The 64,316-nt window shown below is 45.2% G+C and overlaps 1 protein-coding gene and 1 long non-coding RNA gene across 2 annotated transcripts; one reads left to right on the top strand and one right to left on the bottom strand.

Moving 5' to 3' along the window:
- The first annotated feature begins 6,718 nt into the window (after positions 1 to 6,718).
- Positions 6,719 to 35,405, top strand: NLRP9 (NLR family pyrin domain containing 9). Its single transcript, XM_074385887.1, has 9 exons — positions 6,719 to 7,031; positions 10,522 to 12,073; positions 14,787 to 14,948; positions 17,730 to 17,897; positions 24,593 to 24,763; positions 26,687 to 26,857; positions 28,483 to 28,653; positions 29,431 to 29,601; positions 35,254 to 35,405. The coding sequence occupies exons 1-9, from the start codon at positions 6,755 to 6,757 to the stop codon at positions 35,384 to 35,386; spliced, it is 2,976 nt and encodes a 991-aa protein (XP_074241988.1). The 5' UTR covers positions 6,719 to 6,754; the 3' UTR covers positions 35,387 to 35,405.
- LOC141581225 (uncharacterized) lies at positions 22,685 to 59,600 on the bottom strand. The gene is made up of 3 exons (XR_012513746.1): positions 59,460 to 59,600; positions 29,236 to 30,045; positions 22,685 to 26,912 (listed from the first exon to the last, which is right to left on the bottom strand). It is a non-coding gene; the product is annotated as an uncharacterized LOC141581225 (long non-coding RNA).
- Positions 59,601 to 64,316: the final 4,716 nt, after the last annotated feature.

The raw sequence follows: 64,316 nt of genomic DNA, 5'->3' as shown, positions 1-64,316 counted from the left end.
GAGGCGGGGTTTCACCATGTTGACCAGGATGGTCTCGATCTCTTGAACTCGTGATCCACCTGCCTCGGCCTCCCAAAGTGCTGGGATTACTGGCGTGAGCCACCGCGCCCGGCTATTTTTATTATTTTTATTATTTTTAAAGATGGGGTTTCACCATGTTGGCCAGGCTGGTCTAGAACTCCTGACCTGGTGATCCACCCTCCTCAGCCTCCCAAAGTGCTGGTATTACAGGCGTGAGCCACCACTCCTGGCCCTGAAAAAATATTTTTATTGTGGGAAAATATGCATAATATAAAACTTACCATCTTAACCGTTTTTAAGTGCGGTTCAGTGGCACTAAATACATTTATATTGTGAAAGCATCGCCTCAGCCATCTCCGTAACTGTGTGTCTTGTGAAACTGAAACTCCGTCCTTATAAAACAGTAACTCGCATTTTCTTCTCTATTCCCTGCCAACCATGATTCTACTTTCTGTCTCTGATTTTGACCACTTTAAGTACCTCACATACACTTAATCAGACAGTATTTGTGATTTTGTGACTAGTTTATTCATTAAGCATAATGTCCTCAGTGTTCACTCTTGCCACAGCATGTCAGAATCTCCTTCCTTGTTCAGGCTCTATAACAAATGCTGTATTTACAGACCACGTTTCGTGTATCCCTTCGTCTGCTGATGAACACGGGTTACTTCCACGTTTCAGCTATTGTGAATAATGCTTCTATTAACATGAGTGTCCAGATACTTCTTGGAGAGAGCCTGCTTTCAATTCTTTTGGGTTGCTATATCTTTTGGTAATTGTTTTTTTTTTTTTTTTTGAGACGGAGTTTCACTCTTGTTACCCAGGCTGGAGTGCAATGGCGTGATCTCGGCTCACCGCAGCCTCCGCCTCCTGGGTTCAGGCAATTCTCCTGCCTCAGCCTCCGGAGTAGCTGGGATTACAGGCATGCGCCACCATGCCCAGCTAATTTTTTGCACCTTTAGTAGAGATGGGGTTTCACCATGTTGACCAGGATGGTCTCGATCTCTTGACCTCGTGATCCACCCGCCTCGGCCTCCTAAAGTGCTGGGATTACAGGCGTGAGCCACCGTGCCCGGCTTGTTTTTTTAATTTTTTTTTTCTTTTCTCCAAAATTTTAAAATTTTTATGAAGTCCAGCTTGTCTGTTTTTTCTTTTTCTTTTTTTCTTTTTTTCTTTTTTTTTTTTTTTTGAGACGGAGTTTCGCTCTTGTTACCCAGGCTGGAGTGCAATGGCGCGATCTCGGCTCACCGCAACCTCCGCCTCCTGGGTTCAGGCAATTCTCCTGCCTCAGCCTCCCGAGTAGCTGGGATTACAGGCACACGCCACCATGCCCAGCTAATTTTTTATATTTTTTAGTAGAGACGGGGTTTCACCATGTTGACCAGGATGGTCTCGATCTCTTGACCTCGTGATCCACTCACCTTGGCCTCCCAAAGTGCTGGGATTACAGGCTTGAGCCACTGCGCCCGGCTGTTTTTTCTTTTGTCTATGTCATACTCAAGAAATAGCCAAATCTATGTCTGGAAGCTTTTGCCTTACATTTCCTTCTAAGAGTTTTATACTTTCCAGGCTTCCATTTAGCTCTTCAATCCCTTTTGCATTGATTTTTCTTTATGATATTAAGGGTCCAAATTTATTCTTTGGCATGTGACCATAGGTGGTGTGTAATCTTTGCTAATAGTTTGTAGTTATCTGTTTTTTTTTTGTTTGTTTGTTTTTTTTTTTTTTTTGAGACGGAGTTTCACTCTCGTTACCCAGGTTGGAGTGCAATGGCGCGATCTCGGCTCACCGCAACCTCCGCCCTGGGTTCAGGCAATTCTCCTGCCTCAGCCTCCTGAGTAGCTGGGATTACAGGCACGCGCCACCATGCCCAGCTAATTTTTTGTATTTTTAGTAGAGATGGGGTTTCACCATGTTGACCAAGATGGTCTCGATCTCTTGACCTTGTGATTCACCCGCCTCGGCCTCCCAAAGTGCTGGGATTACAAGCTTGAGCCACCGCGCCTGGCCTAGTTTGTAGTTATCTGAAAGGTATATTAGCTCAGATACAGTGATACTGTATTTGTCATTATCTGCTTGTGTGTGAAGTGATATCGCGAGGTACACATATGTCCATGAGTTCTATAACTTGGGGAACTGAATCTTGGTGTTCAAACATTATTAAGTCCATTTAGTGCTTTCTAGCTTGAGTGTTTTTCAATGCTGGTATTTTATATTATTAATACTTTGTCGGGTAAGAATTTGCCAGGCTTTTTCTTTTATTTTACTTTTCTGTGTATTATCTAGGATTCTCTTAAAAACAACATATAGCAGGATTTTTATTTATTCACTGTGAGTCTATATAATAGTGAGCAATTTTATTTCATTCCTGTGTTAAGATTATATTTGGGCCTGTAATCCCAGCATGTTGGGAGGCCGAGGCAGGGGCAGATCACAAGGTCAAGAGATCGACCATCCTGGCCAACATGGTGAAACCCCATCTCTACTAAAAATACAAAAATTAACTGGGCGTGGTGGCGTGCGCCTGTAGTCCCAGCTACTTGGGAGGCTGAGGCAGGAGAATTGCTTGAACCCGGGAGGCGGAGGCTTCAGTGAGTCAAGATTGTGCCACTGTATTCCAGCCTAGCGCCTGGCGACAGAGTGAAACTCTGTCTCAAAAAAAAAGAGAAAAGAAAAATTTATATTTGGGCTGGGTGCAGTGGCTCATGCTTGTAATCCCAGTACTTTTCGAGGTGATGGATCACCTGAGGTCAGGAGTTCAAGCAGCCTGGCCAACATGGTGAAACCCTGTATCTACTTAAAAAAAAAAAAAAAAGAAAAAAAGGGCCGGGCGCGGTGGCTCTCGCCTGTAATCCCAGCACTTTGGGAGGCTGAGGCAAGTAGATCATGAGTTCAAGAGATCGAGGCCATCCTGGTCAACATGGTGAAACCCCGTCTCTACTAAAAATACAAAAAATTAGCTGGGCATGGTGGCGCGTGCCTGTAATCCCAGCTACTCAGGAGGCTGAGGCAGGAGAATTGCCTGATCCCAGGAGGCGGAGGTTGCGGTGAGCCGAGATCGCGCCGCTGCACTCCAGCCTGGGTAACAAGAGTGAAACTCCGTCTCAAAAAAAAAAAGAGCTGGTTGATGGTCTCGATCTCTTGACCTCGTGATCCACCCGCCTCAGCCTCCCAAAGTGCTGGGATTACAGGCGTGAGCCACCGCGCCCGGCCTGAGTATAGTTTTTTCTTAGTATACAGAGAAAATGTGTCTTAGATTTGTTGATTTATTTAATCATTTTGTTTTAATCTTCTAGAGAAAAGGCTTGGCATCATTTACCTAATATATTCCACAAAACACATATAATCTTCACTAAGGAATGGCCATACATATTTATGGGTACAAGTTTGAGAGAAATCATAGCCTTTACCTCTTTTTCCTGTCATTGTAGTGCATTATGGATCTTGGTTTGATCACACCCTTGGATGGATAAAGAAGAGAGACATGGGGTCCTTCCTACTAATTTTCTATGAGGAGCTGCAGAGGGTAATTCCCTTTTCTGACCCTCCCAGAGTTCGCCGTATTTCCTCTCCCCTCCTAGATTCCTCTTCTGTTCCTCTAGGCAGAGTCATTCATGAGAAGCAGTGGGTGTAGTGGTGGAGATCTTGATTTCTTTTTTGTTTGTTTGTTTTTTGGAGACGGAGTTTCGCTCTCGTTACCCAGGCTGGAGTGCAATGGCGCGATCTCGGCTCACCGCAACCTCCGCCTCCTGGGTTCAAGCAATTCTCCTGCCTCAGCCTCCTGAGTAGCTGGGATTACAGGCACGCGCCACCACGCCCAGCTAATTTTTGTATTTTTAGTAGAGACGGGGTTTCACCATGTTGACCAGGATGGTCTCGATCTCTTGACCTCGTGATCCACCCGCCTCGGCTTCCCAAAGTGCTGGGATTACAGGCTTGAGCCACCGCACCCGGCCATATCTTGATTTCTTTTTTTTTTTTCCATATCTTGATTTCATTGGTGAGGCTTTGTGCCTTTGACTGGGAAACTTCGGTGAGTTCTAAACCACTCTGTGCCTCACTGTCCGCATTCCTGAACCCAGATAACGATATTAACTAACTTACTAAACTGTGAGAATAAAACCAAAGTATTTAGAATAGTGTCTGGCATGGTGAGTATGTTAGCCGTGTCACTGTTATAGACGTAAGCTTCTTCCACATGTATGTCCAATTTTAGGATAAGATACTTTATTTTTCTTATTTTTTATTTTTTGTGTTTTTCTAAGATGGGATTTCACCCTGATGGCCAGGCTGGTCTTCAACTTCTGACCTCAGGTGATCCACCCACCTCGGCTTCCCAAAGTGCTAGGATTACAGGTGTGAGCCCCCGCGCCTGGCAGGATAAGATACTCCTATGGAGCGGGGCCAGAATGGCATCCTGGCACATCTCCTAGTCCCTTTGCTTACGCACACTTCCCAAGCAGCTTAATATGTACTTTTACAAGGAGATTATTTACAGAAAGGTGACTTCCACCTGAAAACTCCTACATCTCATCAATAAGTTCTATGAAAGCACCGATACTTACCTCCAACCTGAGACCCACAGACGGTGCAATTGACTGCAGGACTGCTGAGCCAGGCACAAGCCATTTCACATGCACTTTCAGACATTGTTCCTGGTGACAGCCCTCCAGTGAGAGCTCACAAAAGAGCAGGCCTTGGAGGGTAGCGATGGCAGAAATCCAACCCTTGTAGACTTGGTGCAGCCGTTCCGGTGCCAATAGCAACGGCCATTTGGAATAGTAACTTTCCAGGGCCGGGCGCAGTGGCTCAAGCCTGTAATCCCAGCACTTTGGGAGGCCAAGGCGGGTGGATCACGAGGTCAAGACATCGAGACCATCCTAGTCAACATGGTGAAACCCCATCTCTGCTAAAAATACAAAAAATCAGCTGGGCATGGTGGTGCGTGCCTGTAATCCCAGCTACTCAGGAGGCTGAGGCAGGAGAATTGCCTGAGCCCAGGAGACGGAGGTTGCGGTGAGCCGAGATCGCGCCATTGCACTCCAGCCTGGGTAACAAGAGCGAAAGTCCGTCTCAAAAAAAAAAAAAAGCAGAAAAAAAAGTTAGCCGGGCGTGGTGGCAGACACCTGTAATCCCAGCTACTTTGGAGGCTGAGGCAGGAGAATCACTGGAACCAGGGAGGTAGAGGTTGCACTGAGCTGAGGTCATACCTATTGCACTCCAGTCTGAGCAACAAGAGTGAAACTCTGACATACATGTGCAGATGCATGCACACACACACATAGACATACACAGAGTTATATCTGGTATTATTTTTGCCACCTGTCTTTGTGTAGCATATATTTCTTTTTCTTTTTTCTTTTTCTTTTTTTTTTTTTTTTTGAGACGGAGTTTTGCTCTTGTTACCCAGGCTGGAGTGCAATGGCGCGATCTTGGCTCACCGCAACCTCCGCCTCCTGGGTTCAGGCAATTCTCCTGCCTCAGCCTCCTGAGTAGCTGGGATTACAGGCACGTGCCACCATGCCCAGCTAATTTTTGTATTTTTAGTAGAGACGGGGTTTCACCATGTTGACCAGGACGGTCTCGATCTCTTGACCTCGTGATCCACCCGCCTCGGCCTCCCAAAGTGCTGGGATTACAGGCTTGAGCCACTGTGCCCGGCTATGTGTAGCATATATTTCTGCTTCATTTCCTGTCTTTTGTTGAACTGTAGTGATTATCTGGAGAGTTTCTAATAGTGGAAAAGTTTACGCTTCTGTTTCTGTCTGTCGTTAGTCTGCAGATACTAACCTATGGTAAATCTAGCTTTTTTTTTTTTTGAGATGGAGTTTCACTCTTGTTACCCAGGCTGGAGTGCAATGGCGTGATCTTGGCTCACCGCAACCTTCGCGTCCTGGGTTCAGGCAATTCTCCTGCCTCAGCCTCCTGAGTAGCTGGGATTACAGGCACGCACCACCATGCCCAGCTAATTTTTTGTATTTTTAGTAGAGACAGGGTTTCACCATGTTGACCAGGATAGTCTTGATCTCTTGACCTCATGATCCACCTGCCTCGGCCTCCTAAAGTGCTGGGATTACAGGTGTGAGCCACCGTGCCCGGCCAGCTTTTTCTTTATATACTATAATAAGACAAATACCCCAAAACAAAACTAAAAAATCTAAATTTGCTTTCATACCTTCTTCCTTTCTTTATTTTCATCTTGCTGAATGTGATCATCTGCAATTTTAATAAGTTTATTTTTTCTTTATCAAAATTGGATTTGACAAAGTATAGGAAGGTGTATAGAGCAAACCACACTCAGGATGCTGGCAGGATTGTAAGTTATTACATGCACAAAGGAAAATCGTTGAGCGGTTTGTAGTAAACATGGTGACCTCTGTGTGCTATTTGACCTATAATTTATAAATCTAGAGAAATGTGTGCTTGTAGGTACCAAACTACACATAAATGCTTGTTCATGGAAGCATCATTTATGTTAGACAAAAACAAGAAAAACACGTAGGTGCCAGTCAGCTCTACCATTCACACGTATTTGTGTGGAGAAAGATGAAGCTTCTTCCCTAGATGATGCTTGATGCAAGATACGTGTGAGGATATCCATAGTTTTGAGCTGCTTTAGGCCGCTGAAACTTAACTCTCCCATCATATTCTTCTCCAGGTATCATTCATTCTTTATTTTTGAGGATCTTTCTTTTCCTTCTGGAGACACCTGAGCCCACAGTCCTGGCACAATATGGCAGAATCTTTTTTTTCGGATTTTGGCTTGTTGTGGTATCTGAAGGAGCTCAGAAAGGAAGAGTTTTGGAAATTTAAGGAGCTCCTCAAACAAGAACCTTTGAAATTTGAACTCAAGCCGATCCCCTGGACTGAGTTGAAAAAGGCTTCAAAAGAAGATGTTGCAAAGCTCCTGGACACACATTACCCAGGAAAACGGGCATGGGAGCTGACGCTGAACCTGTTCCTACAGATCAGTCGGAAGGACCTCTGGACGAAGGCTCAGGAAGAGATGAGTAAGTGCTGGATGGAGGGGCGGGACCCAAGGGGCAGGGTCAGTTCACTGGGACCAGGTGACGTCATTGTTGAATGAGTGGCCACGGCCTCCACCCGGTGAGAACGTGTGTGGGTCAGCATGAGAGTTGCAGGTAGCACGATTTGCAAGGCTGGGCTGTTGATGTTCTAGCCAGTGATGAACTGGGGGCGGATGGCGTCCTGAATCCAAACCGTTCACCTAAGGAGATCTTCCCGCTTTTCCACCCCAGGTGGAGTCATTGCCATTATAGGAGATGACTGGGCAGTTAGCATGTGCATTACCATGTCTACTGAGATGGAATTCTAGTATGGTAGTTGCCTTTTTTTTTCTTTTTTTTGAGACGGAGTTTCGCTCTTGTTACCCAGGCTGGAGTGCAATGGCGCGATCTCGGCTCACCGCAACCTCCGCCTCCTGGGTTCAGGCAATTCTCCTGCCTCAGCCTCCTGAGTAGCTGGGATTACAGGCACGTGCCACCATGCCCAGCTAATTTTTTGTATTTTTAGTAGAGACGGGGTTTCACCGTGTTGACCAGGATGGTCTCAATCTCTTGACCTCGTGATCTACCCACTTTGGCCTCCCACAGTGCTGGGATTACAGGCTTGAGCCACCGTGCCCGGCGATCTTGGCTTACTGTAATCTCCAGCCTCCTAGGTTCAAGCAATTCCTGTGCCTCGGCCTCCTGAGTAGCTGGAACCGTAGGCACGTGCCTCCACACTGGCTAATTTTTGTATTTTTAGTAGAGCTGGGGTTTCAGCATGCGGGCCACGCTGGTTTTGAGCTCCCGGCCTCCCAAAGCGTTGGGATGATAGGTGTGAGCCACCGCACCCGGCCAAAATTCTTACAAGTTTCTAAATTTTGGCTTCCTAACAGCTATCACTGGAAATACCAGATAAAGGTTGCAATCCTGGTTCTTAATAATCAGGATTAAGAGAGACTGTCATCAAGAGACCCCAAAGCCATTGTCATGTTAGGAGTATACGTGAACTGCCACTGACGGATGAAAGGAATGTCTTTATGTCTGTCCCGGTGTCCAGGGAAGGCAAAGCTGGCTGATAATAGAAGGTAGAGTAGGATTTTGTTTCTAATCGTTGGAGTAACATTGGGTGTGGGAACAGAAACACTCAAGTCTCAGTTACTGTAACACTGTTGACCACAATGAAGTGACAGAAAGGAAGGTGAAGGCCGTAAAGGCAAGTTGAAAGAAGGGAGGTTCAGGTGGGCAAGGTGGCTCACATCTGTAATTCCGGCACTTTGGGAAGCCAAGGTGGGTGGATCGCTTGAGAGGAGGAGTTTGAAACCACCTTGGGCAATGTAGTGAAATCCCGTCTCTACCAAAAAGGAAACCCAAAACCAGAAATTAACCAAGTGTGGTGGCGCAATTGTGTAGTCCCAGCTACTTGGGAGTCTGACCCAGGAGGATCACTTGAGCCTGGGAGTGGGAGGTTGCAGTGAGCTGACATTGTGCCACTGCACTCCAGCCTGGGCGACGGAGTGACATCCTGTCTCCAAAGGAAAAAAAAACAAACAAGTGATGGGTCACAGGTGCACTTCTGAAATTCAGTACAGCCAGCAAGGTGCAAGAGAAATAACCTAGACCTCACGGCTTCAGATGCAACACACATGGGATGTACACCTGACCCTTGATATTGATTCTTCAGTCGAAATTAGTCCAGACACATCAACTCCATACTTTTCGGGGAAAGTAGAAATAGGTCGAATTGTAAAGCGTTGTTGAGATGAAACGTGCGGAGTCAGCCAACGTACTCTCATCCCTGACTCCCGGGATCCAGTAGATCCTTAGCAAATAAACGGTGTACACGGTGGTGCTTTCGGATTCTGTACTGGGGAGATGCCACCCCTTCCAGCTTGGAATATTCTCAGGCGTTCACACCTCACAGTGGCCCGACACTCTAGGTTTCCAATTTGGTCATGGGTTTCCACGAACATGATTTCAGACAGATGATGATCCAGATAAAACTAAGTGAACCAGGCTGGTTATCTTGCTATGTATGCCAGTCTTTGCCTGTGTGTTCAAGTGAAGCTTTAGGCGTCATTCTGCCAATGAAGAGAGTCAAATTCTGTAGTATATTTAAAAAGATTTATTCTGAGCCAAGTATGAGTGACCCTGGCCTGGGACACAGTCTTCAGGAGGTCCCGAGAACATGTCCCCAAGGTGGTTGGGGTGCAGGTTGATTTTATACATGTTCGGGAGACGTGAGACTTCAGTGAAATGCATATAAGAAACACATTGGTTTGGCTGAGAAAGGAGGGGCGACTGGAAGCTGTTGGGGGTTGGGGGACGCTCGCAGGTTATAGGTGGGTTTAAAACTTCTCTGATTGACAATTGGTTGAGTTTGTTTTTTATTTCTGAGATAGAGTTTCGCTCTTGTTGCCCGGGCTGGAGTGCAGTGGTACGATCTTGGCTCACTGTAACCTCTGCCTCCCAGATTCAAGCGATTCTCCTGCCCTCAGCCTCCCAAATAGTTGGGTTTACAGGTGCCCGCCACCACACCTGGCTAATATTGTGTGTGTGTGTGTGTGTGTGTGTGTTTGCTTTTTTTTTTTTTTGAGACAGAGTCTTGCTCTGTCACTAGGCTGGAGTGCAGTGGCACGATTTCGGCTCACTTTAACCTCTACCTCCCGAGTTCAAGCAATTCTCCTGCCTCAGCCTCCTGAGTAGCTGGGACTACAGGCGCGTGCCACCATACCCAGCCAAATTTTGTATTTTTAATAGAGACGGGTTTTCACCATGTTGACTAGGATGGTCTCGATCTCTTGACCTCATGATCCGCCCACCTCGGCCTCCCAAAGTGCTGACCCACTGCGCTTGGTGACAATTGGTTCTTTATCTAAAGACCTGGGATCAAAATAAAGGAAATGTCTGGATTAAGATAAAGGAGTATGGAGCTTCAAGTCCTTATTTGCAGAGGAAGCCTTCAGAGAGAACAGGTTGTAAAATGTTTCTTGTCAGACTTGAAGCCTGTGTTCGTGCGAATGGGGGAGGCGTATAATGAGGTATGTCTGACCTCCACTTCTCGCCCTGGCGTGAACTCATCTCTCAGGTTAATATTTTTTAGAGATGGAGTCTTGCTCCGTTGCTCAGACTGGAGTACAGTGGCACGATCTTGGCTCACTGCAACCTTCACCTCCCGGGTTCAAGCATTTCTTTTGCCTCAGCCTCCTGAGTAGGTGGGATTACAGGCATGCGCCACCACACCCGGCTAATTTTTGCAGTTTTAGCAGAGACGGAGTTTCACCATGTCAAGGAGTTCAGGGCCGGGCTGGTCTTAAACTTCTGACTTAAAGTGATCCATCCGCCTCGGCCTCCCAAAGTGCTGGGATTATAGGAGTGAGCCACTGCACCTGGCCTTTCGGGTTAAATTTTAAAAGCACTCATTTTTTGTTTACAGTTCTGAGGAATGTAAAAGAATGAGTGTGTTTTTCACTATCTTCTTTTCTTATTAACACAGGTAATCTAAACCCATACAGAAAGCAAATAAAGGAAAAATTTCAGCTCATATGGGAAAAGGAAACCTGTCTTCACGTCCCTGAGCGTTTCTACAAAGAAAGCATGAGACATGAATGTACAGTATTGAATAAGGCATATACTGTTGCGGCTGCCCCAGTCACTGTGGTCGTGGAAGGTCCTGATGGCATCGGAAAAACAACCCTTTTAAGAAAAGTGATGTTGGACTGGGCAGAGGGGAACTTATGGAAGGATCGGTTCACATTTGTCTTTTTCCTCACTGTCTATGAAATGAACAGTATCACAGAGACCAGCTTACCGGAGATCCTCTCTAGGGACTGGCCTGAGTCTTCAGAGAAGATCGAAGACATTTTTTCCCAGCCAGAGCGAATTCTGTTGATCATGGATGGCTTTGAGCAACTGAAGCTTGATTTGGACCATCAGGCTGACGTGTGTGACGACTGGAGGCAGCGGCAGCCACTGCCAATTATCCTGAGCAGTTTGCTGCAGAAAAAGATGCTGCCAGAGTGCTCCCTGCTTCTCGCATTAGGACAGATGGGTATGCGGAAGAACTATTTTGTGTTGGAGCATCCCAAACTCATCAAGCTCTCAGGGTTCACTGAACCTGAAAGGAAGATGTATTTCTCCTGCTTCTTCGGTGAGAAGAATAAAGCCTTGAAAGTCTTTAACTTTGTGAGAGAGATTGGACCGCTGTTTATCTTGTGCCATAATCCCTTTATATGCTGGTTGGTCTGTACTTGCATGAAATACAGGCTAGAGCGGGGAGAAGACCTTGAAATAAACTCCCAAAACACCACCTCCTTGCATGCGTCCTTCATAACAAACGTATTCCAAGCGGGAAGTCAGAGTTCTCCACCTAAGTTGAACAGAGCCCGACTGAGAAACCTGAGTGCTTTGGCTGCAGAGGGACTGTGGACACATACGTTTGTCTTTGGCCGCGAGGATCTCCGGAGGAATGGGTTATCTGAGTCTGAGGGCTTGATGTGGGTGAGTATGAAGCTTCTCCAGAGGTCAGGGGACTGCTTCACTTTCATCCACGTGTGTATCCAGGAGTTCTGTGCCGCCATGTTTTATTTGCTCAGAGGACCCAAAGACAGTCCTAACCCGGCCATTGGAAGCATAACCCAGCTTGTGAGAGCCAGTGTGGCTCAACCTCAAAACTTCTTGACCCAGATGGGGGTGTTTGTGTTCGGAATTTCCACAGAAGAAATCGCCAGCATGCTGGAGATGTCCTTTGGTTTCCCACTGTCCAAAGACCTCCAGCGGGAAATAGCCCAGTGCCTTAAAAGTTTCAGTCAGTGTGAAGCTGACAGGGAAGCGATAGGTTTCCAGGAATTATTCAGTTGTTTATTTGAAACTCAGGAAAAAGAATTTGTAACACAGGTGATGAATTTCTTTGAAGAAGTTTACATTTATATTGCTAACATAGAACACTTGGTCATAGCTTCGTTCTGCGTGAAGCACTGTCGCAACTTAACGACGCTTCGCCTGTGTATGGAGAATATCTTTCCCGATGACTCAGGATGTGTTTCAGAGTGAGTCCGGCTGTCAATCCCCCGCCCCAGGCTCTGCGCTTGGAGTTTGTGCTACTGTCCAGTGGGTATTTCATGGGCCTTAGCTATTGTGTTTAAGAGCATGGAGGTTGTGGTCAGAAAGGCTTCCCTTCCAGCCTCGGCACCGTTTGCCAGCTGTGGGATCATAAGCTGCAACTTCGTGAACTTTTTCCATTTGTATAAAGAGGAATAAAAGTTTTATCTACTTCAGGCCGGGTGCGGTGGCTCAAGCCTGTAATCCCAGCACTTTGGGAGGCCGAGGCGGGTGGATCACGAGGTCAAGAGATCGAGACCATCCTGGTCAACATGGTGAAACCCCGTCTCTACCAAAAATATAAAAATTAGCTGGGCATGGTGGCGCGTGCCTGTAATCCCAGCTACTGAGGAGGCTGAGGCAGGAGAATTGCCTGAACCCAGGAGGCGGAGGTTGCGGTGAGCCGAGATCACGCCATTGCACTCCAGCCTGGGTAACGAGTGAAACTCCGCCGCAAAAAAAAAAAGAAAAAGTTTTATCTACTTCATAGGGACAACATGTGAAGTTAAGAGGCTAGCAGGATTTTTCTTTTTTGAGATTGAGTCTTGCTCTCCTGCCCAGGCTGGAGTGCAGTGGTGTGATCTGGGCTCATTGCAACTTCCACCTCTGGTGTTCAAGTGACTCTCCTGCCTCGGCTTCCTGAGTAGCATGCGCTACCGTGTCTGGCGAATTTTTGTATTTTTGTTAGAGATGGGGTTTTGCCATGTTAGCCAGGCTGGTCTCGAACCCCTCAACTCAGGTGATCTGCCCAAAGTGCTGAGATTACAGGTGTGAGCCACCACACCCGGCTTTTTTTTTTTTTTTTTGAGACGGAGTTTCGCTCTTGTTACCCAGGCTGGAGTGCAATGGCGCGATCTCGGCTCACCGCAACCTCCGCCTCCTGGGTTCAGGCGATTCTCCTGCCTCAGCCTCCTGAGTAGCTGGGATCACAGGCACGCGCCACCATGCCCAGCTGATTTTTTGTGTTTGTAGTAGAGGCGGGATTTCACCATGTTGACCAGGATGATCTCGATCTCTTGACCTCGTGATCCACCCGCCTCGGCCTCCCAAAGTGCTGGGATTACAGGCTTGAGCCACCGCGCCCGGCCCTGCCTTTTTTTTTTTTTTTTTTTTTTTAAATAACCAATTTTATTGTTTTCAGACTGTGCTTCCCCCGCTCCCCGCGAGCATGTGCAGTATCCTCTGGTGGCCTCACTGGGAGGGGGGTCTTGTTCACGGTAATGTCTTTGGATATAGCTCCCTGTTGACTGAGATGTCACCAAATAACCCTTGTTCACGTAACAATCAAGTATTCTCATCTAAAAGAGGAGGGAATGTGGCAGAATAAGGCTGAAGGGCTTGTGCAGGGTCACACAGTTACGATGTGTGACCAGACTCACACCAGAGTTTGATTCCAATCAGTTACTCTTGTCTCAGGATCCACCTTATTTTTACTTCCAACTTTTAAGTTCGGGGGTCCACGTATAGGCTGTGCAGGTTTCTAACACAGGTAAACGTGTGCTGTGGTGGTCTGCTGCACGGATCGTTGCGTCACCCAGGTATGAAGCCCGGCATCCACTCACTGTTCTTCCTGACGCTCTCCCTCTTCCCAACTCCACACACCAACAGGCCCCAGTGTGTGATGCTCCCCTCCCTGTGTCTGTGTGTTCTCATTGTTCATCTCCCACTTAGACGTGAGAACATGGGGTGCTGGGTTTCCTCTTGCTGCGCTCGTTTGCTGAGGATAATGGCTGCCAGCTCCATCCATGTCCCTGCAAAGGACATGGTCTTGTTCCTTTTTATTGCTGCATCGTATTCCATGGTGTTGATGTACCACTTTTTCTTTATCCAGTCTATCATTGATGGATATTTAGGTTGATTCCATGTCTTTACTATTGTAAACAATGCTCACTTTTTTTTTTTTTTTGAGGCAGGGTCTTGCTCTGTTTCCCTAACAGTTCAGTGTCATGATCACAGCTCACTTTAGTCTTGGACTCCTGGGCTCAAGTGATCCTTCCACCTCAGTCCCCAAATCGTTGGGACTATACGTATATGCCACCACACCTGGCTAACTTTTTTCTTTTTTTTGAGATGGAGTCTCACTCTGTCACCCAGGCTGGAGTGCAGTGGCACAATCTTGGCTCACTGCAACCTCTACCTCTCCGGTTCAGGCGATTTTCCTGCCTCAGCCTCCTGAGTAGCTGGGACTATAGGCACATGCCACACACCTGGCTATATTTTTATTTTTAGTAGAGACAGGGTTTCGCCATGTTGGCCAGGGTGGTCTTGAACTCCTGACCTCAGGTGATCTGCCTGCCTCAGCCTCCCAAAGTGCTGGGACTACAGGTGTATGCCACCACACCTGGCTAATGTTTGTAATTTTTAGTAGAGATGGAGTCTTGCTCTGGTGCCCAGACTGTTCTCAAACTCCTGAGCTCAAGTGATTCTCTTGCCCTGGCCTCCCTAAGTGCTGGGATGACAGGCTTGAGCCACTCTGCCTGGCCAGGGCCTGCTTTCTAACTATTGCGTCATGTTGCCTCAGTATGCCTGGCTGGCCTTCTCCCTCTTCAGGCCTGGGTGTCTCATCAGCTTTGAGGGGCTTTGGAAATGGTGTTCTTCCTGTTTTGAGAATGTCTTGAATGTAGTTTAGTCACTGGACGATCAGTCTCTGTTCTCTCATAGACGCAATGAGAAGCTCATGTATTGGCGGGAGCTCTGCTCAATGTTCAGCAACAACAAGAACTTCCAAACGTTAGACATGGAGAACACCAGCTTCGATGACGCCTCCCTGGCCATTCTTTGCAAAGCGCTGGCTCAGCCTGTTTGTAAACTCCAAAAACTCATGTAAGTTCAATGTTAACTTGTCCTTTAAGCAAATAGCAGAGTTTCCTTCTCTCTTCTGGTGCCTTTTTTGAAGGAGACCAGTGCGTAAATGAAGAGCTGCAGTCCCGTGTATTAAAAATAATGACATCTAGAATGAAATCTAGTCGGAGGGACAAGGAGGGGGAGGAGTCCTGGTTAGGGGTGAGCTCTGCTTGGATGTGGATGGATGGAGAAGAGATGTTTCCCCGGTGAGAAAGGGAGAGTGCTGAGGACAGACAGAAAAATAGCCTTTAGTTTTGTCAAAAAGATAAATGTAAAGATAAGCATAATAGGTAGCACTTATAAAACAGAGCAGGGTGCTAATGTCAATAGTTTCTTTGAATCCTAATGATTTTTTTTAGTTTTTTAGTTTTTTTTTTTTTTTTTTGAGACGGAGTTTCGCTCTCGTTACCCAGGCTGGAGTGCAATGGCACGATCTCGGCTCACCGCAACCTCCGCCTCCTGGGTTCAGGCAATTCTCCTGCCTCAGCCTCCTGAGTAGCTGGGATTACAGGCACACGCCACCACGCCCAGCTAATTTTTTGTATTTTTTGTAGAGACGGGGTTTCACCATGTTGACCAGGATGGTCTCGATCTCTTGACCTCATGATCCACCCTCCTCAGCCTCCCAAAGTGCTGGGATTACAGACTTGAGCCACCGCGCCCGGCTGTCAAAGTTTTTATAAAGGAAACTTTGCCATTGTAGTAAATTATATCAGTAGATCTCAATAATTGGGGGTAAAAGATGACAATTGGATTTTTAAGTGATTTAGTATTTCCTCCTCCTCTTTGGGGGCTGGGTAGGAGGGCTTACCTGCTCTTAGAGTAAGGCACGCATATCTCACTGTTTTACAGCTGAACTTGAATTGTACACGTCCAGTGTAAAATAAGAATTTCTTTAGCATTTTTGTACCACTAAAAATAGATAACTTAGAACTCAGTCTTGATAACTGAAATGACTTATTTCGCTTAGGATATATTTCCCCTTCTCTACCATCTCCACAGATGCCATTGGGAGGTTTTGAAAAATCAGCTTAATAGCTCAAAATGGTCCCGGATTTTATTTTAGAGGAAATTGTTTCATAAATGTGAACTTAGACCCTAAGCATTTGTCAGAAAGTTAAAAAAATATATATATATATTTTATATATATTTATATATATCTTTTATATATATTTTTATATATATCTTATATATATATTTTTATATATATCTTTTATATATATATATTTATATATATCTTATCTTTTATATATATATTTATATATATATCTTTTATATACATATATATATATATGTGGTTGATAGGGAATGCCTGCTTTCCATGGGCAGGTGGTACCTATCACTTGCACATTGAGGGGGTCACTCTGCCAGTGATTCCCCTCAGTTCCTCCAGCCTGCCATTTCCTTCTGCAATCTGCCCTTAATTGTCTTTGGATTCTGGCCTACTCAAAATTCCCATTCTAGTTTTTGAACATGGCAAAATATTTACTTTTAAAATTCCATCATTTCTTAAAGTTGACTAGGAGAGAAATCAGGGTGTACTCATCTGCTACAATACCAGGAGTCTGATACAGCAGTTTTCACGTGTCCTGTATTTATACTTATGTGTGTCTGGTTTGTAAATACACATTTATCAGGCTAATATATTTATCTGGTTCATATATGAATTTTGTCTGGTTTATAAGTACATATTCTGGTTTGCAAATACATATTTATCTGGTAAATATATATCTGGTTTATAGATACGTATTTGGTTTATAAGTACACATATATGGCAAATACATGTAGATATTAAAATAAAAGACAACATGAATTGGCCGTCTTCCAGGCATTATAATAAATGCTAATTTCTTTTTTTTGAGATGGAGTTTTGCTCTCGTTGCCCAGGCTGGAGTGATCTCAGCTCATTGCAACCTCTGCCTCCCAGGTTCAAGCGATTATCCTGCCTCTGCCTCCTGAGTAGCTGGGATTATAGGCACGCACTACCATACCCAGCTAATTTTTTGTGTTTTTAGTAGAGACGGGGTTTCGCCTTGTTGGCTAGGCTGGTCTCAAACTCCTGACCTCATGTGATCTGCCTGCCTCGGCCTCCTGAAGTGCTGGGATTACAGGTGTGAGCCACTATGCCCGGCCTTAAATGCTAATTTCTCAATCACCATGACCGTGTTTATTTCATGAGGAGACTGGACCGCACAGCCATTAGGTTATTTGCCCAATCTTGCAAAAGCAACAAGGAGAAAAGCAAAACGTCAAATCCAATTTTCTGTACCTCTGGAGCCCGAGGTTTTTTTTTTGACAGTACTTAACATCGTATCCTTTATTTAAAAAATCGTAGCTTTGAAAAGGAAATGGGTTCTTTCCTTGGGTAACAGTTTTGCTTGGAGCATTAACTCAGATATGTGCCCGTCTATTTTACGTGAGGCATTAATCTTGGAACACAAAGAGGTGTAAGCATCGTTGGTCCCTGTTCTCAGGGGCTCAGTTTAACGTGGGATGCGTCTGATTCATTTTCCTTCTATGCTTGGTGTTATGTACTAGTGGACAGACTAGGAAGAAACAGGAAAAGTCTCAACAGCTTGAGCCTCTGTGCTTGTCTGGTGTCTGAAGACGCCATCAAGAAATAATTGATGAGCAGGAGTAACCAGAATTCCAGAAACGGTGTTGAGAGGCCAAGTATTGAGGGCAGGAAGAATCGTGTAAGAGGTGTCTGGCTTTGTGCTGGGATCTCGTTGCATGACTGTATTTTTTAATCTTTTGCAGGCTTACTTTTATGTCTGACTTTGGACATGACACGGAATTATTTAGGGCTGTTCTTCACAACCCTCACCTGAAAATTCTGAGCCTCTATGGCACGAGCCTCTGCCACACCAAAGTCAAGCACCTTTGTGAGACGCTGAGGCACCCAATGTGCAGGATAGAAGAGCTCATGTGAGTCTGGGCTGCTCGTGCCAAATGCTGTTTCTCCCCAAGGTGGGCTCTGCAGTGTGAATGTTCTCGTTTTCCTTCTGGAGGGTCACTGAATCAGTCCTCACCTCTCTTGTTTTTCATCTTTTGGATCTCAGTCTGTCTGGTACGGTGAAGGTAGATTCCAGTGGGCAAGGCCTCCTCTGAGAAGGTTTATTTACACCTTCCCATCTCACTTCAATTACTTCTTTTTTTTTTTTTGAGACGGAGTTTCGCTCTTGTTACCCAGGCTGGAGTGCAATGGCACGATCTCGACTCACCGCAACCTCCGCCTCCTGGGCTCAGGCAATTCTCCTGCCTCAGCCTCCTGAGTAGCTGGGATTACAGGCACGCGCCACCATGCCCAGCTAATTTTTTGTATTTTTAGTAGAGACGAGGTTTCACCAAGTTGACTGGAATGGTCTCGATCTCTTGACCTCGTGATCCACCCGCCTCGGCCTCCCAAAGTGCTGGGATTACAGGCTTGAGCCACCGCGCCCGGCCTTTTTTTTTTTTTTTTTTTTTTTTTTTGAGACAGGGTCTCACTCTGTTACTCTGTGGCCCCGACTGGATTACAGTGAGGCGATCTTGGCTCACTGCAACCTCAGCCTCCTGGGCTCAAGGGATCCTTCCACCTCAGTCTCCTGAGTAGCTAGGATTACAGGTGCACCCCACCACACACAGCTCATTTTTATATTTTCTGTAGAGATGGGGTTTCACCCTGTTGTCCAGGCTGATCTTTAACTCCTGGTCTCAAGTGATCTGCCCGCCCTGACCTCCTCAAGTACTGGGATTACAGTACTCCACACGAGCCACTGAGCCCAGCCTCATCTCACAGACGCCCCACTTGATACTTCTTGGTTGTGCCGTCAACAAACCAGGATAAAACAACACCGTTTTTTCCCCTAAAGATATTTACAGAAACTTAAAAGTGAAGCATGGTAATGGTCACAAGTGTGATCATCTACTTTGGCAGTTGACAGCATTAAAGCCAAGGGAAACCTGACTTGCCCAAAGTAACGTCTTTCTCTTGAAAATTTTCTGGGCTGCCCCATCTTAATTGGGTGATTTTTAGGAGAGCCTATGTATCTTTCAAAAGACAACAAAGGGAAGTCATCGAGGCAGCAATAAACAAAGTCAGCTCATGAAACCTGCCAGGAGAACACGGTCTTCTCTCTCCCAGTTCACTGTCTTTTTGTTGCAGTAACCATCAAAATGTAACTGACAGAATCACATATACTCTGTTAGTTTTTTGCATCCAGACTTAACGGGAGAGAAAGAGGCAGGTTCTGTGCATAAGGGTTGTTTGTAGAACTGTGGATATCACTCCTCATTCAAGCTGTTTCTGTATCATGGCAAGTTTTTTTTTTTGTTTAAATTGTACTTTAAGTTCTGGGGTACGTGTACAGAATGTGCAGGTTTGTTACGTAGGTATACATGTGCCACGGTGGTTTGCTGCATCCATCCCCCGCCCCCCGTCATCTACATTAGGCATCTCTCCTAATGCTCTCCCTCCTCTAGTCCCACACACCCCGACAGGCCCCTGTGTGTGATGTGCCCCTCCCTGTGTCCGTATGTTCTCATTGTTCAATACTCATTTCTGAGTGAGAACATGTGGTGTTTGGTTTTCTGTTCCTGTGTCAGTTTGCTGAGACTGATGGTTTCTAGCTTTATCCATGTCCCTGCAACGGACATGCTCTTGTTCCTTTTTTATGGCTGCATAATATTCCATGGTGTATATGTGCTACATTTTCTTTATCCAGTCTATCATTGATGGGCATCTGGGTTGGTTCTCAGTCTTTACTATTGTGAACAGTGCATGACAACTTTTTTTTTTTTTTTTCCCCCAACTTCTACTCTTTCTCTTCTCAGGGGAAACTTTGAAAATTCCATAGTATTTTGCTCTGTTTCCTAATTACATTATTTGTATTGGGTTTCATCTATCATATATTAACATAAGGATTGGGGAACATACTGTAGGTAGAAATGTTGCCTTTTGGGGCAGACTATTCATTTACTTCAGTGTGGTCGTGGTGGTGGGAGGTCTTCAAATCAGGTTCTCTCTAGCTAAGTAGTGGGATGTCAATGTTGAGAGACACGTTCAGTGATCACAACTGAGTTGGGGGGCGCCGCTGACATCTGGTGGACAGAGACCAAGCCTGTTAATCTGTTTTCACGCTGCTGGAAAAACATACCTGAGATTGGGCAGTTTACAGAAGGATTTGCTGGGCTTCCAGTTGTTCCATATGGCTGGGGAGGCCGCACAATCATGGCGGGAGGTGAAAGGCGCATCTCACATGGTGGCAAACAGGAGAAAAGAGCGTGTGCAGGGAAACTCCCCTTTATGAAACCATCAGATCTTGTGAGACTTATTAACTGTCACAAGAACAGCATGGGGGGCCGGGCGCGGTGGCTCAAGCCTGTCATCCCAGCACTTTGGGAGGCCGAGGCGGGTGGATCACGAGGTCAAGAGATCGAGACCATCCCGGTCAACATGGTGAAACCCCGTCTCTACTAAAAATAAAAAAAAATTAGCTGGGCATGGTGGCGCGTGCCTGTAATCCCAGCTACTCAGGAGGCTGAGGCAGGAGAATTGCCTGAACCCAGGAGGCGGAGGTTGCGGTGAGCCAAGATCGCGCCATTGCACTCCAGCCTGGGTAACAAGAGCGAAACTCCGTCTCAAAAAAAAAAAAAAAAAAGACATGCCCCCATGATTTAATTATCTCCCACTGGGTCTCTCCCGTAACATGTGGGCATTATGGGCCTACAGGATGAGATTTGGGTGGGGACACAGAGCAAGGTTGCTGCTAAATACCCAGTAATGTACAGGCCAGCTCCCCAACAATGAAGGATTATCTAGTCCGAATGTCAGCAGTGCTAGTCTGTGAAGTGCCCTAGGACAGATGAGAGTGATGCTTCTCTTCTGGTGGTGGGAGGGGTCAGCTTGGCTAAAACAGAATGAGATATTTGCTTAAATCTAATGCAGGGGCTTGTGTACTAGAAAAAAAAACCATCCAATAATATGCAGAGGCCCTGGACAAACATTTTTATGGATACCACCACCATAATTCATGTGTATCTGGAAACCTTTATGACAAACACCTGTTTTTCCACATCAGCCATTTTACTTTGTCATTGTTTACTTTTTATTGAAAGATTATTATACTCACAGGAAATCAGTATAGAGAAGTCCCACGTACGTCATCACACAGCTTCCACCAAAGGTAACACCTTACATAACACCAGTGTATTCTTTTTTTTTTTTGAGACGGAATTTCGCTCTTGTTACCCAGGCTGGAGTGCAATGGCACCATCTCGGCTCACCGAAACTTCCGCCTCCTGGGTTCAGGTAATTCTCCTGCCTCAGCCTCCTGAGTAGCTGGGATTACAGGCACGTGCCACCATACCCAGTTAATTTTTTTGTATTTTTAGTAGAGACGGGGTTTCACCATGTTGACCAGGACGGTCTCGATCTCTCGACCTCGTGATCCACCCGCCTCGGCCTCCCAAAGTGCTGGGATTACAGGTTTGAGCCACCGCGCCCGGCCTAAAATTTTTTTTTTTAAGATGGAGTTTCACTCCTGTTGCCTAGGCTGGAGTCCAGTGGCGCCATCTCGGCTCACCATAACCTCTGCCTCCCAGGTTCAAGTGATTCTCCTGCCTTGGTCTCCCGAGTAGCTGGAATTACAGGCATACACCACCATGCCTAGCTAATTTTTTCTATTTTTAGTAGAGACAGGATTTCTCCATGTTGGCCAGGCTGGTCTCAAACTCCTGACCTCAGGTGATCCACCAGAGTCGGCCTGCCAAAGTGCTGGGATTACAGGTGTGAGCCACTGTGCCAGGCTCAAAGCTGTTTTTAAAAAATAACTTTTTATAAAACTTGCAGTGAAACTAGACTTAATCAGTATCTTTTGGCCAGAGGCTTCCCGGGATTATACTGCCATGAAATGAACGTCGTTTTACTTGTCCCACCTTCTTGCTAACATTTGATGGCGTTGATCTTTTCAAATCCATTCTGCTTAGGGCATAATGTCTGAGTGGGTTTAATTTGCATTTCTCTGATGACTAAGAATTTGAGCGCCTTTTCATATGTTTGACTTTCTGGGCTTCCTGTTGTGGTATGTCTGCTCGATGTGCTGGTGTAGCCCATTGGTTTAATGGGTTGTCTTTTTCTAATTGATTGATGGATGTTCTTTCTATATTGGGGAATGAATCCTAAGTCAAATATATACGCATTGCAAATATCTTCTATGTGGTTTGGTTTTCCACATACTTTTTTTTTTTTTGAGACGGAGTTTCGCTCTTGTTACCCAGGCTGGAGTGCAATGGCGCGATCTCGGCTCACCGCAACCTCCGCCTCCTGGGTTCAGGCAATTCTCCTGCCTCAGCCTCCTGAGTAGCTGGGATTACAGGCACGCGCCACCATGCCCAGCTAATTTTTTGTATTTTTAGTAGAGACGCGGTTTCACCATGTTGACCAGGATGGTCTCGATCTCATGACCTCGTGACGGACCCGCCTCGACCTCCCAAAGTGCTGGGATTACAGGCGTGAGCCACCACACCTGGCTGGTTTTCCACATTCTTAATATCATCTTTGAATTAAGAGAGATTCCTTAGGCCGGGCGAAGTGGCTCAAGCCTATAATCCCAGCACTTTGGGAGGCCGAGGCGGGTGGATCACAAGGTCAAGAGATCGAGACCATCTCAGTCAACATGGTGAAACCCCGTCTCTACTAAAAATACAAAACATTAGCTGGGCATGGTGGCTCGTGCCTGTAATCCCAGCTACTCAGGAGGCTGAGGCAGGAGAATTGCCTGAACCCAGGAGGCGGAGGTTGCGGTGAGCCGAGATCGCGCCATTGCACCCCAGCCTGGGTAACAAGAGCGAAACTCCGTCTCAAAAAAAAAAAAAAAAAAAAAGGAGAGATTCCTTATCAAAACTAAATTGATCTTCTCATGTTCAACTGTCTTTTGCATGTGTTTAGGGAATTGTTGCCAGGCTTAGAGGCTTATGCCTGTGATCCCAGCACTTTGAGGGGCTGAGGCAGGAGGATCACTTGAGGCCAGGAGCTGGAGACCAGCCTCAGTAACACAGTGAGAACCCCCATCTCTAAAAAAGAAATTCACTAGGTATGGTGGTGCATACCTGCAGTCTCAGCTACTCGGGAGGCTGACACACGAGGACCTCTTGAGCCCAAAAGTCCAAGGTTGCTGCAGGGAGCGGTCATCACGTCACTGGACTTGAGTGACAGAGTAAGACCCAGTTTCAAAAGAAAAAAATAATTGTTTCCAGGCCCAAAGTCATAGATAACTTCCTATGCATTTTTCTCTAAAAGTCTTATTTTACCATGCAAAATTGGGGCTATAATCTATTTGGAATTAATGTTTCTGTGCAGTATAAAGTCAGGTGTAAGAAAAAATTTTTCATACATGAACACAGAATGCTGTTGAAAGATGACTTTTTCTTAAGTGAACAACCAACAGTAGTTACCTTTACAAACCAGGTGACTACGGTGTATTCCAGGTGACCATGGTGTATTTATGAACCACAAATACCTCTTTTTATTTTAATTTTGAAGATTTCTTTTCCCCTAGACATCAGAGAATTGTAGGTTTTCAATGTTTTCTTTTGTTCCTTTTTTTTTTTTTTTTTTTCCCTACCCAGGCTGGAGTGCAGTGGCACGATCTCGGCTCACTGCAACCTCTGTCTCCCGGGTTCAAGTGATTCTCCTGCCTTAGCCTCCCAAGTACCTGGGACTACAGGCAGATGCCATTCTGACGTCCATGCTCTTTCTAAGTGTAGCCATCAGTGTTTCATCCCAGGGTAGGCAATGTGTCTCTGGCTAATTTTAAGGGTTTTTTTTCCCTCCCCCCTAATTTTGTGTGCTTTTGGTATTTCTTTGTATTTAAACTGCTTAAGAATTTGCTGAGCTTCCTACATTTGTAGATGAATGTTTGCACAGGCTTCTGAGGACACTTTACCATGATCTCTAGCTTTAAATATTGCTTCTGCTGCATCTTATCTCTAATTTCCTCTTGGTCTAGGACGAGAGATCCCCATCATACTTTAAATCAAGAGCCTTGAAGAATGAGGAGCTTTCTACGGGGTACATAAGATAATTTGATACAGCCATGCAATAAGTAATAAAAAGTTAAAAGACTGAGGAACTTTCTAAAAATTATAATGGAGAGCAAACAATCCATGCATAAACCTTGCAATGTGCACTGCCCTTTGAGTAGGATGGAGAAGGGAGATCTGAAGGCAGCTGTGGTGGCTGGTGCCTGTAATCCCAGCACTTTGGGAGGCTGAGTGCGCAGACATCTTGAAGTCAGGAGTTTACCAGCCTGGCTAACATGGTGAAACCCTGTCTTTACTAAAAATTAAAAAAATTAGCTGGGCTTGGTGGCACACACCTGTGATCCCAGCTACTTGGGAGGCTGAGGCAGGAGAATTGCTTGAACCCAGGAGGCGGAGGTTGCAGTGAGCCGAGATCACGCCACTGCACTATAGTCTGGGCGACAGAGTGAGGCTCCATCTCAAAAAAAACAAGTCTGTAATATAGACAATGGATCTGCAGGTGCAAGATTAGGATCAGAGGTGTCGGGTGGTCTGTGGCCAATCTTGCGTGAGTCATTGAAAGCTCTGGTCCCATCTCATGGTGTGTGTCTCGTGTGCAGACTGGGAAAGTGTGACCTCTCCCATGAAGCTTGTGAAGACATCGCCTCTGTTCTCACCTGCAACAACAAGCTGAAACTTCTCTCCTTGGTAGAAAACCCCTTGAGGGATGAAGGCATGGTGTTTCTGTGTGAAGGTCTGAAGCACCCGAACTGTGCCCTCGAGAAGCTGATGTAAGTGGGGCTGTGGGAAGTAGGTTGAGGGGGAGACTCTGAAACGTGCACTTGGGTCCGCCCGTTAGCAAAGCCGTTGAGTGCTCCCTGAGGGGCATGGCAGAATGTGGAATCCACAGGTAGACCTGTTCCCTTTCTATGCCTCAGTTGCTCATCAGTACAGTGGAGCTGGCTGGGTGCAGTGGCTCACACCTGTCATCCCAGTATTTTGGGAGGCTGAGGTAGGTGGATCACCTGAGGTCAGGAGTTTGAGACCAGCCTGGCCAACATGGCAAAACCTCTTCTCCACTAAAAATAGAGAAATTAACCGGATGTGGTAGCGGGTACCTATAATCCCAATTACGTGGGAGGCTGAGGCCGGACAATTACTTGAACTCAGAAGGTGGAGGTTGCTGTGAGCCAAGATCACATCACATCACTGCACTCTAACCCGGGTGAAAGAGCCAAGACTCCATCTCACAATAAATAAATAAAATGGTGCTAATAAGAAACCATAGAGGCACCATGAGATTGAAATCGGGAGGTGCAGGACTAGCTCCCATACGTCTCGCATCTCATTTGGAGCTCAGTAAATCTTGGTTGTCACGAAGCAAGCGGGATGATGTCCCTGTGGGTATCCTGCATGCTGGGGTAGGGGAGAATAAATACTTTGTTTTTTTTTAGATGGAGTTTTGCTCTTGTTGCCCAGGCTGGAGTGCAATGGTGCAATCTAAGCTCACTGCAACCTCTGCCTTCTGGGTTCAAGTGATTCTCCTGCCTCAGCCTCCCAAGTAGCTGGGATTATAGGCACCTATCACCATGCCCAGCTAATTTTTGTATTTTTAGTAGAGATGGCATTTCTCACGTTGGTCAGGCTGGTCTCACACTCCCGACCTCAGGTGATCCACCTGCCTCGGCCTCCCAAAGTGCTGGGATTACAGGTGTGAGCCATGGTGCCCAGCCTGGGAGAATAAATACTTAAGAAAGGGGAAATCATTAGATTCCTTTCCAGTATGGGGCTTGGCATGTTTAGGGTTATTACTGGGCTCCTCCAGCGTGTCCTCTTACCTGCTGCTGCTGTGTAAAGTGACCTGTCTCCTCGGTGGGTGGTGCATGGTAAGGGTCACAGTACAGCACATTCTCTATTTTCCCAGTGAGGCCACGCTAGACACTTGGTGTTCGGTGAGAAAAGTTGCTGCAGGGCCTTAAAACTGGGGACATGCAGCCGGGCGCGGTGGCTCAAGCCTGTAATCCCAGCACTTTGGGAGGCCGAGGCGGGTGGATCACAAGGTCGAGAGATCGAGACCAACCTGGTCAACATGGTGAAACCCCGTCTCTACTAAAAATACAAAAAATTAGCTGGGCATGGTGGCACGTGCCTATAATCCCAGCTACTCAGGAGGCTGAGGCAGGAGAATTGCCTGAACCCAGGGGGCGGAGGTTGCGGTGAGCCGAGATCGCGCCATTGCACTCCAGCCTGGGTAACAAGAGTGAAACTCCGTCTCAAAAAAAAAAAAAAAAAAAAAAAAAAAACTGGGGACATGCAAAAAAAAAAAAAAAATTAAAAACAAAACTGGGACAGGCAAACTGGGGACATGCAACACTCAAGTCCATAGAGCGGGAAGTGCCAGCTCTGTTCACATGCTGTGCACACGGGCATTCATGTACATGTGGGTCACATGATCATGCATCCATGTGGAAGAAGACAGGGCTAGAATCAACTGTTACTGAGATGATTGTTTAGACTGTAAAAGGAAACCCGCCTCGGCCTCCCAAAGGGCTGGGAGTACAGGCGTGAGCCCCTGCGCCGCGCTCCCTGTTTTCTTGAGTGACAGCAGAATTCAAGGCATACCTAGAAAGGTTTTTTTGCCTGTGGCAGAGACAGCGCGTTAATGTCACTGCGGGAAGCCTCCGTGGGCTGGTCGACGGTGTGTTTCTTTGCAGGTTGATGTACTGCTGTCTCACCTGTGTCTCCTGTGAGGCCATTTCCGAAGGGCTTGCGCGCAGTAAATCCCTGTCCCTCCTCGATCTGGGGTCCAATCATCTGGAAGACAGTGCGGTGGCGTTGCTGTGCGAAGCGCTGAAGCACCCAGACTGTAGCATACGGGAGCTGTGGTAGGACTGGCCGTGATTCGCGTCGCCGTCACGGTTTCTTTTCTGGATGTTGGCACTGGGAAAAAAACAGGAAAGGGATATGCTGGCATCTGAAGGGGTATGCCTTTCCCCAATTCGGATGGTGGATCCCACCCCCAAGCTGATGGTACTGGGAGGTGTGGGGCCTTTGGGAGGTGGTTAGGTCATAAGGGTGGAGCGTCCCACTCCTATAAAAGAGGCCCCAGGCCCGGCGCGGTGGCTCATGCCTGTAATCCCAGGACTTTGGGAGGCCCAGGTGGGTGGTCACAAGGTCAGGAGATGGAGACCATCCTGGCCAACATGGTGGAACCCCGTGTCTACTAAAAAAATAAATTGTTGGGTATAGTTGTGGGAGCCTGTAGTCCCATACCTGTAGCTACAAAGTAGTTGTAGTCCCGAGTAGCTAAGTGCCTGTAGCTACTCAGTAGGCTGAGGCAGAATAATTGCTTGAATCCGGGAGGCAGAGGTTGCAGTGAGTTGAGATCATGCCACTGCACTCCAGCTTGGGTCACAGAGCGAGACTCTGTCTCAAAAAAAAATAGAGAGGGCCCAGAGACTTTGCCCCTCCACCGTCTGTGGACACAGTAAGAAAATGCCACCTGCAGCCAGGTGTAGTGGCTCATACCTGTAATTCAAGTACTTTAGAGGCCAAGGTGGGCGGATCACCTGAGGTCAGGAGTTCAAGACCAGCCTGACCAACATGGTGAAATCCTGTCTTTAAAAAAGAAAAAAGAAAATGCTACCTGCTAATCAGAACGTGGCCCTCACCAGACAGTTTGTTGACATCTTAATCTTGGACTTCCCAGCTCCAGAACTGTGAGAAGTACATTTCTGTCATCTCTAAGGGACCCGTTTCAGTCTGTGGTATTTTGTTATAACAGCCCGCATAGACTGAGACAGGAAGAGAACCTGGTTCTGGGAGCGTTCCTGGAAAGGGGTTGTAAGGTCGCAGCACAGGACTCGGGGGTTGTGGCTCGGGCTCTAGAAAGGCCTGGATGGAGTCCCGAGTGCCCCTGACCGGGTGAGCTTGTGTAGACGACTCCCCTCTCCCTGGCTAATGTGAGGATAGCTGCAGTCTCTCTTAAAGAACTGAGGTGGCCAGTGGGAGTCACATGCTTGAATGCCTGAAGGATTATCATCAATGCCTGGCTCTTCGTGCACTCTTCAGTAACGTGGTGCATGAGCATCATTCATTCCTTCTGCTAGGAACTGAAGACAATTCTGGGGGGATTCCTCCCTCCTCCTTCCCTGTCCCCTCCTCTCCCCTCTCCCCGCCCTTCTGTTCTCTCCTCTTTTCTGTTCCCTCCCTCCCTTTTCCCCTCTCCCCCCCTCCCTCACCCCTGCCACCCCCTCCTTCCCCGCTGCACCCTGCTCCCATCCCCTTTTCCCCCTTACGCCCCGCTTCTTTCCCCTCCCATCTCTCCTATTCTCCCTCGTTCTTCTCTCTCCTCTCCCCAGCCTCTTCCACATCTCCGAAGTACATGGGTATTTCTTGCTTCATAAGAATAAATGAAAATTAGCTAGACCATTATAAGTGACCTCATAAGTGACCTCATTTAAGTGTATATACATATGTGTGTATGTGTGTGTATATTTCCCCCCCACAGGTTGATGGCTTGTTTCCTTACTTCTGATTCCTGTAAGGACATTGCTGATGTTCTCATCTGCAATGAAAAACTGAAGATCCTGAAACTTGGGCATAATGAAATAGGAGATGCTGGTGTCAGACAGTTGTGTGAAGCTTTGAAGCATCCTAACTGTAAATTAGAGTGTCTTGGGTGAGTATCTACTGACCATCATCGTAGGAAAAGTTACCTATGTTTAGAATAGGAAAAGCTGGAGGGTTGACAGAATGGAAGGGGGCAAGTTTAAAAGCTTGAAGGATTATTTTTAAAAGCTAAAAGCGAGTCTGTCTGGGATGGTCTGATGAGTGAAATGCTGTCCCAGGGTTTGCTCAGGGTTGGTACTCTTGCTGTTTGGGACTGGAGAGTTTCTTGCCTCGGGGGCCATCCTCTGCATCACAGGATGTCAGCTGTGGCCCTGGCCACTATCCTCAAGTTGCCAGCAGCACCCTTTAGTTGGGGTAAATGTCACTAGACACATGTCCCCCAGGAGCACAATCACCCTGGCTGAGAACCGCTCTTTTAGACTGTAAAGTCCCCTGCCTGGAGGTATGTCACCAACAAGTAACAATGGTGTGCCTGGCCGGGAGCAGTGGCTTACGCCTGTAATCCCAGCACTTTGGGAGGCCGAGGCAGGCAGATTCCCCGAGGTCAGGAGTTTGAGATCAGCCTGGCCAACATGGCGAAACCCCATCTCTACTAAAAACACAAAAATTAGCCAGGTGTGGTGGTGCGTACCTGTAATCCCATCTGCTTGGGAGGCTGAGGCAGGAGAATCCCTTGAACCCTGGAGGTGGAGGTTGCGGTGAGCTGAGATCGCGCCGTTGCACTCCAGCCTGGTGAAGCTGTCTTAAAAGAGCACCAGCAGCCGCCAACTGGCTGCCTTCCAGCCTGCCCAAAGCCAAGGCGGTTTCTCTGCTTTCCCTTTCGCAGGCTGCAAACATGTCGGATCACCCACGCCTGCTGTGAAGACCTCGCTGCAGCACTGGTCGCCAGCAAAACGCTGAGGAGCCTGAACCTTGACTGGATTACCTTGGACCCTGAGGGCGTGGTGTTGCTGTGTGCCGCTCTGAGCCACCCGGACTGTGCCCTGCAGATGCTGGGGTGAGTGGACGCTGTTTTCCTTGGTGGTGAGCGACTTCAGAACAAGCTTACTTGCCCATCCGCGACACGATGGACACCAGGCTGGAGGGTTCTTAGTGGTGGGGCCTGCCCTGGGCCCCCGTGCACACTGTAAGATGTCAAGCAGCGTGCTTGGCCTTTCTCATGGGTTGCCAGTAGCACCTCCCTGAGTGATGACAACGAAAAAGAGCTCCAGAAATTGTCAAAAGCGCCCTGGAGACACAGTCCCACCAGGTGAGAACCACTGCTCTCCTGAAACGTCATCTCCTGCCCATGTTGCCGTAAGTATGCAACCCCAGCTCAGACTTGGGAGCGCTTCTGGAATGGGCTGAGCAGGGTCTCGATCCAGAAATACAGTCGCTAAACGGCAGCAGTTAACGCTGTTTGGAAAATTAGGTCTGCATTTAGAGTGGGCTTGTTTGAAATCTGTGGGATGAATTTTTAAAGTTATTTTTCCTTCTGATCTTGTTTTTTTCATTTTTTTTTTTTTTTAAACGGAGTTTCGCTCTTGTTACCCAGGCTGGAGTGCAATGGCGCGATCTCAGCTCACCGCAACCTCCGCCTCCTGGGTTCAGGCAATTCTCCTGCCTCAGCCTCCTGAGTAGCTGGGATTACAGACACGCGCCACCATGCCCAGCTAATTTTTTGTATTTTTAGTAGAGACGGGGTTTCACCATGTTGACCAGGATGATCTCGATCTCTCGACCTCGTGATCCACGCGCCTGAGTCTCCCAAAGTGCTGAGATTACAGGCTTGAGCCACTGCGCCCGGCCTGTTTTTTTCATTTTTAAAGGTTTTTTTTTTTATTATTATTAAAAATGGGTGGGGTGGGCTGGGCGCAGTGGCTCACGCCTATAATCCCAGCACTTTGGGAGGTGGGTGGATCATGAGGTCAAGAGATCGAGACCATCCTGGTCAACAAGGTGAAAGCCCATTTCTACTAAAAATACAAAAATTAACTGGGCATGGTGGCGCGTGCCTGTAATCCCAGCTACTTGGGAGGCTGAGGCAGGAGAATTGCTTGAACCCAGGAGGCGGAGGCTGCGGCGAGCTGAGATCGCGCCATTGCACTCCAGCCTGAGTAACGAGTGAAACTCCGTCTCAAAAAATAAATAAATAGGCCGGGCGCGGTGGCTCAAGCCTGTAATCCCAGCACTTTGGGAGGCCGAGGCGGGTGGATCACGAGGTCGAGAGATCGAGACCAACCTGGTCAACATGGTGAAACCCCGTCTCGACTAAAAATACAAAAAATTAGCTGGGCATGGTGGTGCGTGCCTATAATCCCAGCTACTCAGGAGGCTGAGGCAGGACAACTGCCTGAACCCAGGAGGCGGAGGTTGCGGTGAGCCGAGATCGATCGCGCCATTGCACTCCAGCCTGGGTAACAAGAGCGAAACTCTGTCTCAAAAAAAAAAAAAAAAAAAAAAAAATTAAAAAAATAAAAATGGGTGGGATATATGGAAGAGGCTGAATATCGATAATTGTTGAAGTTTGTGATGGGTACATGAATTCATTATATGTCTCTGAAAACTCAATATGTGTATGTTTTTATATACATTTTAAAATAAGCAATGAATGTGCTTGGGGCATATGAACATCAAATGAATACATGTTGTCTTTTTTTTTTAAACCTAAACTTGTCTTTTTGTAAGCAATTCTTAATCTTATTTATTTTGAGACTGGGTTATGAGGCTGGCTAATTTTTGTATTTTTGGTAGAGATGGTGTTTCACCATATTGCCCAGGCTGGTCTCGAACCCCTGGGCTCAAGTGATCCATTCGCCTGGGCCTCCTGAAGTGCTGGGATTGCAGGTGTGATCCACGGAGCCCAGCCTGTAGGATGCATATTTGAATGCTTGCTAGGATGATGTGCTGGGCACGCGGTCACAAACAAAACCGTTCACATCTCTGTCCTTGTGCTCTTGATGCGGGGGTGGGAGGGTTGGTGTGTAAGAGGTAATGAGTGAGATGCTGAGAAGAGCAAGGGTTGGGGGTTACTGAGCAGTGAGAGGCAGGGCACTGGACCAGGGCAGGACTGGTCGAAGAGGCAGGAGAGGCCTGGGGTGGCGGCCGGGGCAGGTGGTCAGAGATTCTAGAGAGCCAGGGACAGTTCTGAGTTCCTTAAGTACATTAACTCACAGTGGTCTATGAGGGCACTCCTGTTACCTGCCTTTTGAGTGAGGACGCTGATGCTCAGGGACGGAGTTCTGCTGCTTGAGGGGTTGTTGAGCTGGACCTTGAAGGTAGCGATGAAGGCTACAGATACACAGCTCTTGACAATGTACTTGACCAGAAATGCTCCCAGGGTGGGCTCTGAGGAAAGTTCCCAGCAGAGTTCAAAGAGGTCAGCTGAACTGTATCTGTCTGTTCTTGCATTGCTACGAAGAATATCTGAGACTGGTAATTTTTCTTTTGAGACAGTCTTGCTTTGTTGCCCAGGCTGGAGTGCAGTGGCGCGATCTCTACTCACTGCAGCCTCCGCCGCCTGGCCTCAAGCAATTCTCATGCTTCAGTGTCCCGAGAAGCTGGGATACAGGCACGTACCACCATGCCCGGCTAAGCTTTGTATTTTTGGTAGAGACAGGGTTTCACCATGTTGGCCCTGCTGGTCTGACCTCGGGTGATCCACCTGCCTCAGCCTCCAAAAGTATTGAGATTACATGCGTGAGCCACCACACCTGGCAGAGACTGGTAACTTAAGAGGTTTGTTTTTTTTTTTTTTTTTGGGGAGATGGAATCTCACTCTATTGCCCAGGGTGGAATGCAGTGGCGCGATCTTGGCTCACTGCAACCTACACTTCTGGGGTTCAAGCGATTCTTCTGCCCCAGCCTCCTGAGTAGCTGGGATTATAGGTACACACCACCATGCCCAGCTAATCTTTTTATTTTTAGTAGAGACGGGGTTTCACCATGTTGGCCCTGCTGGTCTGACCTCGGGTGATCCACCTGCCTCAGCCTCCAAAAGTACTGAGATTACATGCGTGAGCCACCACACCTGGCAGAGACTGGTAACTTAAGAGGTTTTTTTGTTTTTTGTTTTTTGTTTTTTTTTTTGGGGGGAGATGGAATCTCACTCTATTGCCCAGGGTGGAATGCAGTGGCGCGATCTTGGCTCACTGCAACCTACACTTCTGGGGTTCAAGCGATTCTTCTGCCCCAGCCTCCTGAGTAGCTGGGATTATAGGTACACACCACCATGCCCAGCTAATCTTTTTATTTTTAGTAGAGACAGGGTTTCACCATGTTGGTGAGCCTGGTCTCGAACTCCTGACCTCATGACCTGCCCGTCTCAGTATCCTCAAGTGCTGGGATTACAGGCGTAAGCCACCGTGCCCGGCCAGGAAAGAGGTTTGATGGGCTCACGGGTCTGCAGGCTGTACAGGAAGCAGAGTGGCTTCTGCTTCTGCGGTGGCCGCAGGAAACTCTGAATTGTGATGGAAAGCAAAGGAGAAACAGGCACCTCTTTGGTGGCTGGAGCAGGAGGAAAGTCAGGGGGATGCCACACGCATTTAAACAACCAGATCTCACGAGAGCTGTATCATGAGAACAGCACCAAGGTGATGGTGTGAAATCATTCATGAAGGCTCCACCCCATGATCCAGTCACCTCCCACCATTTCCCACCTCCAACATTGGCGATTATAATTGAATAGGAGATTTGGGTGGGGACACGGATCCAACCCGTATCACAAATTTCTAAGGAGGACCCCAGGAGGTTACAGCAGAACGCACAGGCCCTGGGCTGAGGCTGGGAGGGAGTCCCCGGAGCTCTACAGCAGAGGGAGGGAGAGATGAATTCAAGAGAGGGGGCCGAGACCCAGTACCCATAGGGACAGGCCAGGTACTGAAGACTTGCATTGTAAGGTAACGGTGACTGTGTCTCGCTCACCTTCAACTACCATCCCCACACCCAAAACACGCCATTTCCACAGTAGCAAACATTCAGAGCAGTTGTTTCTGGATAACTCTGTCACAGTGTCGCTGTAGCTGAAAGGAAATTTAGCCATCTTCTCTACTTCTGAAGATTTAAGGTAATAAACTCCTTCTCCTTTGTCTAAGCGTCTATGGATTTTTCTGACCTGCGAATCCTCCTCAACTTTTTATAACTGGACATAAAAATGCACATAACTGAACACCAGACCAAGAGGGAAGGACACGGGGAGAAGAAAATTGCAAATGCTGATCATATTCTTTCAGGAAAGCCTGTGTTCCAATCTTGCCAGTTATTTGTGAACTTATTTTTTATATTTTCCCGATGCTGATAACATGTAGAAGTTACACAGAGATAAAGATTCAATGTATAAGGCAAGAAGGATAGCTGGTGGGGGAGGAGGGAAGCCAGGAGAAAGCAGTGTCCAGCAAAGGAAGGGGAAAAACAGACAAGTGTCATTAATTGTATTCAATGCTAACTGCTTAAGTGAGATAGAATTTATTTTAAAAATTGATGTTATGGCCGGGCACGGTGGCTCAAGCCTGTAATCCCAGCAGTTTGGGAGGCCGAGGCGGGTGGATCACGAGGTCAGGAGATCGAGACCATCCTGGTCAACATGGTGAAACCCCGTCTCTACTAAAAATACAAAACATTAGCTGGGCATAGTGGCGTGTACCTGTAATCCCAGCTACTCAGGAGGCTGAGGCAGGAGAATTGCCTGAACCCAGGAGGCGGAGGTTGTGGTGAGCCGAGATCGCGCCATTGCACTCCAGCCTGGGTAACAAGAGCGAAACTCCGTCTCAAAAAAAAAAAAAAAAAAAAAAAAAAAAATTGATGTTATTAGTGACTACAAAAACCAGCTTTATTGAAGTGGGTTCAGGAGACAGTGACATGAAAGAAACGGAAAATACCAAAAATAGAAAGGGACATTTTAAAGATTTTTATACGTGTAGCATCTGCTTTAATTACGTCTCAAAAATGGGTGGGTTGTAAATGGAAGAGGCTGAATATTGATAATTGTAGAAGCTGGTGATGGGTACGTGAATTCATTATACTAGTATCTCTGAGAGAAGCTTATAATATGTTTAAACCACATTTTAAGCAATAAATGGGCTGGGTCATATGAACATCAAATGAATGGAAGTTGTTCTTTTTTTAACCTAAATTCATCATCTTTTTTTTTTTTTTTTTTTTGGAGACAGAGTTTCGCTCTTGTTACCCAGGCTGGAGTGCAATGGCGCGATCTCGGCTCACCGCATCCTCCGCCTCCTGGGTTCAGGCAATTCTCCTGCCTCAGCCTCCTGAGTAGCTGAGATTACAGGCACGCGCCACCATGCCCAGCTAATTTTTGTATTTTTAGTAGAGACGGGGTTTCACCAGGTTGACCAGGATGGTCTCGATCTCTTGACCTCATGATCCACCCACCTGGGCCTCCCAAAGTGCTGGGATTACAGGCTTGAGCCACCGTGCCCGGCCTTGAATTAAATCTTAATTGATACATGCTGTATATGAAATATCAGTTTATGGTATAAATCAGAGGCTTCCTATTCTATAGGAAAGATTCATGCTTGTTTTTTCAAATTCACTACAATCCTCTGTGATTTCTAGGAAAGAATAGAGAGGAGAGAAGAGGTAGACATCAGACTGTAGAGAGGCAATACTGTGTAAAAATGAAAAAACAAAAGATTTATTTCTGTTTTCCTAGGCTGCAGAAATCTGCCTTTGATGAAGAATCTCAGAAGATGCTGATGGCTCTGGAAGAAAAATGTCCCCACCTGAGCATTTCACATGAACCTTGGATTGAGGAGGAATATAGGATCAGGGGTGTGATCCCCTAATGGGGAGCGCCCTGAAGTAGTTTTCTCACAGAGGCTTCCCTGGATCATAACGAGCACTTCTCCTCCTGTAACTGCATGTCACGGCAGCAGGGCTGTGATTTCAGGGCGACTCCCTGACAGTGTTCTAGCAACATGATTATGGAGTGTGATTCAGTAGGTAGGTGCTGATGCTCCTGGCGCAGGTCCTATATTCCCTTATCTTTAGAAATCCCATCCTACTTTGTGACACTTAGCACTCATTTAACATGCTTGTTTTTCTAAGTGTTCTGGAAAGCATGGCTTTATCTTCTTAGAGGATGTCCTGGTGTGTAGGACCACGGATTTGCAGGCCCCACAATCCTGATACTTCTGTCGTAGAAGTGATGCTAAAATGTGTCTACAGATTGTACTGTGAGCACCCAACTTTCTAGTTTGTCCACATGTGGATTTGATCAGTTTTCTTGTCCAATTAAAAAGCATTTTCAAATCTCACCTTATCCTTTCGCGTACGACACTCCAACAGATTTTTTTCGAAAAATTCAATGTTATTCAAATCTATCTACGCTGTTTATATATATTTTAAAAGACAATATTAAACACCTCACTGACCTAAGTAAACATTCCCTAGTTCTCTACAGTAAATTGCTCATGCCTTATTGGCTTGGTCTAACATATATATTTATTTATTTTGAGACGAAGTCTCACTCTGTCCCTTAGGATAGAGTGCAATGGCACCATCTCAGCTCACTGCAACCTCTGCCTTGGCAGCCCAAGTAGCTGGGATTACAGGCACTCACCACTAGACCCAGTTAATTTTTTTATATTTTTAGTGGAAACGGGGTTTCACTATGTCGGTCAGGCTGATCTCGAACTCCCAACCTCAGGTGATCTACCAGCCTCGGCCTCCCATAGTGCTGGGATTACAGTTGTGAGCCACAGCACGGAGCCTAAAATTTTTAGTAGAGTGCAAAAGGTGATAAAGAAGGTGGATTATGTATCAGTTTTCATTAGATTAAAATATAATCTCAGATTCTCTTGAGAATGAGAAATTGTTGTGGACCTACTCTTGGCTGCAATGGTACACTTATGGATTCTTTGGATACTGGGGAGGCTGAATTTTCTAGTCTTCGGTGGACAGCGCTCACACTTTTGGCTTTAATTTTACTTCCATATATTTAAGCAATTATCAACGTTTTGTCAAATTCTCTATTACTTTTGGCCTTTCCCCACAATGTTAAAGAATGCTGGCATTGGCCGGGCGCGGTGGCTCAAGCCTGTAATCCCAGCACTTTGGGAGGCCGAGGCAGGTGGATCACGAGGTCGAGAGATCGAGACCAACCTGGTCAACATGGTGAAACCCCGTCTCTACTAAAAATACAAAAAAATTAGCTGGGCATGGTGGTGCGTGCCTATAATCCCAGCTACGCAGGAGGCTGAGGCAGGAGAATTGCCTGAACCCAGGAGGCGGAGGTTGCGGTGAGCTGAGATCGCGCCATTGCACTCCAGCCTGGGTAACAAGAGCAAAACTCCGTCTCAAAAAAAAAAAAAAAAAAAAAAAAAGAATGCTGGCATAATCTTCCTCCTGTTTCCTTCCCCTAATACCAGCCCATGTGACCAGGAATGCTGTTACCATTCAGGAATAAAGGGGGAGAGCCTGGTGGGCCAAAGACAGACAAGGAAGCAGGGCTGTATGAGAACACGGAAAAACTTAGTCTCCAGCAGAGTCCTGTAGATAAATTAGGGAAACGTGAGGTCTGAGATGACATAGAAAAGCTTCAAATGGGATGTCTTCCAGACTACTCAGACCTGGGGCAATAAACAACCAGAGCTGTGGAACTTCAAGTCGTGGGGAAGATCAGACTGGATCCTACACAGATGCTCTGTATTAGCATGCTTCGATTGCCAGCGTGATTTTGGAAAAGTGAAAGGGCTGGGCACGGAGGCTCATGCCTGTAATCCCAACACTTTGAGAGGCCAAGGTGGGTGGATCAACTGTCAGGAGTTGTGGAGACCAGCCTGGCCAACATGGTGAAACCCTGTCTCTACTAAAAATACAAAAATTAGCCAGGCATGATGGTGGGTGCCTGTAATCCCAGCTACTCAGGAGGCTGAGGCAAGAGAACTGGTTGAACCTGGAAGGTGGAGGTTGCAGTGAGCCGAGATGGCACCACTGCACTCCAGCCTGGGTGACAGAGACTCTCTCTCTCTCTCAAAAAAAAAAAAAAAAAAAAAAAAAGGCATTGAAGCAAATGCCCAATTTTAAATAAAAAAGGGGAGCCCCGACCCATTGCTGAGTGTCCCTTCCACTCTGATGACGACGATTCTGACCTTAAATTCTCCTACAGGGAGCAAAGAAAACTTCTGGTTCAGCCGCTTCTTACCATCCTCTCACTAACTGCTGAAAGCTGTCATTCATCACCAGAAGGGGCTGAGGGGGATTTTCACTGGGGATACATTTTGCTCCTCACTAAATATTCTCCAGACTCTCCCTACTGACAATGTCATGGAACCTACAGATGATACGATAATGGTGTCTCTGTGGAGAGAGCACTCCAGGAGCCCTGGCCCTATAACTAGGGACTCAGGTGTCCCTGCTCATCCCGACTGACTCTTCCCTGCACACAGCTCTGGAGCCAAGAGGAGCCACGTGGGTGCTTGCTTATGTTCAGTCTCGGGGAAGATGACAGGATACGGGTGTTATCCCACCAGAGAGCAACACAGCGCAGTGGCTGTGAAGTCACATTGTTCAGAGTGGGCGATACCTCTGCCTCACGCTGATATCCCAGCATGCTCTGGCTGGACAGATGTGGGTGGCCATCTGCAGGGGAGTGTCTCAGGTAGGACCTCAGGTGAGGGTGGCTGCAAATCTCTGCATCCTAGAGACCCTGTCAATGACAGAAGGGTGGGCAGGGTCTTTTTTGGAGTCTGAAGTAAACCTTGGCTGACCAGACCCACTGAGCTCAACCATGTACAAAGAATCTGCTCATTTTCTCAGACCCAATAGATTTAGACTTGGGCATGAACAGAGAGAAAAAATTGAAGTGCAGGGCGTTTGTTAAACCTTAAATACCCTAAAATACATGTACAAAGAGAAATCCATAGAAACAGTCTATGGCACATTACGGCGTGATGGGCGTCTCTTGTTTCTCAAATCCCACTGCAGTAGGATGCATCTCCGTATTTCTGTAGGGACTTCCGGGATGCTTTTCTGTGTTCTACACTGTGTGTGTGGTGCATGTGTCTCTGCGTGTGCTGTAAGTGAACAAAAAGCTCTATACTTCCTTAACATGATGAAGCAATGAGAAAAAAATTAGAAGTCTAGTTAGTATTCAGATTTTATAAAAGTGTGATATTTCTACAGTAAATTGCTCCTGCCTTATTGGCCTGGCCTAAAATTATTACCAAATGTAAAAGCAATGTGATACAGAAGCTGGATTCTATAACACCAATTAAATTAATTGAAATATAATCTCAGATTCTTCTCAGAACGGGAAATTGTGGATCTATTCTTGGATCCCCGGCACACTCCCTGATTCTGGGGATACTCGGGCAGCCTGGGTTCTCATTACTGGGATTTTAACAAGCAAAAGATGGGAACAGGGGCTCAGATGCAGAAATGTTGGCAAATGTCAAGACAGGGGATTTATCTTCATGTTGAAAATTGAAATATTTCCAATGTTCATATCCAGGAAAATGCAATTAAGGTAATTTGTTTTTTTTTTTTTTTAACCAATATTGCCTCAGTATCATTCTGTGTCTAGGCTTTTAATACAGCTAAGGGCTAAGTCATCAAAACAAGTAAAAGAGCACTGGCAGGGGTTGGTAATCAAAAAAAAGTAAAAAATAATCAACTACCATGACAGTTCTGCTATGGTTAAATGAGCACTAACTTTGTTCCAGCCACTGGGATCAACAATTCACATGAAACTCACACTGTATGTTCACACCTGTCTCACGATCTATCTTAATGATTACGTATGTCTGTTATATAGTATTAGTACATGCTTTTTTTTCTTTTGAGATGGAGACTTGCTCTGTCACCCAGGCTGGAATGCGGTGGCAAGATCTCGGCTCATGGCAACCTCCGCCTCCCGGGGTCAAGTGATTCTCCTTACGTCTCCGGAGTAGCTGAGATTACAGGCGCCCACCACCACCATGCCTGGCTAATTTTTGTATTTTTTTAGTAGAGACAGGGTATCACCATGTTGGCGAAGATGGTTTTGAACTCCTGGGCTCAAGTGATTCACCCACCTTGGCCTCCCAAAGCACTGGCATTACAGGCATGAGCCACTGCACCAGGCCTCATGCTCTACGTTTTCAATGAGAAAACTGATACAATGGTAAAAAGAAAACCCATGTTGGACTCAGCTAATAAGTGAATGATCCTGATACACAGTAGGAGCTTTCTGGTTACGGAGGCTGGAATCTCTCTGCTCTGCACTCTGCTCTGAGGCTTCCAACCGAAGGGGGAAGGTCTGAGGGCTGAAGGGAGTGTCCTAACGTCTCGGCACCACTGACTGGGGAGTCAGGAACCAGACCCAGATCTGGTGAATGCACAGCTGGTGGGAATAAGCTCTCTGCTGTCTCCCTCCTGTGTTATCTACATAGTGTTTCATAACATGGAGAGTTTTCCTACAGAGCAAGGAGTTTTGGTGACATAGGGGTTGTGTTCCAACTTCCCATTTCCCTTCTGTACCTGATAGTGGCTTCGGAATCATATGTGGATCTTTAAGACGACTGCCTCTGGAAGACATTACTCCTTTAACCAGAAGGTGCCAATCTTTGTGTTGTATCTCACATAATCTTGTTCTTCAGTCAAGAGTGCTCTGATCAAACCTCTATGTGATACTCTTATGGACTGTGAGTGATTTTGAGCCGAGGTAAATAGTCTCTCATTTGTAAAATCTAGAACTAATGAGATTTAAAATAATCTGTGGGTGCAATAGGTCTAATGATCACATTTATTTCTGGAGTGAGTTTGAAGAGGACTGGAGACCACTCAGGGAAAACTCTCTAGGACCTGGTTTGTCAGCAAGGTAAGATCTGTGGAATTATTAATAATTAAAATTATTTGGCTGGGTGCTGGCTCACGCCTGTAATCCCAGCACTTTGGGAAGCCAAGGTGGGTGGATCACTTGAGATCAAGAGTTACAGACCCCTGGTCAACATGGCAAAACCCCCGCCTCTACTAAAAAATATAAAAATTAGCCTGTTGCGGTGTGCGCCTAACATCCTAGCACTCCGGGAGGTCAAGGCAGGTGGACTGCCTGAGCTCAGGAGTTGGAGACCAGCCTGGGCAACATGGTGGAAGCCCATCTCTACCAAAAATTCAAAAACTGAGCTAGGCACGGTGGTGCACGCCTGTAATCTCAGCTACTTGGAAGGCTGAGGTACAAGAATAGCTTGAACCAGGGAGGCAGAGGTTGCAGTGAGCCAAGATCACACCATTGCACTCTAGTCAGGGCAACAGAGCAAGACCCTGTCTCGGAAAAAATTATTTTTCAATAGGGATATTTTATCTACTAAATAGAATATCTGAGGACATTTTAGGGTTATCATGTATTCAGAGGGCTAACGATGTTTAAATGTATTTTGTATCCAGTTACTCCAATAAATCATGTTGAGTTCTTAAGAGTTCATAATTAATGACTCTGTAATTTTAACAAGTTAATCTTAAGATGTGAACATGATTTTGCAGTTTTTCATTTCATTTTTTTTTTTTTTTTGAGACGGAGTTTTGCTCTTGTTGCCCAGGCTGGAGTGCAATGGCGCTATCTCGGCTCACCACAACCTCCGCCTCCTGGGTTCAGGCAATTCTCCTGCCTCAGCCTCCTGAGTAGCTGGGATCACAGGCACGTGCCACCATGCCCAGCTATTTTTTTGTATTTTTAGTAGAGACGGGGTTTCACCATGTTGACCAGGATAGTCTCGATCTCTTGACCTCGTGATCCACCCACCTTGGCCTCCCAAAGTGCTGGGATTACAGGCGTGAGCCACCGTGCCCAGCCCCATTTCATTCTCTTAAGTTAATGCATTGATGTGACAGACAGGATGCTCATGAATTCCAAGTGTGGCACATTGCATCCTTGTTTTTCTTTTTCCAGGCAGATCACCTTTGGGAGGAATTTTTTTTTCATTGTCTCCTTCACTTATTCATTTATAAAGTAGATATTTATTTCACGTATGTCACTCTATTGTTGAACAAGACACACATAGCTCCTAAATTCATGGAACTGATGTTCTGGTGAAGAGTCAGAATGTAAATAAATATAAAAAACTAAGTAGAAATAAATATTAAAAAAAGATAAAATACGAAATTGGTGTCAGGGATATGTTCTGCAAGTTGAGCCTTTTCTGTGGAATATGACGGTATCTGCATTTTCAGGTAAAAAAAAAAAAAAATGCCAAAATTATTTGCTGAGAGCGAAAGCCAAAAAGAGTGTTCATGGCTTCACTGGAAAAGCTGGATCGTCACTCCCGGCCACCCAGAAATCCTCTCCATGTCTTTTCAGAACAATGTCCTAAGAACCATAGGGGAAGTGGCCATCAAAACCATCTTTCCCTTCCAGCTTGGGGCTGGGACTCTGGCCAATGTCATTCTGTCCTTCTGTCATATCTCTCCCACCTTGACTGGCCACAGAACGAGGCCCACACACAGGATTCTCGCCCACGTGGCCGTGGCTAATTCCCTGGTTCTTCTCTCCACTGGGATTCCTCACACAGTGGTGTCTTTTGTTCTAGGGAATCCCCGGTCCGGTCTTGAGTGTAAACTCATGCATTACACCCACCTGGTGGCTCGCAGCTCCACCCTGTGCTGCACCTGTGTCCTGAGCACCTATTAGTACCTGTCAGCCCTGGGAGCCCAGGGAGGGTGACGCTCAGAGGAAGAGCCCCCAAGGCCATCGGTCCTTTCATTTGCACCTGCTGGATGTTCAGCGTCTTGCTCAATGTCTATATTCCTGTGGCAGTCACTGGTCCACAGGACGCAAAGGATGATGACACCCAAGGCAAAGGGTTCTGCTCACGCTCGAATCACACCGCAGGCCTAGCCTTCTTTCGGTCAGCACCTGATGCCGTGTTTATTGGCCTCATGGGCTGGGCCAGTGGCTCCATGATTCTTCTCCTGCAGAGACACAGCCAGAGACTGTGGCATCTTCACACCACCAACCGACACCACAAACGGCCGCCTGAGACCAGAGCCACCCACACCGTCCTGATGCTGATGGTCACCTTTGTCACATTTTACATGCTGAACTCTATGTTTACTTTGTTTATCACTGCATTTTTGGATACTCGTCTGTGGTTGATACACATCCCAGGTGTTTTGAATTCATGTTTTCCCACTGTTCGCCCCTTACTACTCATACTGAGGGATCCCAGAATGCCTGGGTTCTGCTCTTGAACTGGCGAAAATCAGGGCTGAAATGGTAACTGTAGACGATAGCTTCCACAATGGCCATAATTACTCTCTTTAAGCACCATTTTCCAAGGACCATTTCCTTTTAACTACAATCCACAACAATCTCAATAAACCGATGGGATATTGCTGCTGCATGGGGTATATGCCTGTGTACAGATGAAATGATGGGCTCAAGAGGATTCATCACATTTTGAGCAAAGAAGTTTCCTCTTCTGCCAGTGGAGTTCTCTAAAAGGAATCTCTTTTCTTTGGGAGTAGGTAAAGAGTTTCCACAAAGTTTATCTCAATGTGGGTGTGGCTAATTCTTGACAAACATTGGTACATAATTTAATATGGGTCCAGGTAAGTTTTCCTCAGGGGCAGGTAGATATTTCATCTCATAGATGAAGACAAGAAACCTCAAAGATGGAGTGTGTGCTTTTCTACATCATTTTGTATATTTAGCTCACTTACATTTCTTTTAAAATGTTGTGTTTTGGAAAAAACAATGGTGTAGGCCGGGCGCGGTGGCTCAAGCCTGTAATCCCAGCACTTTGGGAGGCCGAGGCGGGTGGATCACGAGGTCTAGAGATCGAGACCATCCTGGTCAACATGGTGAAACCCCTTCTCTACTAAAAACACAAAACATTAGCTGGGCATGGTGGCGCGTGCCTGTAATCCCAGCTACTCAGGAGGCTGAGGCAGGAGAATTGCCTGAACCCAGGAGGCGGAGGTTGCGGTGAGCCGAGATCGCGCCATTGCACTCCAGCCTGGGTAACAAGAGCGAAACTCCGTCTCAAACAAACAAACAAACAAACAAACAAACAAAAAACGAAAACCAAAAACAATGGTGTACAGATTACTTCTTAAAACCTTGCAGATTTTCTGTATGTGGTTAACCCTTTATGAATGTCACTGGATGGATGGATGACATGATGCTGAGGGGGCTGCTTTAGCACCAAAGCTCTGCTCTTCCCAGGATCTCATGCCAGGGTTTACATTATTCACCCCTACGGATGGAAGCATCTATGGGTTTGTTACCTGGATTTTTATTTTTCATCACTGAAAATAATAAAATTTAATTTATTAAAGGGAAATTAATAAAACACTGGGACTGTGTCTTCTATCTGTCCTAACCTATCCAATTTTCCCCATCTTTGTTTCTCTTTTTACGACCTTTGGGGATAGTCTGGTATTCTTAATAGACCATTTTTTTTTCTTAGCAGTGTTAAGGTGCAAATATTTTTAGCAGTTGTTACAACCATCATATTATGGATTCCTGTTACATCTAATTAGAACTACTATTTCCCACCTTCCAGAATATATACATTCATATACACTCCTAAATACTTTGTGCTATTGTTTCATACTCTTTAATTCTGTATATGTTATAACTCACAATAAATGCTGCTTTTGCCATCAAGAGTCAGCTGTCTCTCATGGAGAATGAGAAATGAAAAGAAAGTATGGATTCCACATGGATGCCATTTCTGCTGCTCCTGGTTCTGACTGTCTTTCCCTGGTACAGTTTGCAATCAGAGTAAAGTAATTGCTCAAGCTTTTTCAGAGTGCATGCTTGCTAGAGGTAAATTACTCAGTTTTTCATCTTAAAATACCTTTGTTTTTTGTATGAAACTGTACAAAATATTTATCTTTATAAAAATGTATTATGATGAATAATAAAACTATATTAGCAATATCCAACTTAATTTTAAAAATTAGGAAATGAAGTTTTGATACTCAATGCAAAATAATTTCAAATATACATATTTTTCTCCCTTACTCAGTTTTCCCAACTGTTAATATTTCACCAATTTTACCTATCAATATTGTTCTCTGTATATTATCCAATCATCAGTAGTGTTTACTTAACTCACTGAAAGCGAGCTGCTTGGCATGGTTCTCACCATGCCTAACTCCTCTGTGTGGTTTTTCCTACAATGAGATGCTCTCTTACAAACAACCATACTGTTGTTGAAGTCGGAAAACCAATTAGATAAAGCACTACTGCTCAAGCCACGGGCCCAAATCATGTATTCAACCAACCTAGTAATACCTCCTTTTCCTTTCTGGCCCAGGGGACAACTGGGAACATGCCCTCTCTCTTCTCCACGCTCCAGTTGTTTCTCTGTCATCCTCAGCATCCCTGTCCTCAACGTTCTATAGAATGACCCTCCTGTGTCTGGTGGTTCCTCAGGCCTAGACTCAGTTTCCTCTCCATTGTCAAAGAACTCTGACGTTACCACTCTCTATTTGTTTTTTTTTTTTTTTTTTTTTTTTTTTTTTTGAGACGGAGTTTCGCTCTTGTTGCCCAGGCTGGAGTGCAATGGCGCGGTCTTAGCTCACCGCAACCTCCGCCTCCTGGGTTCAGGCAATTCTCCTGCCTCAGCCTCCTGAGTAGCTGGGATTACAGGCACGTGCCACCATGCCCAGCTATTTTTTTTGTATTTTTAGTAGAGACGGGGTTTCACCATGTTGACCAAGATGGTCTCGATCTCTTGACCTTGTGATCCACCCGCCTCGGCCTCCCAAAGTGCTGGGATTACAGGCTTGAGCCACCGCGCCCGGCCTTTTTTTTTTTTTTAAAGCTTTTTCATCTATAATCTTTCGTTTGTTATGAATTTAATTACTGAGATCACAATTCAATATAGGGATACATTTTCTATTATGTCTTTAATTTTTAAAAATAGATTTCAGCAACAAGGCTCTGCTCTTCTCAGGATCTCATGCCAGGGTTCGTATTATTCACCTTGATGACCTCAGCACGTTGGCGCCTGCCAACTCTCCAGCTAAATTTACCATTTGGCCTTTGTAACTGATTAGCATTTTATGAGTGAGATACCCTTACATTATCCCAATATGCCGTTTCTCATTACACTCAAAGTGACTCACTTAAGACTCTTCCAATTCCAATCTGATTCAACCTACAACAGAATTATTGTCTAACATCAGCCTTCAACATTTAGTAGCAGTTGTCTACAGAAGGAAGATGTTTCCCTTCTCCTTTATTCATCTATCTATCATCTACCGATAGATGTATACCTATTATCTATTCATTCATCACTTTATATCGAAAGGGCTCCTAGATTTCAGTATTTTTCAATAGGCTGCATTCAGATGCAATCATTATCTGTCTTCATTCTCATGGTGTCCTTGATTTGGTCAGTAGGACATGAAGCTCCCATAATTTTAAACAAGACAATGCTTGGATGTTCCAGATGCAGCCCTGTTACCAGCTCTTTCACCAAGGAATTTATTCCTTTATTCCTTCTCATGGAGATAGGCATTTAGAAGCCAAATCTTCTATTAGCTGTGTGTCGTGCTATTAGTATGTGGTAGTGTATCCATCACCGGAATACTGTACACTGTGGCTAGTAGGTACTTTAAAATCTTTCACCCCCTTCTCACCCTCTCACCCTTCTGAGTCTCCAATGTCTATTATTCCACTGTAGCTGAGACAAACAAATGCAAAAATGTTCACGTGTACCAACAGTTTAGCTTCCAATTATAATTAAGAACATGCAGTAGGGGCCGGGCGCGGTGGCTCAAGCCTGTAATCCCAGCACTTTGGGAGGCCGAGGCGGGTGGATCAAGAGGTCAAGAGATCGAGACCATCCTGGTCAACGAGGTGAAACCCTGTCTCTACTAAAAAAAAAAAAATTACAAAAACTTAGCTGGGCATGGTGGTGCGTGCCTGTAATCCCAGCTACTCAGGAGGCTGAGGCAGGAGAATTGCCTGAACCCAGGAGGCGGAGGTTGCGGTGAGCCGAGATCGCGCCATTGCACTCCAGCCTGGGTAACAAGAGCGAAACTCCGACTCAAAAAAAAAAAAAAAAGAACATGCAGTCTTTGACTTTCTGAGTTATTTCACTTAGGATGATCTTTAGTTCCATCCAGTTGCTGCAAAAAACATGATTTATTATTTTTTTATGGCTGAGTATTCCAGTGTGTGCGACTATATATATATGGCTAAGTAGTATTCCATGGTGCGTACACACACACACACACGCACGCACACACATACACACTTTCATTTTTAAAGACAGGGTCTCATCTGTCACTCAGGGTGGAGTGCAGTGGCATGATCACAGTACACTGTACCTGCTAACTCCTGAACTCATGTGATCCTCCTGCCTCAGCTTCCCAAGTAGCTGGGACTACAGGCATGTGCCACCACACCTGGCTAATTTTTTGATGTTTTTTTTTTTTGAGACAGGGTCTCACTATGTTGCTCAGGCCCGTCTCAAACTCCTGGCCTTAAGCCATCCTTCCGTGCTGGGATGACAGGCATCAGTCCCTGCACATGGCCTATTATTTCACTTGGCAAGTCCAAGAGTGCCAGTTGCTTAGCGCCCACTGATAACTGAGCACGTTAGTATTTGACTTTCTGAGTTACTTCACTTAAGACAATGTCCTCCACTTCCATCAATGTTGCCACAAAAAGACAATTTCATTCTTTTTATGGCTGAGTAGTATTCCATGTATATACACACACCCCATTTTCTTTATACAGTATGGATTTTACATTCCCCTTTTCTTTATCTGCGTCGGTTGATAGACACTGAGGTTGATTCTGACTTTGTCATTGTGAATAATGGTGTGATAATCATGAGTGCAGGTGTCCTTTGCTTTTTTTATTTTTTTTCCTTTTTAAAATTTTTTGTGTCTTTTAGATATAAGGTTTTCTCTTCCTTTGGGTAGATACCCAGGAGTAGGATTACTGGATCAAATGATTCTTCTATTTTTAGTTTTTTTTCAGAAATCTCTAGACTGTTTTCCATAGAGGTTGTACTTACATTCCCATGTATGGTGTATAAGTGCTCCATTTTCTCTACATTCTCACCAACAGCTGTTATTTTTTGACATTTTCTTAATAGCCTTCCTTTTCGTATTTTTTTTTTTTTTTTTTTCAGCAGCGATGGGGTTTCACCATGTTGCCAGATTGGTCTTGAACTCCTGGCCTCAAGTGATCCACCCACCTTAGCCTCCCAAAGTGCTGGGATTATAGGAGTGAGCCACCGTGCCTGGTTGGGTAGACTTCATTTCATTTTACTTGACTGTGGGGCTACTAGAAAATAAATCTGTAATTATTATACATACGTGGGTTAAATTAGTTTTCTATTGGACAGTGCTGGACTAGATTCTAAGACCCTTTGCTTTTCTGGCTCTCCAAGCTAAATGTTTCACAAAACCTTTAGCAGTATAGTATACTAAAAGTACAGGCACACAAAGCAAAAATAAGCTGAACTATGTCAAACTAAAAAGATTTTGCAGAGCAGACTAGCAACAAAATAAAAATATGGCCCAGAGAATGGAAAAGAACATTTGCAAATAATGTATCTGATATATTAGGTTAATATTCAAAATATATAAGGAAGTCATACAACTCAATAGGAAAATGTACTCTAAAATTCTGATTTCAACATGGCAGAGGATCTGACTAGACATTTGTCTGAAGAATACATACGAATGGTGAAAAGGTACTTGAAAAGTTTCCCAACCTCGCTATTCATCAGGGAAATACAACCTAAAACTACAATGAGACATCTCGCGTATGTTAGGATTGTCATCAAAAAGACAAGAAATGCTGATGAGGGTGTAAAAGGGGAGCCCTTTTATGTGGTTGGTGGGAATGTATATTGGTATAATCAGTACAGGAAACAGCAGAGAAAGTCCCCTCAAAAATAAAAGTAGAACTATCTATGATCCAACAATCTCCCTTCTGGGTGTATATACCATAAAAATTAAGCAGTATGTCAAAGAGATAGCTCTACCCTTGTGTGTACTGCAGCATTAGTAATAACCCAAACAGGGAGACTTCCAAAATGTCTGTGGGCAGAACACTAGATAATGAAATTCTGGGATATATACATGTATGTATAAAATATGTACTTGTAGTTGAAATATATATATATTTATATATTATATATATAATTCATAAAGTTTTTATAATATATAATTTATATCTGAATATATATTTTGTATTTATAATTTGTATTTATAACTATATATTCACAAAATTCATAAAATTTTTATAATTTATATTTGTATATATAATTTGTATTTATAATGTATATTTATAAATATATAAATATAATTTAACAAATTATATAATTTATATAACAATTTTATAATTATATAAAATTACAAATATATAAACACATTTACATGTATTTCAACTATAAAAATATATATCATTAATATATTATATATAAATATATATATATATTTCAACTACAAAAAGAAGATAATTTTACTGTATACAACAACATGGATGAACCTCGAGGGCATTATGCTAAGTGGAATAGGTCAAACAGAGCAAGATAAATACTGTATGATCTCACGTGGAATCTAAAAAATTATCAACTCATGACAACAGGGAGTAGAATTAGAATGGTGGCTGCTGGCAGAAGATATAAATGTATGAACAAAACAAAATCCAGAACAGACCCTTAAAGGTTGAATAAGTCAGTGGCTAAATTCTATTCACCATCTACACAAGTCTGCCAAGTTCTGGTTTTTTTAAAGGAACAAAGATTGTCCTTTCTCTAGTCTAAGTATTGGAAACCTAAGTCCTGGCTACTGCTGCCAGCGCTGAGCTCTCAGCGTCCAAAGCTCATACAACATGTCTGTCATGGAGCTGGCCTCAGGTAACACTTGCTGAATTAACAAGCACCTCATTAGCTAGAGACGTTACTGTCTCTTATCTTCTATTTATGGAAATCTGAAGAGTAAATTAAATTCCGTAAGCTTTAACTAGCCCCTCCTTCATTAGATTTTCTTCCAGCTTCCAGCTGCTTCCAGGGACTACTGAGGTCTACAGTGAGATCCACCTCCAAGGGGCTTATATTGAGGAGGCCCCACTCACCTTATTCACAGCTGGCTTCTTCTCTTTAATCCAATTAGATTTTGGGTTCATTCCATCATAAGTGAGTTTTTTTTTTTTTTTTTGTATTTTTAGTAGAGGTGGGGTTCCACCATGTTGACCAGGATGGTCTCGATCTCTTGACCTTGTGATCCACCCACCACAGCCTCCCAAAGTGCTGGGATTACAGGCTTGAGCCACCGCGCCCGGCATAAGTGAGTTTTTAATTGCTGCTATAGGGTTTTTACTACAAGGAAAAAAGGTAATTGTATCTTGAGAGTATTCTTTTTAAAATTAATATAAACAAAATGTTGCCATATTATCATTATAGATCAAATCTGAAATATGAGGTCTATTGACAAGATTTGGAATCAGGATTCATTAAAATTTAAAAAAATTGGGCATCCTTCATCCTTCTAAAATACATAGGCCTACTTTCAAATAGTTTATTATCATGAAAGTAAAATCTCCTCCATAATTACAGTTTGTAGTCATAAAAGTAAAAGTAAACTTTCAATCAGGGAAGTCAGTTATATGGATTCAGACGTCTTTACTAAAATTGCACTGATTATACCACATACTTTTTTGTCTTTCATAAATTATTTTTATAATAACCTTATCAGGACAACACAAACCATTTACAATATATTTGAACTTTTTTGTACTTTTTTTTTCTTTTATTTTAGGTTCAAGGGGTACATGTACAGTTTTGTTACATGAATAAATTTTGTGTTGCAGGGGTTTGGTGTACAGTGTATTTCATTGCCAAGGTAATGAGGATACTACCTGACAGTTTTTCAGTCCTCACCCACCTCCCACTCTCTACCTTCGAATAGGCCCCAGGGTCTATTGTCCCCCTCTTTGGGTCCATGTATACTCAATGCTTTGCTCTCACTTATAAGTGATAACATGTGGTATTTGCTTTTCTGTTCCTGCATTAATTTGCTTAGGATAATGGCCTCCATCACCACCCATGATGCCACAAAGGAAATGATTTCATTCTTTTTTTTTTTTTTTTTTTTTTTTGAGACGGAGTTTCACTCTTGTTACCCAGGCTGGAGTGCAATGGCGCGATCTCGGCTCACCACAACTTCGGCCTCCTGGGTTCAGGCAATTCTCCTGCCTCAGCCTCCTGAGTAGCTGGGATTACAGGCACGCGCCACCATGCCCAGCTAATTTTTTGTATTTTTAGTAGAGACGAAGTTTCACCATGTTGACCAGGATGGTCTCGATCTCTTGACCTCGTGATCCATCCGCCTTGGCCTCCCAAAGTGCTGGGATTACAGGCTTGAGCCACCGCACCCGGCCCAATTTCATTCTTTTTATGGCTGCATAGTATTCCATGATGTGTATGTACCATATTGTCTTTATGTAGTCCACCACTGATGAACATTTAGGTTGATTCCATTTTTTGCTATTGTAAATAGTGCAGTGATAAATGTATGTGTGCATGTGTCTTTATGGAGAACGACTTATATTCTATCTACTGGATATATACATAGTAATGGGATTGCTGGGTCAAATGGTACTTCTATTTTAAGTGCTTTGAGAAATCTGCAAATTGCATACTTTTTTCTTCACAAAGCTATATTTCTCAACACTGTGAGGATTCCTCTTTATAAATTTGGTAAAGGAATCTCAAAACTCTTGCCTGATAGCCATTAAAGTCCTTTTTTGTTACAGTATCCCAAATAAAAATATTTTAAGAATTTAGATGAGTCACAAATTAATAGGATTTGAGAAGTGAGAATGCAAAATCAGGTGACTGCAAGTAGGCATGGGAGAAATTTGATTACTTTCAGGTAATTAAATTCTATAGTCTTTCATTGAATCATTTTTACAGTGCACGTTTGTTGGCTTTTACTGACTGGTCTTATCATTCCGTATCTAAAGCCAAAGCCCAGTCCCAGCTCTCAATTCCTTCTGTCTCATGAAGTCAAACTGGTTCACAATTTACCGTGGCCTATTTTGATGCAGAGGGGAACTGTGCAAAGGGCCTGAAGTGGGTCAGTGCAGGTGTGACGAGGAACAGTACAGGAGGACATTCTCAGGATGGCTCAGCCATGAAACGCTCATCAACTGCAAAGGCCACATGGTAGATTTAAAATGGAGACACGTGGCCTATACCAGCCTGATGAGGTCATCAAGGTGAGCATCCTCAACTCTAGGGTAGGTAGACAGAATGTGGACCTTAGTGCAAGGCACTGAGAGGAGCTCAGCTTTGTTTCAGGTCCATTGCCTAAGGAAGCGTAAACTGATTCTGTTCTCAAAGATTCATCTGGCAGAGCAGGGAAGGGCCATTCTACAGAATGGTGAGGACATGGACGACAAAGAATGACAGAGGAAAAGTTTAGGATTGGAAAAGGAGGAAGCAGCATGACAATGAAATTTGGTGACTGAGCTGGAAACTTTGAAGAAGGCCTGTTGATTGAGCAACAGCGTGGTATTAACACTGGTTTTCTGAATAGAACAGAAGGTGAGTTTGGCATATAGGACAGTGTCTTTGTTATAGGGAAAATCACACTATAGAATGTAGCAGTGTGCACCATGTCTACTCACTATTCTCAAGTGGTTCACAAAAAGATTTGTGACCTTGGGATAATATACAGAGCAATGAGGTAATAGAACAAATGTAAAAATGGAGATAAATCACCTATAGCATGCCAGACCTCCAAAAATGCTAAAGGAGGTTCTTCATGCTGAAGGCAAATTATACCAGAGGGAAGCACATTTACAGCGAAGAATCATGACCAACAAAAAGGGCAACCATGTGGATACATGTCTAATCTGTACTTATAATTTTATTTTCTGTAAGACATGACTTGCTCATGACAGCAAGAAGTCATAGCATTTGCTGGGCACGGTGGCTCATGCCTGTAATCCCAGCACTTTGGGAGGCCGAGGTGGGAGGATCATGAGGTCAGGAGTTTAAGACCAGCCTGGCCAACATGGTGAAACCCATCTCTACTAAAAATACAAAAATTAGCCGGGCGTGGTGGTGGGCACCTGTAATCCCAGCTACTGGGGAGGTTGAGGCAGGAGAATCACTTGAACCCAGGAGGGGGAAGTTGCAGTGAGCTGAGACTGTGCCACTGCACTGCTGCCTGGGTGACAGAGCCAGACACTATCTTTAAAAAAAGAAAAAAAAGAAAAAAAACTCCTCGCGTTTATTGTGGGTTATAACACATATAGAATTAAAATATACAAAACAAAATATAGCACGTTACATATATAGATTTATCTATTTATTATTTAGTTTTGAGACAGGGCCTCACTCTGTTGCTCAGGCGGGAGCGCAGTTGTGTGATCATGGCTCACTGCAGCCTCAACCTCCCTCAGCTCAGTGATCCTCCTACCTCAGCCTCCTGAGTAGCTGGGACTGCAGGTGATCACCACCACACCCAGGTAATTTTTGTATTTTCTTTGTAGAGATGGGGTTTTGCCACATTGCCTAGGCTAGTCTCCAACTCCTGAGTTCAAGATCTGCCCACCTTGGCTTCCCAAAGTGCTGGAATTATAGTTGTGAGCCACTGCACTCATCCTGAGCATACATAGATTTATATTATTTTAAGGTTTGTTCATAGATATTCTGTGAAACAATCAACAGTAGTTTTGACTAGAATATAACACTTTAGAAATCCACAGTAAATGGCTATAGCAACCACAAAAGAAAGTTATACCTTAACACCATTAATTTAAAAATGAAATATTAAAAATACCAGACTGTCCCAAAAGAAGGCAAAAGAAAATACAAACAGGAAAAACAGCAGAATGAACAAACAGAAAACAGAGCCTCCAGCTTCAGTTTTCAACGGCAGAAAGTAAAAGCCCCTAAAAAACAAGTTCACGGATGGAAGCTTCCATACCCTTCTTAATATGACTTCATCCATCCAAGCAAAATTTCCTGAAGGCTGGCTGTGTAAGGAAACTTCCTGGTTTTGAGGAGAAGTGATCCGTTAGACAACACCGTTTCCCTGTTTAGCACTCTAGCATTTGGAGAAATGTAAGTGAAATCAAACACAAAATAACATAGGAAAAATATTTTCCAACTTTGAGGTATCTTATGATCCTCTGTGAAATAAAATCTCTCCCTGCTCTGGAGTAAAATTAATGTGGACCAATTCATGATTGTATACCAGTACATGGCAGGCATTAACTATATTCACACTGAGATCAAGTTGATTAAAATTCTTTAATACTTCTTTAGAAAAGAGATTTCTTTTAGACTGTTCCACTGGCTGAAGAGCAACTCATTTCCTCAAAATGTCATGCATCTGCTTTGAGCTCATAATTTAATCTACGGACAGTGTGATTCCCCAGCGTGGCACCAATATCAAATTGACCAGCTAAGGTCATTGTGGTGATCATCTACAAACTCAGTCCTCAATACACGGTTTCTGAAAAGAGTATTTGTGGCTAGTATTGAATCTATCTTTTATACCTTTACCTTCTCTACAGTGATTCTCACCAATTCAAGAGCAGAAATTCAAAGGCCTAGGATCCCTAAAGATCAAAAGGAAGGGGAAACAGTGGGGAAACTTGTCGAAATACCAGAAATAAGCATCAACCATAGATGAAAACCCTCAAAGGCAATGATATAAAAAGCACAAACAGATTGCACAATGTAAATGACAAAGGTGACCATCAGCATTAGGACGGTGTGAGGCTCTGGTCTCCAGGGAGCATTTGTTGTAGTTTCCAGCGGTGTGAATATGCTGTAGTCTCTGGTGGTGTCTCTGCAAGAAAAGTACCATGGAGCCACTGGTCCAGACCATCAGGCAAATAAACATCGCATCATGGGTGGACCTCAAGGAGACCATGCCCACGGTGGGACTCGAGGAGGAGGAGGACCACCTGCCTTCACAATCGGTACTGCTGTGTGTGTCCTGGGGACCAGTGACTTTCATGGGAATATAGATACAATTTAAGACACCAAACACCCAGAAAGGGCCGCAGGAAGGAGCAGTGCCTTGGGGGTTCTTCTAAGCACCACCCTCCCTGGACTCCCAGGACTAACAGTGAGTTACCGATAGGTGCTCAGGACACAGGTGCAGCTCAGGGTGGCGCTGAGAGCCACCAGGAGGATGAAATAAACACATTTACACCCAAGACTGGACAGGGATTTCCTTGGCATGAAAGTAGCCATCACATGGGGAATCCCAGTGGGAAGAAGAACCATGAAGTTGGCCACAGCCGAGTGGGTGAGAATTACACGGGTGGGCTGCAGCGTGTGGCCGAGCAAGATTGGCGAAACGTAATGGAGGGACAGAATGACACTGGCCAGAGTCCCAATTCCGATCTGGAAATTAGAAAGACGGTTTTCACGGCCACTTTCCCTGGTGTTCTGAGGACACTGTTCCAAAAAGTCATGGAGAGGACTTGTGAGTGGCCTGGAGTGACGAGCTGCCTGTACCAGCAGTGACAACAAAGTTCTTTTTCTTTATCTGACTGGTAAAAAGATGCTGGGCTTTTTGTTTTCCTGAAAATAGAGACACTGTCATATTCCGCAAGAGGGGCTCCATCTGGAGATTATACCACTGAAGCCAATTACATTTCACAATTAGAATTTTGTATTTGTTGCTATTTACTTCTATAATTTGGCACCTAACCAGAAGGCGAATTTAGGAACCATATCTGTTGTTCAATAATATGACAATGTAAGTTTTCAATACACATGTACTTTGTAAATATGTATTGAATAAGCGAAAGCTGAGACAAGAACGCACTGTCCTGTTAGAATTCACGATTGTTCTGCCTGCCTTAAGAGTGCATTACAAGTAAAAATCAAGAATTCAAGTTAATATTCTAATGACAAAAGTATCTGCCTAAAGAAAATAGTTCTCAGCAAACTAGCACAAGAACAGAAAACCAAGCACCGCATGTTCTCACTCATGAGTGGGAGCTGAACAATGAGAATACATGGACACAGGGAGGGGAACATCACACACTGGGGGCTGTCGGAGGGTGGGGGGTTAGGGGAGGGACAGCATTAGGAGAAATACCTAACATAGATGACCGGGTGATGGATGCAGCCAACCACCATGTCACATGTATAGCTATGTAGCAAACCTCCATGTTCTGCACATGTACCCCAGAACTTAAAGTATAATTAAATAGCCAGAAAATCAACTGTCAGCTTTTGCGAACTTTTCAAATTAAGTATAGTGACAGAACCACAAGAACAAAACCTTAAAAAAGTCAATAGTCCTCTGAAGACACAGATAATCCTTAAATGTGTTTAGACATTTGAGTGTAGAAAAAAATCACCAGGGGGCAAGAATTGTAGTTGTTACAGTATTCTAGATATTAACTTGGAATGGTGAGAGGTGAGATCCTAGAGCACTTTTCCTGAGTGGTCTCCAGCCATCCTTGGTCCACCCCAACTACTAATTAAATCACATGACAATTAGACGCACTGCACAGATTATTTTAAAATGTACTTTTTGAGTAAATGCCTGTATGTTGTCCGACTATTGGCTTCTAAAATTTTCAAAGGACAATCAGGCTGAGTGCCTGAGCTCGAATTCCCCAGAACGCACTGGGGTGTGACATTAAAGCCAAGTTTGACCTGAACCCTTAGGAGCAGGAGCATGTACAGGTCACATTTGTCAGGCTTCCAAATTAGCCACCTGGGGAAGGTCTTAAGATGGGTGGCCTATGTCCCATCCCTGAGCAAATAATCTTCTAATGAGTCCTCAAATCTTACTGTGAGTTGCTTCAACTATCGACATGCTGATTAACATGTTACCTACTGACATCAAAAAGGCAGTGACTTGTCTCTGAATTGTAACGTTCTGCTGATTTATTTGTAAATCATTTTTTACTGTCTTGCACACAGAACATTCTCGCCTGTAAGCTGTAGTCTGTAGCCAATGACTGTAACCTCTGTACCGTGCCCTCCAATGAAGAAGGATGACTGCTACGAGTACCCCCCGCGTCCCCCTTGCAGCAGACTCTGAACCACGGCCAACTTTGCTGCTGTGTCTTCCCAGGTCCATTCTCACACTTCTTTTCCAGTAAACTGTTATCAGATTACTTCTGCCTCAACAGCCTTAATTTCAGTCACTATTTAAAAAGCTCTCTGAGGTAAGGCACAAAGATGGACATATTCTGGTCAAAAAATTAAGGTCTTTCAGAGGCAATAATCTTAGTGATTACTGTAGGATCCAGGAGTCATTTGCATGCGCACAAGTGGGAAATGAGCTCTATGCCAAAGTCCAGAGTTGACAGGAGTCTGCCCTCCTCAGGAATATCAGGACCATCTTATGAAACCACCAAGAGGGTGGTGCACGAAGGGGCACAGTGAGTAGCTAGTTTATTACTGTCAACTTTGGATTCACAGGATCTGAGTCCAGTCCTGACACCCTGCTTGCTCTCTGCTGCTGAGACGTTGGATCTTGCTTTTGAGCTGGCAAAACCTGTTTCCTTATATATTAAGGGGCTAAAAAAAGATCTAAGGCAGAAGACTAGTTTGTTAGGATTCCAGCCTCTGGGGCCAGACGGCTCTCAGTTAGTGTCAAAGCACCCACTTAGTAGCTTAGGACAACCTGTGTTAGTCTACTCACTCTGTGCCTCTGTTTTCTCATTTTAAAAATTAAAATGCTCATATTTAAAATATAAATTAAAAATTAAATGCTCAAATTAAAAATACAGGTCATAAAAACGGTCTGAACAACGACACTGCTTTCATGTGGACCGTGGATCACCAACGGCTGCGACAATGGAAATTCTCCTTTAGTACAGGAGAAACTGGTTATTACAGATATTTTTGTCCTCGAAGCCTTCTTAGAAAATAGTTTTTCTCATTAATTTTTAATTTTTGTCTTCTCCCTCTTACTGCCATGGGCTCTGCTTTTAAACATTCACTAGGAGAGATTATGGAAAATATGAATCACATACATGCACAATATAGAAAAAACACAGAAAAATAACCCAGAAACTCTCTGGAGCAATCTTAGGACAACTGCAGCAAACCGGAGTGTGACTGAAGAAGGTAAAACAGCCTCAGTATGTTGTAGTTTGATTCGCTCTGTATTTCCGTGCGTGTCATACCAGCTCTCATTTTATGCTTCAGATTTTTAGAACTTGAATCCACACCCAGCACATCACCTTGCCCACTTGGACACACAGGCAACACAACTTGTCAGTCTCAGCTGGGGAGGCGCTCAACGCCTCTGGAAATCCAAGGCTTGCCTCAGACTCCAGGAGGAGAGCTCATCCCTCTTTCTCTCATTGACAACCAGGACACAGGGATTTGCAGGGTTCCCTCAATGCTACTTCCCGTTTCCAAAATCACGGTGACACCTCAAATCCTTTCACAATGAACATCTCCATATGACCTGGAGTCTGATCTTTCCTACAAAGTTAAATACCACAACGGCTGCTACACCTGCGCCCCATCTCTTTAGACTAGTAAATAAGCCACATGAAGGCACTGTTTCTCTCCCCAGAAGATGCTGGCCCTCCCATGCAGGGAGATTACAGTTTGCTTCTCAAGACACCCAAAGAGCCCGAATTTCTCGTGTCTGGTATTGGACTACCAGACTCTGAGTAGCAGATGTTCCCCGTTTTCTGAAGGACTTGCACTAGGAAGAAGACATCTAAGTCGTACACACAGGGATAAAGGGAAAGCTTGAAACAGGAAATACAGGCTCAGGATAGCTGACGAGGTCCAGCTGGGGCCCTCTTCCACGGAGAGGGTCCAAAATACGCAGTAGATATTGACACTTTAAATCGATGGTCTGAGAAGGAACACCATAATTCAACAGAGGCCGTGGGAGACTGAGGGTGCAGAAACGGGGAGGCAGTCACGCCTGCTCAGACCGGATCCCTAGGAGCTAGGAGAGGCCCCCAGGCCTCGACCCGTGGGAGGAAAAAGTGAGAGACCCTCAAGGCTCCACTTTCCCACCATGGACCTTGACAATCGTAGGGACAGGAGGGCTCTCAACCCTGCAGGCCTCCCGACCGGCATAGGGAGCTGCCTCGAGGCCACCGAAGCACTGCAGGAACTCACGTGGAGCCCCACGGGCTTCCCAGAGTGGCCAGGGGCTGCAGGGCGCCATTCTGGATATCCCTCCCCCAAGGCTCTGCGTCCTGCCCCGAGGCCGCCACTGCCCACTGCAGGCCGGGAAGGCGAGAGGAGGCTGGGTGCTCTCCTGTGCCCCAGCGGCAGGTGCCACCACTGCTGCTGTAGCTGCTGCAGAACCGAGAAGCAATCACACCACGCGCCCCACACCTGCCAGCCTCTCCTGCGGCCGTCGGCCCGGCGGTTCCTATGGAGAGGGGCCTGCCCTTCCCAGTGGCAGGTCCACAGCTCAGCCAGCGCGAGTCTAGGGAGCCCGAGGACACGTCCCCCGGCCTGACCCCATCCCCCTAGGACTCCAGCTCGCCGTCCAGGTCCCGCAGCACGGGGACGAGACTGAGGATCTGACTGGAGCAGAAGGGGAGCCCCAGGGCTCAGATCTGAGAGGAGGGCGCAGCGTGGAGCTGGGAGCCCTTCCGTCCCGGAATCTGACCTGGAAGACAGTGGCCTGGGAGCCCCCGTGTCCGCCCCAGGCAGGGAGCGTGGCGCAGCTTCAGGAGCTGCACGCAGATGCTGGGGCTGGCTCGGCTGTCTGCTGCCAGGCCGGACCCCCGAGGGACGCCCACCCAGTCCGGGCCGGGGGCGAGCCGGCGGGTCCCACCAACAGCAGCGGGGCCGGGGGGTGCGGCTGCCCTCTGCCCTCTGCCCTCTGCCCTCTGCCCTCTGCGGCGCTCTGGGGTAGGGAACAGGCCCCACCCTTCCCTGGAAAAGTGTCCCAGGGCCCTGGGACCGCCGGGGGAGCACTCACCGCCTGGCTGTCAGACGTGAAGCAAGGGACCCCGAGAGCTCCACGCGCTGCCCTGCGCCTGGGACATCCGGGGCTTCTCCGGAGTCAAAAACGCCAAGCGCGAATCCCACAGCCACCGCCGAGCTGCCTCCTGCCAGCGCCTCCTGCCGGCCTGGAGGTCAAGCTGCCCGGCCCCCTTTCTGCAGGAGCCGAGGCCACTGCTCGGTGCTAGGTCAGCCCCTATGCACGAGCGCCTCCTGCTGGCCTGGAGGTCAGGCTGCCCGGCCCCCTTTCTGCAGGAGCCGAGGCAGTTGCAGGATGCTGGGTCAGCTCCTAGTCACAAGCTTCACCTGCTGTCGGGGAGGTCAACCTGCCCGGCCCCTTTCTGCAGAAGTCGAGGCAATTGCCGCGTGCTACGTCAGCTCCTATGCACAAGCTCCACCTGCTGACTGAGAGGTCAACGTGCCTGGCCCCTTTTACGGGGTTGGCTACAATTGTATGCTGCTAGATCAGCTTCTACCCATAAGCTTCACCTGCTGTCTGGGAGATCAACCTGCCCGGCCCCTTTCTGCCGAAGTCGAGGCAATTGCCGCGTGCTAAGTCAGCGCCTATGCACAAGCTCCACCTGCTAACTGAGAGGTCAACGTGCCTGGCCCCTTTTATGAGGTTGGATACAATTGTATGGTGCTAGGTCAGCTCCTACCCGTAAGTTTCACCTGCTGTCTGGGAAGTCAACCTGCCTGGCCCCTTTCTACAGAAGTCAAGGCCATTGCACGGTGCCAGGTCAGCTCCTACGCGCAAGCTTCACCTGCTGGCTGGCAAGTGGAATTGCACAAACCTCTCAAACACCTCCTGACAGTTCAATGGGACAGGAGAGAAGCTTCCAGAGAGCTCCACCTTTTCAGTCCTGCAGCAAGCAGTGAGCCTGCTCACATGCCCAGTACAACCTATGCATAATCAGCATCGGAGAAAACCACCACACCAAGCCTGTCCATAACCAAGGAATTCACACGGAGCCTGTGCCTGAAAGCACTCAGAAGTGAAGGCAGAGGGCCCCACCCAACATGCACTAGTCACACCCTCGAGGTGAGGGGAACGTTCCATCCCTAAGAATGCAAATTCAAAACTAAGAAGTGATGGCTTCTCCAGATGAGAAGAAACTGGTGTGAGAATCCTGGCAGGGTGGGAAAATATTGTTATGACCTGATTGCTAACCCAACATCAAGTGGAACCAGAATTAATTACATGAGACTAAACTAACAGATAACTAAAATATTCTTACACTATTTTATTATATATCATGGCTCACTATTTTTATGTTTTGTCTTCCAGACGCAAGAAAATTCTATTTTGAGCTATTTATAGCTTACAACAACTGGGTAAAGTATATATTTGTGGGCAAAATGGAAATATTTATCTTTCCATTTGATTTCTCTAGTATTTGGAAATCATTTGTGAGTATTCTTATGGGAAAATAGTTATGTGCATAAGTTTAATAAGAATCTGTTTTTTACCACCACACAATTAGATACACGGATTATTTTACCAAGGCTTTTAATGAATGGAATGGCATATTTTCAATTATAACCAGACTGCTTTGAGGAATGGAGGTTAACTTTACAGAGATGATAAAATGTCTCTTAGAAAGACTGGCCTGATACCTTGTATACACGATTTCCTTGCAAGGTTTATGACTTTGCAGTAATTAAAGAATGTTACTTTCAGACAGGCACAGGAAAAACAAGGTATTTTGGGACCTCAAGAAGAGAGAAATTCATCCAGTTCATACAGGTATTACAGACAGAGTCTGATGGCAAATCTTTGGGTTGGCTTCCTAGCCTTGTGACATTTGAAATGGTAATCTGGATTCCTTATGGAAAAATTCCAGAAAAGCCAACTTGGAAAGACACTATGTGGTCATTTACTATTCTTGTTGCACTTTGTACAAGTAAGCAGGATAAGTATAATACTAAAACATATTTTGCAAATAAATTTGTTCTGTGAAGATTTATAGTAAATCTTTACTAAAAATGAAGTTTAGTAAAAATGAAGACATGGAAAAAGAAAACCTTTTTTTCAGAAGACATCTATAGTACATCTGTTATCAGATCATCCATTATTTCTACAATTTTATTTTTCTACAATTTGAACTAAATCCTAAATTATTTTCTTGCTACAACAAATCCCTAAAAAATGAATGAGTCTTAATTTTCTTCATGATGTCTTCAATGGACTCTGCAGTGGAATAGATTTTTTTCATCATGACATATAAATTTCTTAAATTATAATTCTTAGTGAATTATATTTCTACTCTGTATCTCTCAGTGTTTTACTTCTTCTGAAAAAACCAGGTTCACAGGACTCTGAAGACTAGAGATAATTCAACCATTGACAGCAGCTATGGGACAATAACTTTACAGGACTGCTCAGAAACAACTTTCCCAATGATGAGGGACACATTGAGAATCAGATTTTGATCATCAGTGCTTTCAAGAAGAAATGTTTCTGATCAAAAGGGGAAAATGAAAAATAAACTTTTAGGAATGTGAGTCCTAATTATCCGACCCAGAGAGACATTAAAATGAGATCACACTCACACCCTACCCCACCCACTCCCACCGATGTGTTCATCTCTTGAAACTGCTCGCTATTGCCACAAGTAGCTAGACACTATAGTAGCTGCACTGCACACTGTAATCCATACACTGTAGTTTAACGATGTATCAGCAATGACTAATCAATGTTATTTCCGTCAGTCATTTAGAGCTTCTGACAACCAACTTTCTAACAGCCCATTCCCTGTTGCCACCACTTGCCTTTGAAAGCTGCTTCTAACAAAAGCTGAGAAGAGCTCAAATCCAAGATTACAGAGGTCTGTGTTTTTCAGGCAGCTGTCCTCACTTTGGAAAAGTAAACTCTTTACATTTATATTTTGTCCTTCAGCCTCCTCATTTTAGGCTGACAGAACAAATATAAACAAATTAGATTGCATCAAATGAAAATGCCTCTGCAGAGGAAACAATTCACAAAGTGAACAGATCACACAAAAAGAGAAGATATTTACCAACCATACATCTTACAAAGGGTTCATATCCAAAATATAAAAGAAATGCACCTCAAAATTGAGAACACAAACAACCAGATAAAAAATGGACATATGGGGGCCGGGCGCGATTGCTAAAGCCTGAAATCCCAGCACTTTGGGAGGCCGAGGCGGGTGGATCATGAGGTCAAGAGATCGAGACCATCCTGGTCAACATGGTGAAACCCCATCTCTACTAAAAATACAAAAAAAATTAGCTGGGCGTGGTGGTGCGTGCCTGTAATCCCAGCTACTCTGGAGGCTGAGGCAGGAGAATTGCCTGAACCCAGGAGGCGGAGGTTGCGGTGAGCCGAGATCGCGCCATTGCCCTCCAGCCTGGGTAACAAGAGCGAAACTCCATCAAAAAAAAAGAAAAAAGAAGAAAAAGAAAAAAAAAAAAAGGACATATGACCTGAATAGATGTCAACAGAAGACATACAAATGGCCAACAGATACTTTTAAAATGCTCAAAAATCACTAATCGTTAGAGAAATACAAGTTAAAACTATAATGTGTGTGCCACCATGATGGGCTAATTTTTGTATATTTAGTAGTGGTGGGTTTCTCCATGTTGGCTAGGTTGGTGTCGAACTCCTGACTTCAAGTGATTCGCCTACCTCAGCCTCCCAAAGTGCTGGGATTACAGGCAGGATCCGCCGTGGCTAGCCTTGAATTAGATTTTAATAACATTTGTAAAAACCAAAAAAATTGAAAAACTTCTGTTGAACCTCTCTAGTTATTTTACTTTATGCCCCTCAATTTCTAACTAGTTCATTTTTAAAGTTTCTGTATGGTTATTGATATGTTCTATTTTGAGAGGTGGTGTTCTTCTAATTTACTTCAGTCCTTTGCCTATCATTTTCTTTAGTTCTTTGGGCCTATTCAAGACAGATAATTCAGTCTGTGGAGAGGAAGTTGAATGTCTTGGCTTCTCACAGACATTTATTTCATCTTGTGACTTGTATACATTCTGTTTTCTTTGTGTGCCTCATAATTTTTTTATTTTTATTTTTTATTTTTTTGAGACGGAGTTTCACTCTTGTTACCCAGGCTGGAGTGCAATGGCGCGATCTCGGCTCACCGCAACCTCCGCCTCCTGGGCTCAGGCAATTCTCCTGCCTCAGCCTCCTGAGTAGCTGGGATTACAGGCACGCGCCACCATGCCCAGCTAATGTTTTGTATTTTTAGTAGAGACGGGGTTTCACCATGTTGACCAGGTTGGTCTCGATCTCTCGACCTTGTGATCCACCCGCCTCGGCCTCCCAAAGTGCTGGGATTACAGGCTTGAGCCACCGCGCCCGGCCCTAATTTTTTGTATTTTTAGTAGAGACAGGGTTTCACCATGTTGACCAGGATGGTCTCGATCTCTTGACCTCGTGATCCGCCCGCCTCCGCCTCCCAAAGTGCTGGGATTACAGGCGTGAGCCACCGCGCCCGGCCCTGAAAGGATTTATACAAGAAAATAAACTAATTAGAATTCTGCCAGAAGAGATGATTTTCTCTATGGATGTCTATGTACAGATATGGTATGCGTGTGTACGGAGACATGCATGTGACGTATTATATTATAGATCCCAATCAATGAAGAAGTTCGATGTGCAAGGATTTGAAATATATGCATCACAACTTAGAGTTTTGTGTTTCTCAGTTTGCCTTCAGGAGACAAAAGGGATTGAGGGCTGCCTTGGCTTTGAATGTGAAAGAAGAGAATCTAGCAAACACCAGGGAATGATGAGTATGGAGACGATTAAATGAAAGACGATTTAATCCAATCACCTTAAAGTAATCAAATCCTT

The sequence above is a fragment of the Saimiri boliviensis genome, chromosome 14 (assembly GCF_048565385.1).
Source record: "Saimiri boliviensis isolate mSaiBol1 chromosome 14, mSaiBol1.pri, whole genome shotgun sequence".
NCBI classification, from domain to species: Eukaryota; Metazoa; Chordata; class Mammalia; order Primates; family Cebidae; genus Saimiri; species Saimiri boliviensis.
This window is presented reverse-complemented; position numbering and strand designations above follow the sequence as displayed.

Excerpts from the sequence above, each read along its gene's own strand:
- NLRP9 (XM_074385887.1), top strand. The coding sequence starts at position 6,755 with ATGGCAGAATCTTTTTTTTCGGATTTTGGCTTGTTGTGGTATCTGAAG. Across the intron at positions 17,898-24,592 it reads TGCAGGATAGAAGAGCTCAT|ACTGGGAAAGTGTGACCTCT; the intron begins GTGAGTCTGGGC and ends TCTCGTGTGCAG. Across the intron at positions 29,602-35,253 it reads TGTGCCCTGCAGATGCTGGG|GCTGCAGAAATCTGCCTTTG; the intron begins GTGAGTGGACGC and ends CTGTTTTCCTAG.